Source organism: Trichosurus vulpecula, chromosome 4, assembly GCF_011100635.1.
Source record: "Trichosurus vulpecula isolate mTriVul1 chromosome 4, mTriVul1.pri, whole genome shotgun sequence".
NCBI lineage: Eukaryota > Metazoa > Chordata > Mammalia > Diprotodontia > Phalangeridae > Trichosurus > Trichosurus vulpecula.
This window is the reverse complement of record NC_050576.1, coordinates 105,742,731-105,814,819: the sequence shown is the minus strand read 5'-3', so window position 1 is coordinate 105,814,819 and position 72,089 is coordinate 105,742,731. Positions and strand designations below refer to the sequence as shown.

At 38.7% G+C, this 72,089-nt stretch overlaps 1 protein-coding gene across 4 annotated transcripts; it reads right to left on the bottom strand.

Annotated features, from left to right (window-relative positions):
- Positions 1 to 27,626: 27,626 nt before the first annotated feature.
- MDM4 (MDM4 regulator of p53) lies at positions 27,627 to 70,471 on the bottom strand. Of its 4 annotated transcripts, XM_036756667.1 has the most exons (11): positions 70,374 to 70,471; positions 57,020 to 57,129; positions 54,656 to 54,730; positions 45,356 to 45,489; positions 44,879 to 44,928; positions 41,912 to 41,979; positions 41,077 to 41,176; positions 36,915 to 37,075; positions 35,915 to 36,061; positions 31,666 to 31,746; positions 27,627 to 29,008 (listed from the first exon to the last, which is right to left on the bottom strand). In XM_036756667.1, the coding sequence occupies exons 2-11, from the start codon at positions 57,095 to 57,097 to the stop codon at positions 28,436 to 28,438; spliced, it is 1,467 nt and encodes a 488-aa protein (XP_036612562.1). In that variant the 5' UTR covers positions 57,098 to 57,129; positions 70,374 to 70,471; the 3' UTR covers positions 27,627 to 28,435. The 4 variants fall into 4 exon arrangements, with proteins under 4 accessions (XP_036612562.1, XP_036612564.1, XP_036612563.1 ...); XM_036756669.1 differs by lacking the exon at positions 31,666 to 31,746; XM_036756668.1 differs by lacking the exon at positions 54,656 to 54,730.
- Positions 70,472 to 72,089: the final 1,618 nt, after the last annotated feature.

The following is a 72,089-nucleotide window of genomic DNA, read 5'->3' as shown; positions in this document are numbered from 1 at the left end:
GTGTCACAAAAAATAAAAATTTTATTTACTTATATATGTATACATATATGCATACACATGTATATATATAGTATATATCTATGTACGTGCATATATGTGTGTGTCTGTGTGTGTGTGTGGCCTTTTTGTCATTTATAGCCTTCGGACAAATGCCTCAAAGTGTAATATCTGGGTCAAAGGGTATGGACATTTAATCAGTTTCTTTGCATAATTCCAAATTATGCAATAATATCAGGGAAAGTGCATTCTTGCACACATGACATCTAAGTGTAAATCTCTATCTGACTTCAGATTAGACATGTTACCTTGGAACTGAGTGACAAGCAAAAAAGACAAGAGGGTTAAGTACTGAGAAGAGTCAGTAAGGTCCAGGACCATGGACAGGGGCAGAGCAGACTGGATGTGGGTACAAGGAAAATCAGGTGGTTGAAAAGGAAAGCTTTCAGAGGTCAGAGTAGATAGGAAGGCAGGTGAGGATCTTGACCACGAGCATCAATCAATACAAGGTACTAGCAATCAGAACACTCTGAGGTGGATGGCCTTCACACTGAGACAAAGGTTCTAGCTTGGCCAGGGGATTCTTTAATACTTCCTATCTGAATGTAAACAACCCTAAGCCCACAGATATTGGCCACTAAATGATAATGCCTGCGTGGAAGGAAGAACAGTGGGTTCCCCCACTCTCTTAACTGGCTACGGTTGGAGTTAGGTGGCCATGAGGACTGTTTCAACATGAAACTAAGGAGTTGGGTCTGAGGGCCAACTTTGCCAGGGAGCAAGGGGGTTGGACTGGGTGCAGAAGGATCAGGACTAGAGAAGCCAGGCCCAGAAGAGATGGATCAATGTTTTAAGTCCAAGTTAAGCTACTTAAATATCATGATACTGGTTTTGGACCTGTATCTGGACATTTGGGTATTTGGACCCTGTAACTCACCTTATCAGGGGAGAGCTTGTACCTGCAAGTCCCTCAAGCGTAGCACTGCTGTTTGCACACCTTAAACAGCCCACTGTAAAGCGTACTGCTGGGTAGTTCACTTCAACAGATATTGAAGGGGAAATAACTGTGACTCCAAGGAACTCATGTTTGGAGATGTGCTTCCTGAGCTCCCAGGTGGAGGCAGCAGAATGTGAGCGTGTGCCACGAACAGGCTGGGGAGATTTGAACAAGGAGGTTTCACTGGGTCCCCTGTTCCATTGCATCCTCTCATCAGATCTTTCCTCTAATGCATAACCTAGGCCAATGAATTTGTTGCTTCTTTTGGTTTTTTTTAAGCTCACAGGGTCATTGTGAGGATCAAATGACTTAACATACATAAAATGCTTTGCAAACCTCAAAACACAAGACAGAGTGTCCCAAAAGTCAGTGCAGTTTTAAGCTATGGTGTTTTCAAACTTAAACTACAATGATAAGCTTTAAACCACACTAAGACTTTTGGGACATCCTGTGTGGAGCCTAGCTGTTATTGATATTTTGATTAACTACATGTCACCTTTGGTTTCCTTTATAATCCTATGTATTTTACTTTATGCATTTAAAAATATTATTCCAAGTGTCCATTGGCTTCATCAGATTGCCAAAGGGGTCTATAACACACAAAAAGGTTAAGAACCTCTGCTCTAATTCAGGTTTCAGGATCATGCAGAGTCATTGGGGGGGGGGGGCGGGGTGGAACTCAATCACATCAGCAACCATTTGAGGGGTAGTTGTGGTATTATATTATTGGATTTTGGAGTTTGGAGACCTGAGTTCAAATCCTGATTCTACCATTTACTGGTTAGTAACTACCCAAAGTAGTTAAGGCAAGGTGCTTAATCTCTCTTAGTCTCAGTATTCTCATCTATAAAATGGGCTAATAAGACCCACATTGCCAACTTCATAGGATCATTGTAAGGAGGAAAAGCAATAAGAGATGAAAAGAGCTTTGTAAAGCATGAAGCAAGACAGAAATGTCAGCTATAATTACTGTGAACTCTCAGCCTGTGTCAATGCCTACACATTTATTGATGAAGCAGTCCTCTCCCTTTGCAAGGCGTATTTAACGTTTTCAATGTGCTTTCTCATTTGCAGTCTCCATTTGTTCTCCCATCAGCCCTGGAAGGTAGGGAGAGCAGGTATTATTATCCTCATTTTACAGAGGGCATTGAAAAAGAGGTCAGAGTCAAGTCCACAAGCACCTGTTAAGTGCCTACTATGCACAAGGCACTAGGCTAAGAATTGAGGCCCAAAAAAGCAAATGACTTGACCAAGGTAAGAACTAATTTGTGCTAAAAGTCACAAGTCATACATAAGTCAACATAACCTCAAGCTCAAATTCAGTTCCTTCAGTGCCTAGCACAGCACATGGTAAATAGTAGGTATTTAATAAATGTTTGTTGATTGATTAATGGAGTCTCTGTAAGGTGTGGGCACTCAGATATTTAGTAAATATTTCTTTATTAATTAAAGGAGACCGTAAGACATGGGGATTCAGGCACTGAAGGAGTCCCAAGAAATCAACTCAGAAGTCACAGGTATAGCAAATTTAGAATCAGTGGACCCAGGTTCATATCTCTGCTCTCCTACCCACTCCTACTACATGTATGATCTTGGAAATATAATTTTTCTGTAGCACAGTTCCTCATCTGTAAATTGAGGGGGTTGGACTAGCTGGCCTCTGAAGTCTCTTTTGACTCTGAATCTATGATTCTTGAAGTTTCAGAGAAGGGGAGGAAGGAAAAGCTTCCAAAAATTAGAGCTACATTACCCAAAAGTAGAATGCATTGCCTCAAGAGGTTGCAAGTTCCCTTTGATGAAGGTCTTCAGACAAAAGATGGTGGTCCTTAGGCAAAAGATAGATGACCACTTGGAGGGCACATTATAGGGGGGATTCCTATTCAGGCACAGGTTATTCTAGATTGCCCCTCCAAACTGCAATTGGGATCACATAAATCATTCCTAATTTGAAAGTTAATAATAAAAACAGCTTACATTCATATAGTGCTTTACGAAGCAGTTTCTCACAACAAAAGTACCTGGTATGGTGGACAAAGCACTGGGCATAATCAAGAAGACCTGGGTTCAAACCTTAACTCAGACATTGTGACCAGGGGCAAGGTCACTTCTCTGGGCCTCAGTTTTCCTCATCTGTGAAGTGAGAAGGTTAGAACTGATGACCTCCAAGGTCCCTTCTAGCTTTTAACCTATTGATTTGGGGGGAATTCTGAGAATATGATAGAACATTTCAGAAAATTCCAAGTTCTCCAGATTTCTTCTAGAAACAAGACAAAATAGCACATAAGGGTAAATGCAAAGTGGCAAAAATGCACAAGAGTTGGGGTAGAGCAGTGGTCCCCCTGGGACAACTGGAAAAGACTCAAGGAAAGACCCTAGGGAGGGAGGTTTGTCCTGAGTAAAGTGCAAACACCTCCTGGCTATCAGCCCTGGAAGCACCTGAGTTGGGAGGTAGCCTCAGCCTCAGCCACAGGAATTCTCACCTCCCAGACATTATGAGAGGTCAGATATCTGAGCAGTGGAAGATTGAAGGACCCTGTGCTGCCAAGGGACCCCAGGCCCAGCTGTGCTTCCAGGATGCATCCCAGGCTGCTGCTGAAGGTAAAAGTGAAGGCAAAAAAAAAAAAAACAGCACATGCCCAGTGGGTGCAGAAGCAGTGGGGCAGGGATGCTGCTAGCTGTGGGCACTTACAGGAGGGATGAGTTCTTGATTTCAGTTCCAGGCCAGAGGGGGAGAACTGAAAGTTACAAACACTGGAGAGTCCTCAGAGAGCAAGAGCATAGTGTGTCTGAGGGCCTAGCTGTAGCTTGGAGGGGAGAAGGAGTACAGAGGTTGGGCTGTGGACAAAGCTCAGAAAATAACAGTAAGAAGGACTTGAGGCCAGAGGCACCATCCCCTAGAACCCAGGACTAGAGGTGATTATAATAACAAGCTGCTAAACATAAAAATAAAAATGAGTAAGCAAACAAGAAATAATACAACCATAGACAGCTGCTTCAGGGATAGAGAAGACCTAGGTTCATTTTCAGAGGAGGAGCAAAAAAAAAGAAAAGCCTCTCCTACCCCAAAGAGTAATGTCAAATGGGCACGTGCCAAAAAAGATTTCTTGAAAGAATTTCAAAAGGACTTTAAAAATCAAATAAGAGAGATTGAGGAAAAATTTGACAAAAAAGAACAATACAAGAAAACCAAGAAAATTAAGAATGTCGACCAACTAGAAAAAGAAATCCAGAATCTTAAGGAAGAAAACAACTTGAAAACCAAAAGTGGGAAAGGGGAAGCAAATGACATTATAAGACACTAACAAATAATAAAATAAAATAAAAAGAATGAAAAAATAGAAGAGAACGTGAAACATCTCATAAGAAAAATAACTGATCTGGAGAACAGATCAAGAAGAGAAAATATAAGAATTATCAGACTACCTGAAAGCTATGCTCAAAAAAAAAAAAATCTTGATACAATATTACAAGAAATAAAGTAAATTGCCCTGAAGTTTTAGAACAAGAGAGGAAAGTAGAAATAGAAAAAATCCACTAATCACCACCTGAAAGAGATCCCAGGATGAAAACCTACAGGAATATTATAGCTAAATTTCAAAACCCCCAGGTTAAAGAGAAAATGTTACGAACAACAAGAAAAAAAAATAATTCGAATACTGCAGAGCCACAATTAGAATTAAACAAAACCTAACAGTTGCTACACTAAAAAACCATAGGTCTTGAAACACTATATATTGAAAAGCAAAATAATTGGGTTTGCAGTCAAAAATGACTTACCCAGGAAAGTTAAGCATAATCCTGAACAATAACAAAAAATAGACACTCAATGAATTGATAGATTTTCAAGTTTTTGTCACAAAAAGACCAGAACTTAATGGAAATTTAGACATATAAGATCCAGGAAAAATATAAGGTAAACATTAAAGACCAATTACAAGGGATTCATTTAGGTCAAACTGTTTACTTTTTATATGCAGAAATGTAATCCATATTCTTAAGACTGTCATTAGTAATTTGGTAATTCAAAAGAGAGATTAGAGATGAGCTGAGTATGATGTGATGATTCCAAAAAGCAAAACTGTGTAGGAAAAGGTAAAAAGAGCAATTACCTCATACAAAGGAGGTATGAGAGGAAAAACTGATACAGAGTAATCAGGTTGGGGTGGAGAGTTGGTAGTGCTGGAACCCTATTCTCATCAGGTCTACGTTAAAGAGGGAACAACATATACATCTAGAAAAGTATAAAAATCGTCTAAATTTATAAAGAAATAAAAGTGTGAGGGAACAGGATAAGGGGAGTGGCATGTGTAGATTAAGATTTAGGAGGGTGGGGGAAGAAGAAAAGGGAGGGACACTTGGAACAGCAGGAAGAGCAAGGAAAAGGAGGATTAGGGGAGAGGATAAGGGAGAGATTTTTTAAAAGGGTGTGGAACGGGGAAGTAGTGGTTAGAAGTAAACTAGAGGAGGGATAGGGTAAAAAGAGGCTGAGAAGGACAATAGTGAGGAAAAACAGGATGGAAAGAAATACACAAATAGTAATTATAACTTTGAATGTGAATGGGATGAATTCACTCATAAAATGGAAACGGATAACAGAATGGATTAAAAATCAGAATCTGACAATATGCTGCTTATAAGAAGCACATTTTAAAATGTGCTGGAGTAGTAAAAAAAAAAAAGGGCTGGAGTAGAATGTATTATGCCTCAACTGATGCAAAAAAAAAAAGCAGGAGTAGCAATTATGACAGCAGACAAAATCAAAACTAAAATGTATTTAATTAAAAGAGACAAACAAGGAAACTACATTATGATAAAAGGTACCTGCATTGGTAACTAAGGTTGGGTGCCAGGTGGAGCCAGTGAAGGGAGGTCTGATTATATCTTCGCTCCCAAATAGGCCTAAAACCCCTAGATACTAGGTGCTAAGCCTGTGTGGGCATGAAGCCCCCAGGGTCCTAAGGGGAGTTGCTAAGACCACAGCAAATAGTAAGAGCTTAAGTTCTGGTTGCTCAAATGATGTTTGAGGATGGCTAAAGAGTGCATAAAAAGAGAAGAACAGAGCTATTTGCTTAGGGCTCTCACTCTTGAAGGTATGCTGATGTGGAGACTCTGGGCAGCTGTAGTTAAGAGCCCTCCAGCTTATAAACCCAAATGTTGGGACTTTGTTAAACTCCGGTAACTATGAATCAAGATTTGAATCAGACAAGGTCTGTCTGTTGATGTTTATAATTTGTTTGTATTTGCTCTGAAGTTCAGGATGCTAGCTTTTTCCCCTGAACTAAGTGAATGATATTTGTATGTTCGATTAAATTGAGATTGTTAACCCCTTAACGTTACTTTCCTCAGTAAAGCAGATCAAAAGAACCTGGACTTGCAGCATTCTTGTTGTTAGGCTCATGTTGGTTTTTCACCCCCACAGCAGCTGCTAGCCCAATTGTTGAAACAGCACCACAGATAATGAAGCAATATCAATACTAAACTCATATGCACTAAATACCATGGCATCGAAATTTTTAAAGAAAAATTAAATGAATTACAGGTGAAAATAGCAATAATATAATAGTGGAGGATTTTAATCTGCCCCTCTCAGGACTAGACAAGTCTAATAAAAAAAATTAATAATTAAGAAATTAAGAGAGTGAAAAGAATTTTTGATAAGCTAGATTTGATATCTGAAGAGAATTGAATGGAAATAGAAAGAAATATAACTTTTTCTTAGTGGTACATGGGACCTTTAAAAAGACTGATCATGTATTAGGGCACAAACATTTTATAGATAAAAGCAGAAATGTTAAGCACTTCCTTTACAGACTACGATGCAAAAAAAAAATTGTATTTAATAAGGGACCATGGAAACAGGAAAAAACCAAGTGGAGACTAAACAACCTAATCTTTAAAAATGTATGGGTTAAAGAACAAATAATAGAAACAATCAATAATGTCATTAAGGGAAATGGCAATAATGAAACAACATATCAAAACCTATGGCAAAAGCACTAATCAGAGAAAAATTTATATCTTTAAGTGCTTATGTCAATAAAAAGGAGAAAGACCAATGAACTGGGTATGCAATTTTAAAAATAGAAAAAGAACAAATTAAAAATTCCCAATTAAACACTAAATTGGAAAGCTTAAAAATTAAAGGTGAAATTAATAAAATTAAGTGTAAGAAAACCATTGAATTAATAAATAAAACTAGGAGTTGGCATTATGAAAAAATTTATAAAATAGATATACCATTGGTTAATATGATTTTGAAAAAAGGAGAAGAAAACCAAATTAAACCACTAAAGAAGATGAAATCAAAGTAATTATAATGAGTTGTTTTGCCCAATTATATGCCAATAAATTTAACAACTTAAACGAAATGGAAGAATATTTACAAAAATACAGACTGCCTAATTAGCAGAAGAGGAAATAGAATATCAAAATATACCTATTTTAGAAAAAGAAATTGAACAGGCCATAAATAAGCTTCTTAAAAAAAAAAAGGCGCCAGGACCAGCAGGATTTACAAGTGAATTCTATCAAACATTTAAAGACCAGCTGATTCCAATATTAAATAAACTACTTGGAATAATAGGCAAAGAAGGGATCCTACCAAACTCCTTTTATGAAACAAATATGATACTGATACCAAAACCAGGAGAAGTAAAAATGAGAAAGAAAATTATGGACCAATTTCATTAATGAATATGGATGCAAAAATTCTAAATAAAATGCTAGCTAAAAGATTGCAATAATATATTACAAAGTAGGATTCATACCAGGAATGCAGGGATTGTTTAACATAAGGAAAACTATTAACATAATTGATTATATCAATAATAAAAGTAACAAAAATCACATGATAATATCAATAGATGCAGAAAAAGCATCTGATAAAGTACAACACTCATGTCTATTAAAAAATATTTGAAAGCATAGGCATAAACAGGCTTTTCCTTAAATTGATAAGAAGCATTTACCTAGAACCATTGGCAAGCATTATTTTTAATAGGGATCAGTTAGAAGCTATCCCAGTAAGATCAGGTATGAAACAAGGATGCCCACTGTCACCAATATTATTCAATGTTGTATTGTAAATCCTAGCAACAGCAATAAGAGAAGAAAAAGAAATAGAAGGAATCAGAATAGAGAATTAGATAATGAAATGATCTCTTTTTGCAGAAGATATGATGATATATCTGGAAAATCCTAAAGACTCAACCAAAAAGTTAATTGAAATAATTAATAATTTCAGTGAGGTAGCAGGATATAAAGTAAACCCTCATAAATCATCAGCATTCCTATATATAACCAACAGGATCCTCAGGGAAGAGATAGCTAGAGATGTCCCTTTTAAAATAACTCTAGGCAGTAAAAAAAAAAAATATACCTGGGAATACATCTACCAAAACAAACCCAGGATCTGTACGAAAAAAAAAAAACATTAAAAACTTTGTATACAAATAAAATCAGATTTAAGTAAATGTAGAAATATTCATTGTTCGTGGGAAGGCAGGGCCAATATAATAAAAATGACAATTTTACCAAAATTAATCTATATATTCAATGCCATCCCAATTAAATTACCAAAAAAATAGTTTACAGAACTAGAACAGAAAATAACAAAATTCATTTGGAAGAATAAAAGGTCAAGAATATCAAAGGAACTAATGGGGGAAAAATATAAAAGAAGGAGGTTTAGCAGTACTAGATCTTTTTTTTTTCGGGGTGGGAAGGCAGGGCAATTGGGGTTAAGTGACTTGCCCAAGGTCATACAGCTAGTAAGTGTATCAAGTGTCTGAGGCCTGATTTGAATTCAGGTCCTTCTGACTCCAGGGCTGGTGCTCTACTCACTGTGCCATATAGCTGCCCCTATATCTTAAACTAAATTATAACGCAGTAATTATCGAAACTAGCTGGTACTCAGAGCCAAGCCAAGATGGCAGCTGGAAAGCAAAAACTTGCTTAAGCTCTCCCCCAAATCCCTCCAAACACCTATAAAAATGGCTCTGAACAAATTCTAGGGCTGCAGAACCCACAAAATACCAGAGGGAAACAGGAGAGCCTGGATGGTCACTTGGAAGGGTCTATCGCATAGTGCTGGGAGTGGAGCCCAGCCCAGTGTGGGCCATGCCAGGACAGATCAGACCAGGAGTCAGCCACCTGGAATGGGCTTAGGACCATGAATCATTGAGCTGTGGCAGTTACCAGACTTCTCAACCCACAATAGCAAAAGACCAGGTTAGTGGGAAACTGCGGGATCCAGGTGAGAGCAGTCTGGCCCCATCCCTGGGGGTGGTAGAGGTGGTGCAGTGGTGGTGGTGGCAGCAGCAGGAAGTTCCTGAGGCTGCTTCCAGAGCTCCAGTGTCAGCTGCTTCCCAAGTCCCTAGCTCACACAGTAGGAGGAATCTAGCAGCAGATCAGAGAAGGAGTGCAAGGAGTGCTTTGTGGGCACAGAGGGAGGTTCTCTTGCTGTACCCTTCTTGGATCTAGATTGTGGTCCTGGCTGGCAGTTCTTGGGGGAGGAGCATTGCTGTGACAGAACCTGTGGTGACAGTGGAGTAGAAGTATATCTGAAAACAGAAGCCCTTGGACCCTAAAGCTTTGGACAAAGTACTCTCTACTCTACAAGCAGTCATGCCCTGACAAAAAGCTCAAGGGTCAAGTAGTTGGCTAAGAACATGAATAGGCAGCGAAAACAAACTCAGATTCAAACTCAGACTCAAGCGCAACTCTAGATTCCTTTTTTAGTGACAAAGAAGATCAAAACATGCAGCCAAAAGAAGTCAACAAAGTCAAAGAGCCTACATTAAAAGCCTCCAAGAAAAATATTAATTGGTCTCAGGCCATGGAAGAGCTCAAAAAGGATTTGGAAAAGCAAGTAAGAGAAATAGAGGAAAAATTGGGAAGAGAAATGAGAGTGATGAAAGAAAAACATGAAAAACAAGTGAATGACTTGCCAAAGGAGACCCAAAAAAATCCTGAAGAAACTAAGACCTTAAAGAATAGACTAACCCAAATGTCCAAAAGAGCTCCAAAAAGCCAATGAGGAGAAGAATGCCTTGAAAGGCAGAATTAACCAAATGGAAAAGGAAGTCCAAAAGACCACTGAAGAAAATACCACCTTAAAATTAGATTGGAGCAAGTGGAAGCTAGTAACTTTATGAGAAATCAAAATATTATAAAACAAAACCAAAGGAATGAAAAAAATGGAAGACAATGTGAAATATCTCATTGGAAAAACCACTGACCTGGAGAATAGATCCAGGAGAGATAATTTTAAAATTATTGGACTACCTGAAAGCCATGATCAAAAAAAGAGCCTAGACATCATCTTTCAAGAAATTATCAAGGAAAACTTCCCTGATATTCTAGAGCCAGAGGGTAAAATAGAAATTGAAAGAATCCAGCAATCACCTCCTGAAAAAAGATGCCAAAAAGAAAACTCTTAGGAATGTTGTCACCAAATTCCAGAGTTTCCAGGTCAAGGAGAAAATACTGCAAACAGCCAGAAAGAAACAATTTTAATATTGTGGAAACACAATCAGGATAATACAAGCTCTAGCAGCTTCTACATGAAGGGATTGAAGGGCTTGGAATATGATATTCCAGAGATCAAAGGAGCTAGGATTAAAACCAAGAATCACCTACCCAGCAAAACTGAGTATAATGCTCCAAGGCAAAATATGGACCTTCAATAAAATAGAGGACTTTCAAGCTTTCTCAATGAAAAGACCACAGCTGAATAGAAAATTTGACTTTCAAATACAAGAATCAAGAGTAGAAAGGTAAAAAAAAGAAAAAGAAATTGAACTGTTTTGTTTACATTCCTACATGGAAAGATGTTGTGTGTAATTCATGAGACTTTTCTCAGTATTAGGGTAGTTGAAGGGAATACACACACACACACACACACACACACACACACACATATACATATATATATATAGACAGAGGGCACAGGTTGAGTTCAATATAAAGGGATGATATCTGAAAAAATAAAATAAAATTAAGGGGTGAGAGAGAAATATACTGAGAGAGGGAGAAAGGGAGAGACAGAATGGGGTAAATTATCTCACATAAAAGTGGCAAGAAAAAGCAGTTCTGTTGGAAGGGAAGAGGGGGCAGGTGAGGGGGAATGAGTGAATCTTGCTCTCATCGGATTTGACTTGAGGAGGGAATAACATACACACTCAATTGGGTATCTTACTCCACAGGAAATTAAGGGGAAGGGGATAAAAAAGGGGGGATGATGGAAGGGAGGGCAGATGGGGGAGGAGGTAATCAAAAGCAAACACTTTTGAAATTGAACAAAGGGAGACAGGATAGGATGGAAGGAAATATAGTTAGCCTTTCACAACATGAGTATTGTGGAAATGTTTTACATAATGATACATGTGTGACCTATGGTGAATTGCTTGCCTTCCTAGGGAAGATGGGTGGGAAGGGAACAGGGGAAAGAATTTGGAACTCGAAGTTTTAAAAGCATATGCTTAAAAAAAAAGTTGTTTTTGCATGCAGCTGGGAAACAAGATATATAGGGAATAGGGCATAGAAATCTATCCTGCCCTATAAGAAAGTAAGGGGAAAGGGGATGGGGAGGGGGAGTGGGGTGACAGAAGGGAGGGATGACTGGGGAATGAGGCAATTATGCCATCTTGGAATGGGGGGGAAGGTAGAAATGGGGAGAAAATTTGTAACAAAATCTTATGGAAATCAGTGTTGAAAACTAAAATATTAAATAAAAAATAATTTTTAAAAAAACTATCCAGTACTGGCTAAGAAAAAGAAAGGTAGATCAGCGGAACAGAGTAGACATACAATCTACAGCAGCAAACAATTATAGTAACCCAGTGTTTGACAAGTGTAAAGACTTAAGTTTTGGGGATAAGAATTCATTATCTGGTAAAAAAAAAAACTGTTGGGAAAGCTGGAAAGCAATCTGGCAGAAATTGGGCATAGACCAATATCTTACACCATTTACCAAGATAAGGTCAAAATGAATACATGACCTAAATATAAAGGGAGATGTCACAAGAAAATTTGAAAAACATGGAACATATTATGTATCAAACTTATGGACAGGTGAACAATTTATGAACAAAAATAAGATAGTGTTGTGAGATATAAAATGGATAATTTTGATTACAGTGAATTTAAAAGTTTTTGTACAAATAAAATAAATGTAGCCAAGATTATAAGGAAAGCAGAAACCTGGGAGGGGGGCAGAATTTCTAGATACCTCCTCAGATAAAGGTTTCATATCTCAAATGTAGAAAGAACTTGGTCAAATCTATAAAAATGAGTCATTCCCCAATTGATAAATGGTCAAAGGATATGGACAGTTTTAGATGAAAAAATTAAAACTATCTATAGTCACATGAAAAAATGTTCTAAATCACTGATTAGAGAAATGCAAATCAAAACAACTCTGAGGTACCACATTAGATTGGCTAACATGACAAAACAGGAAAATGATAAATGTTGGAGAAGATGTGAGAAAATTGGTGGAGTCGTAAACTGATACAACCATTTGGAACTATGCACAAAGGACTATAAAACTGTGCATACCCTTTGACCCAGCAATACCACTTCTAGGTCTGTATCCCAAAGAGATCATACAAGTAGGGAAAAGGACCCACATGTACAAAAATATTTATTGCAGCTCTTTTTGTGGTGGCCAAGAACTGGAAATTGAGGGGATGCCCATCAACTGGGGAATGGCTGAACTAGCTGTGATATATGAATGTAATGGAAAACTATGTTCCATAAGAAATGATGAGCAGGTAGACTTCAGAAAAACCTGGAAAGACTTACATGAACTGATGCTGAGTGAAGTGAGCAGAACCAGGAGAGTATTGTACACAGTAACTGCAAAATTGTATGATGACTAACTTTCATAGACTTACCTCATCTTAGCAATGCAGGGATCTAAGACAACAGCAAAAGACTCATGATGGAAAATGCTATCCATATCCAGAGAAAGAACTATGGGGTCTGAATGCAGATGGAAGCATACTGTTTGCTCTCTTTTTTGTTGTTTCTTCTTTCTCGTGGTTTCTCCCATTGATTCTAATTCTTCTTTACAACATGATTAATGTGAAAATTAAAAATAAAGCAATTTATAGTCATATGAAAGAATGCTCTAAATCATTATTGATTAGAGAAATGCAAGTTAAAACAACCTTGAGATATCATTTTACACCTATCATAATGGCTAAAATGATAGAAGGGAAAAGGGATGAATGTTGGAGGGGATGTGGAAAAATTGGGACCTTAATTCATTATTGGTGGATCTGTGAGTTGATCTAACCATTTTGGAGAGAAATTTGGAATTATGCCCAAGGAGTTATTAAACTGCTTATACCCTTTGACCCAGCAATACCAGTATTAGGTCTGTTCCCCAAGGTGATTAGGGGAAATGGAAAAGAACCTACATGTTCTAAAATATTTATAGCAGCCTTCTTTGTATTGGCAAAGAATTGGAAATTACAGGGATGCCCCTCAATTGGTTACTCTGCTGTAAGAAATGGTGAGCTCAGTGATTTTGGAAAAGCATGGACCTTCCTGAAATAATGAAGAACAAAATGAACAGAATCAAGAAGACATTGTATACAGTAACAGCAATGCTATTTTAAGAACAGCTTTGAGCAACCAAGTCATTCTATAATAAATATCCAAATTAACTGCAAAGATTCTATGCATGTACATATATAGGCATACATGTGTGTATGTATGTATAGATACTTGTATGTATATATACATGTGTATTAGTAATTAAGGTGGGACTTTTTTTTACTGTTTTCTCTTTTGGAACACTTATTTAATCAAGTACCCTTGATGAGTCCAGCCTCTCTTTCTTTGATTAAATCAGGAGTCTTTGATGACTTGCTTACCCCAAGGGAAAGCCTAGTTTACATGGGTTTGAGTTGCATGTTGTGATGCTCTTTGATGCTGAACAGGGTATACAAAATTCAGAGGTTGGCATTTTGCCTTGGGGGGCTCACTCATGGAAGGAGTGTTGAGACTCTGGGCAAGCCGTTGTAACTGCCCCCCAGCTTTGCTAACCCAGACCCATTGGTTCTTCTCTGGGAACTATTGTGATTTGGCCAGACAGATAAGAGGCTTGTCTGTTGATCCACATTTATTTTTTCTGTTTACATAATGTATTTTGTAATTTGTTTGTATTTGCTCTGAAGTTCAGGGTACTGGCTTTTTCCTCTAGAACTAAGCGAATGATATATGTATGTGTGACTAAAGTGAGATTGTTAACCCCTTAAAGTTGCTTTCCTTAGTAAAGCAGATCAAAGAACCTGTGCTGGCAGCTTTTGTTGCTGGTCTTGTTGGGTCTTACACCTCAGCAGCAGCTGCCAGTCACATTGTTGATACAACATGTATGTATATATACATATATACACACATACATATGTGGGAGTGGGTATGGGTATATATTATATGTGTGTGTATACATATACAGATTTGTGTCTAATGGTAGCCATCTCAAAATTTTTTTGGGGGGGGGAAGGGGGAATAAAAGAAAGTGACATGATAACTTTTTGTATATTTGAAATGAAGAGGGAGTTGTACATAATGAATCTGCAATTTCAGGTGCAATCCTCTGTTTTTCTACGTACTTTGTTATGGAAATGCTTGTTTTATTTCTTAAGTTCAGAACAAAATAAATAATTAAAAATAAAAATATAATTTTGTGAACCCTGTGAACTAACCAGTGAATTATTATTTCCCCACTTTTCAAATGGAGACAGTAAGACTTAGAGGGGGAGTGACTTGCCCAAGGTCACAAGGCTTTTTTCTTTTAAATCAGTTTTCAGTGTTGACTCTGGAGGAATAGAGATTTCAAAACTCTTGAGAAGGGGAAAAAAGAGAGAGAGAGAGGAATCAAAACCCAATTCCCCTGAAGGGACCAAGCTCACAGTGCTGCCTCTCTCTCCCTACCCAGCATAACACCCCCCTCGCACTGAATCTTTAATTAAAGGAATGGATCTATAGGGGGGTGTGGGGACCAGCTTGGCGGTAAATATTTAATCTATGCCAGTGACTACCCCTTTGGGAGCAGCTGAGGCAGATCAAAGCAGCCCCTATAGAGCATTCACACAGAACACAGGGACCCAGGGGAGCCAGCAGCCAGGAAAGAGATTTGGCATGAGACCATCTGTATTTGTGAGGTTCGCTTTTCTTCATATATAAAGTTGATCCAACAAAAGCAATCGTGGCGACAAAGAGAAGGTCAGGAAAGATGTGAGTAGGGGAAAGATGTTGCCAATGAATTACTGTAGCAGTGAAGAAGATGCTAGTGTTCAGAGAGGACCCCTTTGTTGGCTGACCCTCCAATTCTCCTGCATTGTGCTTTGTCCTGGGACATTTCAACAGAGCTGCTCTCAGCTCAGGGACCATTCTATCCAGGCCCTTGCCTCCATGCAACTATTGGTCCAATTTTGAAACTTCCCTGTAGAAGAAAATGGCACTTTCTCCCTCTGTTTCTAGTCTAGTTCTAGTTGTGGCAACTTCCTCTGTTGGTTTAAAAACACACTTAAAATGGAGCAGCTAGGTGGCAAAGTGGCTGGCCCTGGAGTCAGGAAGACCTGAGTTCAAATCCGGCCTTAGACACTTGATACTAACTGGATGACCTTGGGCAAGTCACTTAACCTCAAATGCCTCACCCCCAACATACACACACGCACACATGCACACGCACACGCACACAGAGGCTTGTAAACACACACGTATCTGATATTCTTCTGTGTTTCCACTGCCTGTTCCCTATGCCTGGAATGCTCTTACTCCTCACCTGGCTTTCTTGGCTTCCTTCAAGATTTTCCTCGAATCTCGCCTTCTGCAGGAGGAAATTCCAGGTTCTCCCCCATGCCCCTTTCCCCTTTGCTAGTGCTTTCTCTCTAAGATGACTTCCTATTTGCACTACGCATATCTTGTATGAACAATTTTTTGCATGTTGTCTTCACCCATTAAAATGGGAACTCCCTGAAGGCAGGTACTGTGTTCTGGGATTTATTTTTTCTTTTCTTTGTATCCCAGTGCTTAACACAGTGCCTGGCACATAGTGCTTAATAAATTCTTATTGACTAACTTGCCCACGCTCTTGGGAGTCAGATTCTGAGTCCAGACTCTCACTCTTCCTTCCTGTTTGACCACAGACACCTACCTCACTTTTCTGTATTGCTCCATTCACCAACCCTGTAATTTCCCAAACCAAAACACCCTTCCCTGGCTACCTAGCTTCTAAATAACGTTGCCTTTCCCTATTAGAATGTAAGCTCTTTGGGGATAGAATCTGTATCACATTTGTTTTCCCAGCTCCTTAGCACAATACCTAGAACACTGCAAATTCTTAATAAATGCTTTTTTGTTCGTTCATTCATTTATTTAAGAGAGCCTTCAAATTTAGTTCCTGATTTGGTCAGGACAGAAATCCCACTTTTCTCTATGGTTTGACAAACCTTTGTGCCTTTGTAAGGCTTAGACTATAGGTCTTACTCTCCCTATCCCTACTTGCAACATCAGGCTGGTTCCCCAGTATGTGACTATTTACTTCTCCCCAGAAGGATTCTGGGAGGATTTGTTTTTGGTGGGGGGGGGGGGGGGGGAGAGGCGTTTTTCTGGTACTATTGCTCACAAATCCCAATCTGATATGTTCTCCTCTGTATCAATTGCCAGTTATTCTGTCTCCAATATTAATTTAACCAGTTGATCTCAATATCAATTAACCAACATTCTTCCCCACGAAGTTAAACTTCTGAGTATAGCAGAGTCAACAGACAAGTCACTCAGTTATTCATAGGACAGGATCATTGTGGTGTGGGGTCAGGTAGGTTCCTTTCCAGGGCTAGCTCCCCACTAGACTTGGTTATTCTAGTTACCAGCCAACTCTAATGTAACTGTGGTTCCTCTGACCTTCTGAAGGTCACAAGGTCTTAACTTAGTTTGTCCCCTTTCTGATATTCATTTGAGCTCAAGTGAACAATAAAATAAAGGACAAAGGGCACCATGGCTTCATGGCCACAAGGCAACCAGGTGAGAGAGGGCCCAGAGCTCCTCCCTCACCCAGACCCAGAGGCAGTTTTTGCTTTGGTTAACACAGGAGATTTCTTCTGTTTGATCCTTTTGTATATAATCCCTGTTTTGACTCAGCAGTCAATTAACAGACTTTTCATTACCATTCAATAAGCTGATAGTAAAGAGCTGGGGCACCTACACAGGAAGAGAACCCCCCTCCTTTCATAAATTTCAAAAGGCAGGCTCAACAAGCTTCCACATGGGTTGATGCCAGGCAGAGCACATTGTGCGAGATGAACCCTCATTGACCAGTCCTTACTGTCCTTTCACTCATGTTATCTCACATAATCCGACCTTCTCATTTAGGAAGAAGCAGACTTGACGACGTTAGCTGACTTGCCTAAGGTCACACTGACTCAAGCACCAAGTCTGCTGACTTTCAGGTCAGTGGTCTTTCCACTCCATCACTGGCACTCAAGAAAGTTGGCCTGATTATATTGCTGACAAGGCTGCTAAGAAAGGGTAGGAACAGGATTTTTTTTTGTGGGGGAAGCAGTTTCCAAGGCCAACACAGAGCTCCCTGAGGTTGGCACCCAAAATGGGAACACAAAAGACTCTGAAGCCAAAGGCTGAATATGCAATGGGCAAGGAAAGGAGCGTGAAAAGACCTGCTTTCTTTTGCCTCTTTCCAGGCATGTTGATGTTTAACATTTGCAGCAAACTCTTCAGCTCAGATTTTTCAGCTCCTCAACATCAAAGGTTTGGTTTTGCAAAGCCCTGTTCACCTCCCCCACATTTGACAATCCCACTGCCATAAGCAGGAGATCAAAGGCACTATTTTTAAAAGTTGCAGAGCTTTACCAGTCCAGAGAACTAAAAGGATCTGCAACTGCTAAGTCCCAAGGGGTGCAGGTAGATTAGATGCAAATACATTCCCGGCTTCTTATATACAAGCAGGATCCTCCACTGAGGCTACAAAGGGTGAGGTGTGGTGGACTGGCTATCTGATGAGTGTGGTCTGGCATTCTACCTGTTAATCTGCCAGCTCATAATGTACCCGGCTTCATCTGGGATCTTAAAAGGGGTGTAGCTTGGGAGGAGGTTGCCTGAGAGCTTCCTCAAAGGTTTCTAAAGAATGCATTTAAACTAAGATCAGTGTGGTTGAACAGCTGGGTTGGAAAATTAGTTGTTTTAGCACTAGTTAGAGGCAGGGTCCCCACTGGCTGTTAAGAGACTAAACTCAGCTAGATTTTGTCAACTGCCGGGAGCCAGAACAAGGCAAGGGGCCTCCAGAGAACAGGCAGATGTACCATCCTCTTTTTTCCATTGCTATACATCTGGGCTGAGACTCGAGTTAAGGAAGGGGTACAAGGGATCCACTTTGGTTATCATTCAGATGGAGCTAAGACTCCAAGGGTCTTTCCTCAATTCTGTCTCCACAGACTCTCAAGCATGAGAAAAGATCTTAGAGGCTAATCCAAACACCCACCCATTGTGGAGAGTATCTGTACATCAGCCATGACAGAAGCCACTGCTTAAGCTTTCTGTGATGGGAAGCTCACGGCATCCCAAGGTAGCCAAGTGTTTATTATGTGCAAGGTAGCCAAGCATAATGGAGAGCTGGCCTAGAGGCCAGAATTCAAGTATTCTGACACACACTGGCTATGTGACCCTGGGGAAGTCATTAACCTCTCCATGCCAATTCTCTAAGACTGTAAGTGGCATGGGTGTTGACCTGCATTGGTAGAGAAAGTTTCCTCATATGGGAGAAGAGTTTTGTTGAACAAGGTTGCAACCTAGATTGCCAGAAGAAAGAGGAGTTAAGCGTAGCCTTTGTGTATAGCGAACTTTTTCAAGTTCAGCTGCTAAGGGGGGGAAGTTAGAGGATTTAGTGACAGTTGGAGGATAGAGATGCAATCATCTTTGGGATCCTGGGGAAGCCAGCAGATACGAAGATACTGAAGATTAGAGAGAGGGAGGTTTAATACCATGTTGTTTTACATCTTTTTTTCCAACACTCGTGGGTCCCTCTACTCCTACCCATCTTTCATTGTCCAACAACAGAAAAATAAACTAGCAAATGTACTTGAAGGCTGTTTCTTACCCTTCTCCCATTCATCTAAGGGTACATTCATTTCTGAGCAGTATGGTATAATGGACAGGGACCTTGCTTCAAAGCCAGAAAAACTGGGTCCAAGTTGCATCTCTGACACATAATGGCTATGTGACCTTGGGCGAGTCACCCAAGTCTTTCCTCAGTGCTCTAGGAAAACTGCAGAGAAGGCGATCAATTGATTGTATTGGCAGAGGGAGGTTGCTCACAAAGGAATTCTCCATACTAATGGAATCATGGGCCAGTCCCTGGTCTATTGTCTCTTTTATTCTACGCTTGTAAGCTTATACCAGGGATTCAACTAAACGTTTACTTACCAGGCACCGCTAAGTGCTAGGAAACAAAAATGAAAACACTTGTTGCTCACGAGTTTTATTCTACTGCAGGCAAACAACACACGCAGAATTAAGCCAATACAAAACATCTATCAAACTAAATATCAATTTGGGGAGTGGGAGAATCGATTACCGGTGGCACTGAAGTAGAGCCTTAAGTATAGATAGGGAAGCGGGGGTAAGAGCCTCAGTGAAGAAATAGAAATAGGAAGCTGAATGTTGCATACAAGGATCAACAGGTAGGCTGGTTTGGCCATAATGTTCAATACAGGATCGATCAATAGTAACGTGAAATGTCTGAGAATACAGGTTGGAAAGATGAGGGGTGGTTTCTTATCCTAGAGGTCAATGGGAGCCAACAAAACTTTTTAAACTGGGGCCAAATCAGAAACACTAGAGAGTCATACAGATGATGGATAGGAGAGACTGGAAGCAGGACAACGACTTAGAAAGCCAAAGCAGTAGTCCAGGTAAAAGGTGACAAGGGTCTAAACTAGGGTGTTGGTAGGGTAACTGGTAGGGTTCTGATTCAATGGACAGCGCCTTTTCTGGACTAACCTCTGCCAATTGTTTAGTATAGTTATGTACATCTGTGGATGTGAGCTAACAAACTAAACTCCCCTTCACTTTTCTGTTTACTTGGTCACCATTTCCAGGTACAAAATGGTGAAACCAACTGCCTTTCCCCAGCAATTAAGAGGAAATCATCAGAAGGCACACACATACCATACATGCAACATTTTCATTTGAAACATTTTAAGAGGTTATAGGAGATACAAAAATGAATGATATTTGCATGTGATATATGTATTACACAAGCTTTTAGAAGAGCTTGCACTGGGGCTAAACCATTTCTATCATGAACTCTTTTGGCAGTCTGCTGAAGTCTCTCAAAATGTTTTTAAATGCACAAAAGAAAATACATGGGATTACAAAAGAAATTAATGATGTTGAAATAGTAATTAAAATAAGTATTTTTAAAAACACAAGTTCAAAGACGCTGGAAATCCATTACCAAGGGGTTCACTAACACCACACTGATAGCACTTGCCCACCTTCATTCAAAAACAGAAAATGGATTCCATCCTAAAGAATAACCATTTTATAAGATATCTACCAATCAGTATGACAGGTTCCCCTAAAAAGACAATTTCATATGAGACACAGATTAAGTGTTTGCAGCGACTGCAAGCTCTGACCGAAATAGGTTCTTTTTTCCACCTACCCTTCTGGCAAGACGGAGGGAGAACATGTGAGAAGCAGCAAAGGAAACTGCAGAGCAGTACTATTCATCTACATAAGCCAGGGGAAAAGGAACTGAAATATTTTTAATTATAAAAAATAGCTATTGCAAAGTTGCCTAAAGATGGAGAAATGAATAAGAAATGGACTTTAGTACAGAGGGCTCACAAACAAGATACTCCAAAGTGCGGAGAATAAGAACATTTCAACACAGCCAGAAACCTAAGAAGGGTTACACCTAAATGACCCTGGGTTGGTTAAATGGACTACCTATTTGGACTTGGGTAACTATCTCTTCCCCAGACATCATTCAAAGAATTGAGCTACTGGTGCCCTCTGGTGGAAGAACTGTTACACCAATTTGTTAGAGATAATACACATTTGATTCCAAGAGCTGGGATTTTCATTTGCCAGAGCCAAGTGTCTTTTACCCGGGGGCAATGGTGGCTTGGGGGAAGTTCTAGTTTCTTCAATCCAATTAGCCTAGTGAGCAGCCCAAAGAACTTTGAAGCATCTCCCACTCTGAAACTCCATCAATGTCTCTCCCTTGCCTTAAGTGCCATTTCTAGCATTAGTGAACTCTACTTAGAGAACATTAATAAACAGCATGAGGTCACCAAAGGAGCCTTAGAGGTGTCTGTTTGCAAAGAGATTGTCACCACAGTTGATTAGTTCCAACCTCAAAGAGGGGAAAAAAATCAAGTTAAAATGAATATCAGAGAAACTGTGAAGGTGAAAAGTTACTATGGAAAATTACAAAGGAGATGCTTAGTGTTTGTTGAAAGAATTATTAGCTGGGAAAGGTCCATTAGTAAACTAGTATATTAGTATACTAAAAACACTTGCATGTGTGAATGACCCTTTGGAAAAATGGATTTGATGAGCAAACTCGATTACTACATATAACCTTTAAAGGCAAAATAGTGGAGTAGTGGATAAGGTATTGGACCAGGAAGTTGGGATTATGTGGGATCAAATCCGACCTCACACACAGTAGAGTGATTCTGGGCCAACTCTAAGACTTCTTGTGCCTCAGCTTTCTAATTTGAAAAATGAGGTTATGAAAGGGGCTGCACTACTCAGTGGCCTCGAAGGTCCCTTCCAGCTCTAAATATGATCCAGAACAAGGGCTTTCGTTTCAGTGATATTACTCCTGCCCTCCTGAATCGTAGAGCTGTAGGTAATGGGAAGAAATAGAAGAAAAAGCAGAAAAGAGCCCCACTTTGAATTCTTGGAGTTTGCTTTCCATAAGACTGAAAGGAGACACAGCACAACACTTCAACTCCCTAATACTGTATGGATGTTTCTGCTGAAATTGATGACTCCTCCACCAGAGCGGAGCTCTCCTCTTCCCTTCCCAGTCATGCAGATTACCATTACCTGAAACCGAAATTTCACTCAAACAAGTAAAATAACTTATCTTTCCAATAATGACATCACAAGGACAAAATTAAAAATCTGTTTAATAGGAACAGGCAAAGTACAACTTCAGTGTTTACTCACAAGCATTAAATATTTGCAAATGTCAAATACACATAGGTGCTACAGAACAAGACTTAAGAAAACTAGATTAAGAACAAAATACTTATTTTCCTCCTATCTGAACACGTCGGTGTTCTCCCCAAACCTAAAATAAAAATATCTGCTTCAGCACTTGTGCAAAAATCTACCATCATCTGCAGCCTTACTGGCACACTGGCAGTGTCTTCTGTACCAACTACACAAATGCTGAGAACAAGAACTTTTGTGTTCCCAAATAATGGCGTGGCAGTTACATGCTGGAAACTACTACCTAAAGCTACGAAATTCTCCATGAAGCCACTATCCAGACAGAAACAACTTGGCCCTCTGCAGCAGCTACAGCAAGGAGCTGGCGAGAGTTGCTTGGACAGGAGAGTCAACACTAGCACAAGAGCTCACAGCCAGGCAAGGAGCCCTTTGAGTTCCTAAGCCCCATTTTCTGGATATGAGTACCTGAAACATCTGCCCAAGAGCTGTCTGCCATCAGGGTAATACCACCTTAACTTAACTACCCCTTACTTTTATCTTATGTGGCAAATAGAATGAGTTTGCACATGCATCACTGAAAACCTTTGGAGCTTTTAAAGCACCCCTTGAGGTAGCAGGGCAGGTATTATTATTCTTATTTACAGACGAGGGAATTAAGATTCAGAGGTTGTGACTTGCCCAAGGTCAAACAACAGCTTGGTGGTGGGAGACAGGACAGAACCTTCTGGCCCACTTCTTCTGACAGACAGCAGATAGCCCAGAGCGCCAGAATAAAAGAGACATTTTCAGATGCGAATAACATGCTGAGTTGCTTTGTTTGACCACACTTATTTGACCATACCATATTGCAAGAGAGGGCTTACTGCCAAAAAACATACATATAAGAGCATCAATATTTAAAAATACATAGAAAAAAAAACAAAGATAAATTCAGAAGAGGTCATAATTTTGCTACTTTGGCATGAAATGTTATCTATACTTTAAATAACTGCACCTAACACTAGTTCACGGGGTTCACAATCTCCTTTTACTACTTCTTTATACTGAAATGTTTGTGTTAAGATCATCTTAAAAAAGAAACTTTAAGTAATAGAGATTTCTCAAAGACCCCTTTGGCTCCCGGGGGGGCTCTTTACACTCACTCTCCCTCCAACTTCTTTGGCAGAGCTGAGTACTCTGTACACCGAAGTCAAAGCCTGTCCCTTTCAAGGGTTCTCATCCTATTCAGACCCACCCTGGCTGCTAGCTCTCTCTACTCGTACCTGACTTCCCCTCTGCCCCATGTCCCCACCAATCCTACAAACTAAGGCACACTAGTGTTTAGGCACTTCATCTGAAGGAATTTTTCAAATCCCCCCAAATTTTCAGTGACTTATTAAAGGAATTAAGCAAAGGAAAAACTTTGGTTCTTACTGAAGCTAACCTAAGTGGCCAACAAGAGGACAAGAAAGAGCCTTGCCCTAGCAGGATAAGCCTTGTTTCAGAGTGCTCAGTTATGTGGGCTGGCCGGATTGCTTCTTCAAGCCAAGAAGCCAAAGCCAAGGCCCAGGCCCAGGACGCCTCTGGTTAATCAAACTGAGTTTGCTGTCCCACCTTTCCTGTTTCCACAGGAAACCCACATTAATGCCCAGGGCATCAACAGCTATACACCAGAAATTAATTGCTCAGTATTAAATAGACAAACTAGTCGTAGGTGTAGAAAGGGGACTCGTGCATACTGGTTTCAAGTATAGAAGCACTGCCCTAAAATTCAATGGCCTCAGAATGGTCAGAAATCAAACACGAAAAAAACACGTCTTAAAGGCCTGAGCAGGGGATTCTGATCTAACACCAGTAGTGTTGCCCACAGAGGGCTGACACAAAAAATTAAATAGCTGCTCTTAGTGGATATGTTGTACTTGTGTGGCACTGCCTTTTGCATATCTGATCCAGAACAGGGAAATGAAAGCACTAGATACCCAAGAAGCAATAAATTACTGGGCAATACATAAGCAGCAACAGAGAGAGCATTCTAGACTTTAGATAACTGAAATATACATCAATATGCCTTTCAAAAATTATTTTGCTTTTTGACATTTTACAGTCCCTCAAAAAGCCTTTTACTAGAGGGTAGAGGAAACTTACCTCTACATTTAAATACACAAGCAAGACCCTAAGGTACTGGTTTCTTTAACAAAACCTAAGGGAGGAGGGGGACGGCAGTCTCAGGAATGCTCTTCTCAGATCATCAGAACACCTTCTTAATATGATACTTTCTGGAAGCTCTAATAAAAGGAGCAAAGCAATGACTAAAACAAACAGGTAGGTTTAGCGTATGAAAGGAGTACACCAGTACTCATGAAAAATGAGGCCCAGTAATACAGCTACCACCTCCCACTCCTGGGACTCCCCTCATCCATCAATCTCCAGATGAACCATCTTGCTTTCCCTTCATTCTCTGACCTGCATTATGCATACCTCCAATCAAAGGTACTTCTGGACAATTCTAGTAACACGTACTGGTAGCACCTCTAGTGGCAGTGAAATGAGAAGATATTTGTGTTCCCCTTTTGGCAATGGGGATGTTTCCATAGATATTTCTAGGCATTAGGCATAAGGTGCAAAGAGTCCATGTCTCTAGGTCCTGTTCTATGGCTCTTCACACACAGTTTAAAATTGTTTTTCTTCTCTGGATAAATTTATAAGTCTGGATTTTCATTTAGATGAATAGCTCTTAATATTCCAAGAGGGTCTGAACAATGTGAAAAGGTAACAAACGAAATGGGGAAAAAAAATTCACAGTATCCAAACCATGCGCTGCTTCTTCCATGAGTGAAGAAAAATCAGCTGGCTAATTTCTTCTGAACTGAGAAGCATGGAGGCAACAGTGAACGACAACTAAAAAAGCTCTTGAAATCCATGAACTAAGGTGCACTAGTTTCATAGAAATGACTTCTCCACTGATAAGCAAATATTGCAGTGATCCAGAGTAACCAAAATAATGATGCAAACCAAAGTGGTAAAAAAAATACAATTACAAATTGGAAATATTTCCCTCAAAAAAAACCAAAACAACAATATCATAACAACAACTCTTATGTACAAATACAAAGGAATGGGCCCGTGTACATACGTACGTGTACAAACACAAACACACACACACACACACACACACACACACACAAAATTACATTCAAAACAAAATCTGTTGCTAGTTCACTGTTGGGGGTCAAAGCTAATTCCACGTAATAATACAAATCTGAGCTGGGCTTGAGCTTGAGATGAATAAATTCCAATGTCCTTTTAACTTATAGAAAGCTATGAAAATCTTTAAATAATTTACTAGGAAATGGTAATACCAATTGCTATACTTGACCTTCTGAGACTTAAAGTATTAAAGACAGAATAAACCTTAAACACTTGCACAAAATTTTGTAGTATACTGAGTATGAAGTTAATATATTCAAGAAAACTCTTCACACAAAACTTGGAAATTCACTAACTTTTTCTAAATCCTTTTAACCTGTTTGTTTTTGTGGAACACATACACACACATATACATAAATGTGTGTGTATATAAATACAACTGCTGATCTGATGATTCAGTGCTCACAAAAGAAACGAGTGAAAGAGCAATAAAAGGGAGACAGGCAAATAGGTTACTTCTACTGATATACACTTTTAAAATCTTTTTCAAAACCAAGAGTAGAGTCAAGTATAGTTTGTAAAACTATAGGCTTGGAATAGACAGGCTGCTGTTTATTCCAGCTTTGGATCTATGAGCCTCTGAGTACACACCTCAAAGCAAGAGAAGATGGGAGGGGAGAGGAAGTTTGCATAAATATGGACTTCCCGTTCCCCCTCCAGACTCCATGAAGAGTCTGGTTACTGCTTCAGTACCACCACACGAGGCCTACAGCATTACTTGCTTTGGTAGCAGTGAGGAAAGGAAAACAATCAAAAAGAGATACTGTGGACAGAATCCAAAGAGGGATTCAAGAGCAATTAGGCTGCGTTCTAATGCTATCTTAGGATCTTCTGAGTACGATACTTGGCAGAGATGGGGTAAATGAAAAACAAAGGCTAAAGTCAAAGAAAGATGAGCTGAATATCTGGGAGGTGAAAGTTGTACAGTATTGAAATAACTAACTTAAATTTGTAGACTTTCATATATCCATACATTTGTTCTCACTGCTGTCTGAATTTACATGCCTCCCTGAATACATAAGCTTTCTCATTACTATATGAATATATATTTTTCCTCCCTAAATTCTTTTAATTTGCACTCTATAAAAAACTATAACTTTACAAAACTACTCCTTTGAGGGCAGGGCTTTGAGTCCTTACATTGCCTCAGGACCTAGTTTGGTGCCTTGTCTATAAGAGGAGGTTGATAAATTTCTGCAGAACTGAAAGTTATACTTAGTTATACTTAATACACCTAGTATTTTGTTATACTTAGTACAAGTAGTGTAGATCCTTAATTGTATACTGTCATAACCACTCTCAAAAAATTCACTCTTTTGATGCAGCAAAACGGAAGTGGAAAAAAAGGAAACCTGAGGCTGCTTAAAACACTGAGGCCGATTGACATAGAGAAAATAGAGAATAAATACGTTAGTTAGAGTCCTCCAGCTTCAGAACAGTCACATATTACAATAAAATGTTTAGGTAATTAGACCAAAATTTACCACTTGCTGTTAGCATTTTATCACAACCTTTGAATGGTGATACTTTTCAAAACGTTTCAGTATAATTTGGTGTTTCAATCAAATGCACAATTTAAATATTTCTATTTCTTGGAGTCCAGAATCTTGGTCCTCACTCTGTCACAAGCTGTGTGACTTTGGGTGACAATATCTCTCAACTTTTACTTTTTTCATTTGAAAAATGAGAGCTGGAATTGGGTAGGAAAATCTATCTTACACTACAGAAAAGTGGGGGGGAAAGGAATGGGGCGGGAGAGATGATAGAAAGGAGGGCAAATGGGAGGGGGGAATAATCAGAAGCAAACACTTTTGAGGAAGGACAGGGTCAAAGGAGAGAACAGAATGGGGGGTGGGATAGAATGGAGAGAATTATAGTTAGTCTTTTACAACATGACTATTATAGAAATGTTTTGCATGACTACACATGTATAACCTATCTTGCCTTCTCAATGAGGATGGGTGGGGAGGGAGGAAGAGAATTTGGAACTCAAAGGTCTAAAAACGAATGTTACAAATTGTTTTTACTTGCAACTGGGAAATAAGATATACAGGCAATGGGGTATAGAAATCTATCTTATCCTACAGGAAAACAGAAAGGAAGGGGATGGGGGGAGGCGGGGGGAGGGAGAGGGTATGATAGGAGGGAGGGCATACTAGCGGAAGGGATAATCAGAATGCATGCTGTCTTAGGGTGGGGAGGGAGGGCAGAGATGGGGAGAAAACCTGGAACTCAGAAGCTTGTGGAAGTGAATGCTGAAAACTAAAAATAACTTAACGAAGTTTAAAAAACTAAATAAAGAACAAGAGTTGGTACTGTGAGATCTTGGAGGCCACTGTTCTCTAGCTCTATTACAACGCCCTTTCAGGAACGCAGTCTTTTGTACTAAGTCCAAGGGTTCTTTAACACAGGGTGGCTCAGTAAACAGAACAACTCTGTCTGGGGACTACGAAAAGAAAACCATTAGTGGCTACTCTGCTTTGCTCAAGACCCTCATTCTTCTTACAAATGACCAATGCGACTGCAAAGTGAAGAGATCCAATGCACTGCAGTAAGTCGAGGGAATGATCTTAAGATTAATGTTTGTGTTTTCAAACTGCCAGCTTCAATTTTTCCCTAATCATCCTGGGTGTCAGAGACTCTGTTATCAACAATAAGTTTTTTCCAGGAACTTGAAATCCCTAACAGCTTAGAAGAGAAGGCTCCTATGTGTGTCATGCTCCTCCCTCTGTAATCCCTCTCTATCCACCTCAACCTGTGAAGGAAGGAAGGCAGCCATGCTGTGTACTTTTCATTACGCTGAGTAATTTCTGAAAAACTGTCATTCACTTTAACAGGTTCTCAAAAGAGAATCTTCAGGATAAATTATCTAGTCCCAAAAACCTCCTGTTCAAAGTCCAGGTGACTTTACCAGGAATAGCACACAAACAAGAGGGACATGCTAAGACCATGCTCTAAGTGCAGATGCTCACTACTAAAGTTTGGAAACCTGACACAGCTGGTTATCAAGTTTGTAAAACTCAGCGAGCTAAAAAGCTACGCCACAAAGATTTTGATGACCATCTGAATTGATTTCTTACAAATGGGACACGGAGCCCTGGTCTTCTTCAATCTTTTGGCACAGCGAAAACAAGCCACTAAGTGAGCAGTCCTCCCATGAATGATGTTCCCATCACGTGGCCTCTTCTCACACAATTTGCACGGCTTAAAGAGATTTTTGCAATTTTCCATAGCTGCTGTATCTGTATTCTGTTCATAAAGGTTTTCTGGCTGCTCCCCTATGCTTGAAATGGTCTCCTGACTTTCAGAACTCTGGGCCAAATCCAAGAATTCCACTGAGTTGCAAGAGTCCAGTAGCTTAGACTTTTCTTCCATCTTATATGGTTCTTTGGGTCGGACAAGGGGGTCAGAGATGGTTCTTCGGCAATCAGGGACATCAATTCCTTGGTCATCTTTCTTCACTGGCATGGCAGGGATATTGGACACAGAAAGAGAATGGGATAGCTTAGGGCAATCTGAATACCAATCTTTTCTCAGTGCCCAACATCGGAAGCAGTACCTTTTGCTTGGAGAATTAAACTTCTTGCACTTGGTACACTGCCATTCACCCTACGGAATCAACAGATTTCAGGTTAATCACTTGAGTATAACTCTACATAAAAGAACAAGTAAGCAGAAAACATGAAATTTCCTCAAGCCAATCAGGAAATGCCCCACACTCCCCGATAAAGAGCTGTGACTTTAATGGCACTGATATTATTTTCATGGGTTGCTAAAGGCAGAAAAATCTATCACCTCCTAGTGGTTCACCTTTGGGTAATGAGCTTCTCAAAGTAAGGAGGCCTGTCCTATCTATTTAACCACCAGACCCAAATAATGAATATGTTTTAGCTTGGCAGGATCCACCAGCTTTCACTCTGCACAGCCTTCAAGAACCCAGGATCACTTTTCTACCAGGCTGATGTAGCAAAGTAGTACTTCAATGAAGGACATTGCTTGAGAGTACTGTCAATATTTAAATTAAGGTGTAATAAGGCTTTTCTGAAGAAAGCTAACTTAACAATTTAGTTTAATCAGGTTGTAGATAAGTCCCATACTTCTCACTCCTTCTCTCCTTTTTGTATCATGTCTTGTCCAATCAACATTACCTGAGGACTCTTACCTTAACTTCTTACCTAGTTAACATCTCTTAAAAGGTCAGTGGGAAAATAAGCTGATACTACTACCCAGATTTGGCAAATACTTGCCAATAGTGCAGTAGATAGTTTCCAGCCTGAAGTCAGGAAGACTTGAGTTCTAATCCAACTTTAGACACTTAACTAGCTATGTGACCCTGGGAAATCCCCTTAACCTCTGTATGCTTCTGTTTCCCCAAATGGGGACAAAAATGCTGATAACAACAGCACCTACCTTGAAGGGCTGTTGTGAGGACCAAATAAGATAGTATAAGTGCTTGGCATTGTGTCTGGCATGTAATAAGCGTTATATAAATGTTAAGCTACTTGTAATGGTAAGCTCTTTGAGGGCAGAGACTGTCTTTTTCTTCTTTTTGTATCCCCAGCACTTGGCACAGCGCTTGGCATTTATACAGCTATTATTAGTATGATAAAACTCATTTATTTATGCTATTTCCTTCAATAGCACCGACGTGTAGGTTCTATATCAAAGAATCTTTAAACTTTAAGAGACCTGGGTCTTTACATGCTAGAGTTATATTCCCTCTTTTTCCTTCACATTGCAATCAGGAAACACTGGGTGACTTAATTGGAAATGCCTTCCTTTAAGAGTAACCAGAACAAGTCAAAAGTATAGGTAATTTGTTTGTACTGACACTTAATTATTCCCTGGCCAAAACCAACTATTACTAAAGAACCACAATTCAGTTACCTAAAGGCTGAGGCAATCCTATTTATTAAGATAGGATGCTCTTTAGACAGTAAGGCACAAAACATTTGGATCTGCCAGTTCATAAGAGCTTTTCTAATACAGAGTCTCCCAAAAGTTAAGCCTTAATAACTTAACACTGTACCGTGGCTTTTGGAATACCCTCTATGTTGTAGATATCCTCAAAGAAATTCTACACAAATTTTAGAAGCCTCATGTTGAAATTAGAGTGAGCTATAAAATTCTAGACAAAAATGTTACGAATTTCTCAGAAAGAACAGAATCTGTCAAATTTTAGAAACACAAACCAAGGAAACATTTTGCAAGATTTTCTCTCTAAATCATTAACTTAATAAGTAATTTGAACCCAAATTTCCAACAGAAGTCTAACTAGGATATAAAGGGCCATAATAAACTTATACAAAATGGTCAAGAACTGGGCTGAAAGGTTTCACATTACTCCCTAGATATGGCAAACTGCTAATGCTGTGTGTTAACAGTTAATGGGCCAATCAGATACATGAAATTCCCAGGCAATCTCAAATATCCTTTATTTACTGATTTTTTTTCCCTCTCTCTCCCATTGTCCTATATAAACTGCACATAGAGCAATAAACTGGAGAACTGTGAAATCCACTTTTCCATACCTCTTCTTCCTCAGTCCTGCTCTCCCCTCCCATTTTCAGAGGTACAGGTACTATACAGAGGTACTAGAGAAAGAAACTGTCTCAACAAAACCCAGAAAAGGGAGAAACAATGTTTAAGTATGATCCTGGGTTATGAAGAGGTGATGGAAACCACCTACACCTCCCAAGGATTTCATCTCCGTATTTCATTAATGGTTTTCCTCATGAATCTATACATTTTTTAAAAAACATACATTTGCTCTTGCTCATTCTACTTGCTTGTACTTCTACTCATTAGAACATTTAATATTTTAAGTGATGTCTGTTCTAAGGCAAGAACTGCCCAGTGACAATATGATAAAGAAGTCTCTCTCCAGAGTTCTGCAGAGATAGTATATAGGATGAATGGTTCTCTATGAGTCTGAAGTATCTGATTTAGAGATCACATCATATCTAAGATGGCCTTAGGAAAAAAGAAACAGACAAGCAGCCATTTACAGCCAAAGTGCCTCCATATATACAACTAGGTAGGATGACAGAATCAAATCCATTCCTTTCTTTTCATATCAATACAAATCTCCAACAATATCTAAAGAAGCGCCAATACCTCCTGACCCTTCTGATAAGTATTCAGTCAGAAATAAGGAAAAAAGCAACATACCAGTGTATATTCTTCAACCAAAAACCAACTGCTGGAACTGTATCCTTTGAAAATACAGGTCACACAAGTACATGTTTTAATAAAAAGTATCCTACCTCAGAGGTAACTTCTGTATCTGTGTCATCACTTAAGCATTGAGAGTCCTCAAGGTCATCAAATAATCTAACTTCGATCAACTGGGAAAAAAAAACCGCATTAGCAAGATTTGCACAGTTAGTAGCTTGTGGCACAGAAGAGACTGACATCTAAATTGCACATACTGTTTCCATCACTAGCACTACCAAGGGAACAGCTTGGATGAGATAATAAGATAAGGCTCTGAACAGTCCCTGCTGGCTTCTTATAGGACCCAAATATTCCCCCAGCATTCAAGGTGGGTGGCAACAAAAGTCTGTCCCTTTATAAGAAATGGAAAGAGATGTTCATAACAGTCACTAACAGATGACCTAAAGTTTCTAAAGGCAAGAGACAACACCTTTATTCTGAATTTTGGGGAAAATATTTACAAAAATGACAAGAATCTAAAAACTAAAGTAGTTATTTTCTTTCACTTTTCATATGGAAAAGTCTAACAACTTGTTGCTATTCTGGCTTCCTTATGAAAAGATGTTCATAGCAACCTGGCAATAGCAAAAAGTCACAAGAGCAATCATAACTTCGGATTCATTCCACTGCAAGAATTCTATCTTAAAGATATCATAAAAAGGAGGACCTATCTATACAAAAATATTTATAGTAGGGTTTTTTAAGAGCAAAAAACTAACAGCAACTACATAAACCCAGTAACTACAGAACATTTTAAAAAATTATGGCAAATTAATGCAATGTTGTCACCAAAAAAATCAAATTGAAAGAAATATGTAGACTTATATAATAGATTTAGAAGAGGATTCAGGAGGCAGATAGATGGCAGATAAGAATGCTGGATTTGGAGTCAGGAAGAAATTATTTCAAATCCTGCCATGGACGCTTATTAACTGTGTGACCCTGGGTAAGTTACTTAACCTCCCTCAGACTCTCAGTTTCCTTACCTGCAAAATAGGAATAATAATAGCACCTTCCTCCCAGGGTTGTTGTGAGGAGCAAATGCAACAGCACATGTAAAGTGCTTTACAAATCTTAAAGCATTATATAAATGAGAACTAATATTATCATTCAAATCTAGATTTAGAGCTAGAGAGAATCAGGGGTCACCTAGTCCAACTTCTATTTTACCAAAGAGGAAACTGAAACCAAGAAGAGTGAGGTGACCTGCCTACGGTCACACAGGTAATAAATACAGAACTGTGACTGTACCCAGTCAGGAAATCAACAAGCATCAAATAAGCAGCTATGTTCCAGGAACTGAGCTAAGATGAAAGTGAAGTCGTCCTGGGCTTCAAGGAGCACGCACTTGAGCAGGGGGCAGAGTGGGGGACAAAATGTACACATACAAGCATATAAAAATTACCTTTGGAAGAAGGCACTATTAGCTGAGATTGGGCAGAGAGTTGAAGGAAATTAGGGATTCCAACAGGCCAAGGTCAGAGAGGACATTCCACATATAGGAAAAGCAGCCCATGCAAAGATATGAACATGGGAGCTGGGGGTGTCATGGAAGAGGAACAATAAAAAGACCAGTTTGGCTGCACCAGACATTACACACAACAATATGCATAAGTAAGCAATAAGTAAAGCAGGGTAACAAGTAATAAAGCTGAAAAGGCAGGTTGAAAGACTACAAATGCCAAGAAAGGAGCCTGCAATTTACCCTAGAGATACAAGGGAGCCACTAAGGAGAGTGACAGGTTCAGATGTGTAATTAAGGAGAACCAATTTAGTAGCTATATGAAAGACAGACTGTTGGGAATGGGGCCGGGGGGGAAGGAAAGAATGAGATGTTCTGTTCTGGACATGTTGAGCTGGAGATGACCATTTACATCCAGTTTGAAATGTCCTTTGGCATTTGGTAATGTGGCCTGGAGCTCAAGAGAGAAACATGTGCTGCAAATCTAGATAGAGTCACTTGTACAGGGAAGTGATGAGTTCACTAAATGTGAGTATAGAAAGAGAAGGGACCCTGGACAGAACCTTAAGTAACATCCACAGTTAAGAGGATAGGATAGGAATGATGAGCCAGCCAAGGAGAATGAGGAGAGAAAGGCAAGTAAACAGAACAGAGGAGTGTTGCTAAACCCAGAAAGGAGAAAGTTCCTGGGAGAAGACAATGTCAGAAGCACTAAATACTACAAAAAGTTCAAGAAGAATAAGGACTGAGGATCGACCACCAGATACAGCGATTCCTTTACCACATCCAAAAGAGATCACTGGTAACTTTGGAGAAAACGATTTCAGGTAAGTGATGAGGTAAAAAAGCCAGATTGAAGAAGTTGAGAAATGAAGTGAGCAAGAGGAGTAGATAAGACACACGAGGACAACTTTTTTCTAAGAATTAGATTGCAAAAGGGAGGACAGATATAAGATGATAACAACAGGGATGGCCGGATCTAGTGAGGGTTTTTGTTCTAAGACTGTGGAAGACTTGGCTATGTTTACAGGCAGCAGAGAAGGAACCAAAAGATAGGTAAACACTGAATACTGGAGAGAGAGGTGATGATTATGGGAGTACTCTGCTACAGAAGATGGAAGAGGATCAAGGAAGCATGGAAAGGGATTTATTTGCCTTGGTAGTGAGGAGCAAAGCCACCACCTCTTTGACAGAGATTGGAGTAAAAAAAGAGAATGGGGATTATGTCAAGGATTTTAGAGGTAAAAAGAAGGGGGAAAAGAGTCCAAGATGAATGGCCTCAATTTTCTCAGTAAGAGTGATGGGAGGGGATGGTAGTGAGGTTGGAGGAGAGAAGAGAAGGTACAGCTGCTATGAAAAGTGGGATAGAGAATCAATTAGGAAAAAGTACAAAGATCGCCTTAATGCCCTCTAAGTCCAGTTGAGATTGATTAAATAATCAATTTGTAGTGTACCCAGGCAGCACTGTTTGCCTTCCTCTAGCTCCTTTCAGTAGCACATTGATAGGAACAAAGGTGGAAGAGTAATCCAGGATTGGGTCTGGCAAGACATGAGTGGCACTAGAACAAGAGAACAAAGGATTCAAGAGAGGGGAGAGCAGAGCTGAACCAGTGAACTAAATGGTGAAGACAGAGAAGGCAGGCAAGTGAAGCTATAGCAAGGCCTATAGTGAGGATGAAGAATACCTTTAAGAAGGAAAAGGCACTTGAAGAGATGGAATAGTGGTTAATAAAGATAAAGGAACTTCAAAATTATAAAAAGCCAAGTCTGCTTGATTCTAAATCCAGAGCTTCTCACTTTACCCCAAACCTGAACAGCATACACACTGTCTCCAACTATATGGACAAGAGAATCAAAACACAGACTCAGAAGGGAGTACACATATGCCTATGATACATATACAATATATGTATACATTTACCTTTTATGTTTTTGATTGTCCTTGTTTATAATTAAGAAAAAATCATGCTGCCAACAGAATTACGCTTTTCTCTCTAAAGTCTGACCCAACCTAAAAAAGTTTCTACTAAACTGAAAAATAATGGTTATAATTTGTGGTACAGTAAATAGAACAGCTCCAATTCAGAATTCACAGAGATCAGAATGTCCATGTTGGGAATATTTAAAAGTCACACAACTGTCAAAAAATACGGTTAATCCACATTTACCAATGATAATCGTCTCTATCTTAAGCATCTCTATGTCCTTTTGCAGTTTTCTATCTCATCAGGCTAAGAACAAACATCTACACAAATGACTACCTTCCACAAAACTAAGTTCCTGTGAAAATCATTTTTAAAAGGAAATAAATAGAGTTGTATACACAAAGTTTATCTGGGGCATGATTTTCACTAGGTCCTTTCTCTTAGGATAACTGAAGGATATTTTTGTTTTTCAAGGGTGTTTCCTTGTGGCTATTTAATTTCTCTGGTACAAAAAAATACCTTTTATAACTTAAAAGTCTATCTGCCTCCTGACTTTGCTCTGTAGTGTGATTTGAACAGGTTTCCAGAAGGAAAATTACAGAAGAGAAGAATAAGTAAGCAGAAACAGGTGAGTTGCTGCTTTCTTTCCTGCTTGTAGGTTATATTAAAAAGAAGATAGGTAAATTATGAAATTTTTTAAAAGCTTATCTTCCGACAGATGGGAAAAAGAAAAAATATGTAATGAGAAGGCACTGTGTGAGCAAATTAACAACAATTTGCTGAGGACCTATTATATGTAAGACACTAGGCACTAGAGGTACAAAGTGGCTTAAGACATGGTCTATGACTTGAGGGAGCTTATTCACAAAATTCACATACACGTAATTAACAAGAGAATTTTCTAGGACAAACCTTTTTGTCAGCCTCTTTTCCTCCTTCACTTGCTTGCTCAGTATCGGCAGCTTCAACTTTTACTGCAACATTTAGCTGCTCTGGTCCTGACTCATTCAAGAACCACAAGTCATCCGTAGTGTCTGAAACAATGGCAGTATCTATATCCTAAAGAATGAGAAGGTGAAAGCAGAAAGTCAGGATGAGTATTAAGTCAGAAGTCCATCATTGAAGTTAATGCCACCTAAATTAAATAACTTCTCCCACTTAAGGAGGACCTGCCTTTCCTCACTGACCATTCATTCAAGAATTAACTGCCTACTATATCCTTATATTAGCCAAAAGAAATATTCAAAGGATGATGAGAGCAATGAATTCTCCACAGTAATAGAAGTAGTAAATTCTCACACTGACAAGCACTTGCTAAATTCAGTGGTGACTGTCCTATGGAGCAATCCCTAAGTGAGCTCCTTCTACTATCGAAACTACTGCCATAAGACTAGAGAAACAATTTGGAAATTTTTGAAAGGTTGCAGTTCACAAAGATTTGCTCAACAAAAACTTCCTCCCACAAATGGCACTGTAAAAAGATGGAAACCATTCTTTTATTCCTTTAATGATCAATTAAGTTTACTGATGAAATACTGAGAGGTAAATAATGAAGGCTCCCCAAGCCCTTTGCCTTGGCACTAACTCCTAGGGGACAGGAAAATGAGCACAAATAATCTAACTGCCCAAACAAAATTAAATGTCTAGCTTTCTCCATTAAGTATTTTATTTCTGCATCAATCTATTGATGTGCTGTGTCTATTCTTTCCCCAGAATCCTTGAGAAGCACTTTGCTAAAGAGCTTAATGAGTCTATGCATTTGAACTATTGCACTCTCCAACAGAAAACAAAAAATACATGCTGTCAAAAGCAAGATAGAAACGAATTTCATTCTCACTTGAACAAAAAAACCACCTTGAAATTACAAGAAAGAAAAAAACACACAACCCCTATCAATTTGATAGGCATTTACCTGATTTGTCTGTAAGTCAGTTGAGCCATTACTTCTAGGTGTATAGTTGTTTCTTAAGTTTCCTAAGAACCACCAAGGCAGGCCAGCCACATCCCATTCCTCGAACACAAGATCTAGCCTAGGTGACTTGTTCGGGGTTAAATTTTCTATCAAGTCTTCATCTATAGAAGCCGAATGAGAATGACGATGAGTATACTATCTATGTATATGAAACTGAAGAGCCTACATTCTTTAATAATCCCCACAACTTCTGTACAAAGTAGATAAGGAACAGGAACCATTCTTCCTACTGTTTAGAGGAAATACTCATTAAATGATGTGCTCCATATATAGACAGAGGACACAGGGTGAGTTGATATGAATAAAATCAAATTAAGAGATGAGAGAGGAATATATTGAGAGAGGGAGAAAGGGAGAGAGAGAATGGGGTAAATTATCTCACATAAAAGTGGCAAGAAAAAGTAGTTCATTGGAAGGGAAGAGGGGGGAGGTGAGGGAGAATGAGTGAATCTTGCTCTCATCGGATTTGACTTGAGGAGGGAATAACATACACACTCAATTGGGTATCTTACTCCACAGGAAAGGAGGAGGAATGGGATAATAAGGGGGGATGATAGAAGGGAGGGCAGATGGGGGGAAGAAGTAATCAAAAGCAAACACTTTTGAAAAGGGACAGGGTCAAGGAAGAAAACTGAATAAAGGGGGACAGGATAGAATGGTGGGAAATACAGTTAGTCTTTAACAACATGACTATTTATGGAAGTGTTTTGTATAATTATACATGTGTAGCCTATGTTAAATTGCTTGCCTTCTTAGGGAGAGTGGGTGGGGAGGGAAGAAGGGAAAGAATTTGGAACTCAAAGTTTTAAAAGCAGATGCTCAAAAAAAAAGTTGTTTTTGTATGCAACTGGGAAATAAGATATACAAGCAATGGGGCATAGAAATCTATCTTGCCCTACAAGAAAGTAAGGGGAAAAGGGATGGGAGGGGGAAGGGGGAGACAGAAGGTAGGGTAGACTGGGCAATCAGAATATATGCCGTCTTGGAGTGGGGGGAGGGTAGAAATGGGGAGAAAATTTGTAACTCAAAATCTTGTGGAAATCAATGCTGAAAACTAAAAAATATTAAATAATAAAGTATGGCAAAAAATAATGATGCGCTCCAGGTCTTTAATAATTTAATGAAGGAGCAGAGAATATACTGTAGTACTTTCAATTCCCTGTTCATGGCTCTAACCTCTAAGCGAGAGGTAGGCAATTTATAGTATTCCTAACATTCCTAACCCTCTTTTTCTTCCTCTACATTCTCCCTCCAACTTTTAATACAGCCTCCTTTAAAAAAAAGAGACCAAACAAAACTTTTCACTTCCAATGCTCTTTCTTTCCTTATGCCCCAAGCTGTTCATAACATCCATAGGTGATTGCTAAGCCTTCACTAGCACTCCTAGCACCCCCGCTGTGGCACATCTGATTCATTAAGGTGTTAGAACACCTGAATTCAAGTCTTGTCTCTACTACTTAGTAACCATGAGTAAATTCAGTAAATTGAGTAAATTAAAGCTCTTTGAGCTCTTATTTTTTAAGTAAAATAAGATAAAAATTCAGTTATATGAGATTTAAAAAATATATTAACATATATGAAATATAATATATTAACAATATATGAAAAGGCACTCTGAACTCAAACACTACATAAATATAAATTACTGTTATTAACAATGGCTCTCCAATAAATAGGTCCCTATGGAAGCAAGGTAGACCTCTATGTCAAGCAATTTTTACAGAATGTGAATGGACGTGGGAAAGGGCGGAGAGCAGGGAGGAGGTCACATGCCCTTGGAGGGTTAGGAGCCAGGGTTCAAGGACATGTAGGAGCCAGGGACAGAGAAACAAGAACAAGAGGAGGAACAAGCAGGGGCCAGTGACAGGCATATAGAGGAAAGAGAAAAAACACTTGGGGAAGCGGACACATGGGGGCTGGGGCCAGGCACTCAGTACCCAAGTACCAAAAGACAGCCACACAGAAGCCAGACACGTGGGTGAGAAGGGCAAACGTATCCTCTGTTGGCCTGGAGGTTTCAAGGTAAGCCCCCATCAGGCTCCATGGAGGTTCTTCCCTTTGAGGGTTGTGTGGGTGTTTTTCGTTTTTTTGTTGTTTTTTTTTTTGGTGGGGGGAAGCCATGGAGCATGAGCTGAGGGGCAGGAGTAGGGGAGGGGGACTGGGGAGAGAAGTGGAGGGAGGGAGACAGAGAGAAAGAGAGAGATAGGAAGCACAAGCACAGTATTGTACAGTAAGTTAACGTAGGTTTGTTGGGGGGTTTTCTGGAATGCAAATTTTTTTCAGATTTATGTAAAGTCAAATTTGTGTAATGTGAATTGATATAAAGTGAGAACTGTCTGTACACTTAAAAATCATGTTGGGCCTAAAATGAGTTTGGCTGCTCCTTAGAGATTTCTAACAGTAGTCAAAGTTAAGTATCAAGTCAAAGGTAACTGCTAAGAGCATGCTGTATTAGCCATCTTCCTCATATATGAAAATTTCACAATCCACTCCAAGGGTACCTGTTCGGAAAGACTCAAAATAAACCATTCTCTCTTCTCTTCAGCTTTGGATTTCTCTCAATTATCAGGACACTTGCCCCTACTCTCAGAGGGTGTAAGCTGAGGGGACTGCAAAGCAAACATCCCCAGATATACAGCATGATGATAAATTAAGTTTCTGTACACTTCAAACATTCTCACAGTGTTTTTGCATCATAAGGGAACTACATAAAAAATAAACTGCTTTAAGACAACACATTTAAAACTCCACTCCAAAAACTAGCAGGGCTTAAAGATTTCAAGGATCACACACAATTCAGTTTACATTCCTATGTAATCTGTACAAAGGAAAAAAAATTCCGAGCCTGATAATTTGAACATTCAAAATATCCTTCCAGGAAGGTCTTTAATATTTTGGTGACATTATTTAATGACAGACGTACTATTTGGGTTTAAATTGCCATTTCCTCCAAGTGTGTATTTATTTATGAGACCAAATACCTGGATTAGGAACCATGTGTGCTATAAAATCCCTTTCATGTATATTGATGATTCTGTAAATCTGTGCACATAAAATCATGACTCTGAAAGACTATTTAACATGATGGAGATTTTATTTGGTTTCCCACATCCTAGTTAACTCAACTTGGGCTTTTTCCAACCATACATACAATGTTACAGCAATGTTACTTGGTTATTATAACCAAAGGTCAGAGACACAGAAATCTTAGTCCCAACCCTTGCTAAGCTGCAAAAACTTTAATCTCCCTGAAAGCTGACTTTCCCCTCCGTCAGGTAAGCCATACCCCCAATTCTAACCTGATCGAGTGCAAACATCAGGTTGATTCGAAGTGAACTGAAGTGGCTGCAGACAGAGTCTTAGGCCACATGGAGACAGAAAATTTACTTGGTGACTTATGGATAAATGGGTGGGAAACTGCTGTCTGCATAATGACATTTCTTCTCCCATCACCCCAAAGTCCTACTTAAAAATCAATTTAAAAGCAGACTGATAAGGAAAACGCAACTGGATCTAAGGCTATAAAAGAAGTTTAAAAAGAATGTTGTTTTAAAGAATAACAAGGAGATGATATGACATATCCCTTTTGACTTGAGGGTTCTGGGAACACTATATTAATTAATAAAGCACTTAGAAATTCATAGATGAGAGCTTCTAGAATAGCATTAATTCATTACAGTAAATGTCTATATAACAGAGGAGAATTATTCTAGTTCTACTTGAATGATACAAAAACCCAGGATGTCATCAGCAAAGGTACACCCTTCAACGAAGCAAATTACAACCACTCTATGATTTAGTAAACGGTCTTCAAGAATTGTTACGGTTGAAAAATTACTCACCTTGCTGCTGAACTGGTGGTAATTTTTTCAAAATTTATCCAGGTCGGTCTCTGTACAAGAGACCCAGTCTGTCAAGAGTTACATATTCAAAGTCTTCCCAGTTTGGCAGTATCTGCCAAAACTTATGTTCTGCTAATGCAGTCTTCCAGAGCCCACAGTCACACCATGATGCCACAATAAAGCACTGGAGGAGGACTTTATCAGAGGGTCATTTTTATAGCCCACAACAAGAGTATTTACTGCTTTAGTTCAAAGCTCACCTGATCTTGGATTTCTGGATTTGCGCTGTGAGGTAGACAAAGCAGGAGAATCACCTTCTTCAAGTCCATAACCAGGGCTAGAACTTCCTTCTGCACCTTGCTAAATGGAAGGAAGGAGAAAACCATCCAATGAGTGTGGTAGACTACATTGGGCCAAGGGGATGTAGCAGTTCCATTTTGAGTCACCAGTAAAAGTGCAACACAATGGGTTATGCACAAGAAAGTGAACACTTAAGTAAACAACACTCAATTAAATTCAGAAAGTCAGTTTATCTTCCCTAACCCCACCACGAGTGGAGCTGGGAAGTCCCAAACCTAAGGAAAATCTCAGCTGAACAAGAGGCCAAAAACTGTCATTTTGAACAATCTGTCAGCACCTGGCCTCCCTCTAGCCTACTACTAAAATAAAGGAAGCGTCTCCTAGGAGATTGGTTCAATGAACGTAAAATCAAGATTTTAGTGACAGTTTCTGTAGATTTGGGGAAAACTACAAGAAACTGCCTGATTGGTCCTTACTTGCACATAAGAGGTTCCAATTCCAGTAAAGCAGCTTGCTCAAAACACATGCGCATACACACATACACAAACTCAAAAGAAAGTGTAAACTGGAAGAAGTAAAGATAAGAAGTGCTACATCCCAAGAAAGATTCAGAGACTGGAACTCTGTTATGGGCAGAACAGAGAAGGTTCACTCTGTCCTTGGTCTGTAGACTCCCAAGAACTTTACCCGTCAAGTTTGACTACAAGGAGGAAAGGTTTTGGGAGCCCAAGATCCAGAGGTACAGAGAAGGGGCCACTCTGTACAACAAAAGAAGTCACCAGTTGGTGATTTTACCTTCAGTTGATCTCGGCTTGGAATATCCATACTCTGATCCTGTGCGATAGCGAGAGTCTGTGCAGCATCTAGATAGTAAGTAAAACAAAAGGAAAAAAAAAAACCTTCCCTGGTAATAACCATTCTTTCCACACAAAAAGGACCTCAGCAAGCATTCCTGGAGCCGGACTTGGCCCTTACACATGTAGGCCTCCACGATGACTGCATGGTGCTTTCATTAGCAGAGAGAGGAATCAAAGACAAGGAAGCTACGTCAAGATAGGCCTGGTTAAAATCGAAGTGACAAAGTGTAACATGGAGGGGAGGGGAAAGCGGAAGGAAGAGGATATGTTTTACTTAAGCAAGATGGCAACAAGTGATTGTCTACAAAATGTTTCCAAACTTCTCTAAGAAACTAAACTCTCAGACAGAGAACTCTTTAAATAAGATATGGTAGAGAAGTCTTTAAGAGCGTCTTCACATGTGGTTTCATCACATTTCTTATCAAACTGCCCAATCTGTAAAGGTCTACAAGAAATCTGAAAACAGAAACCTCTACTTCCTTCATCGCAAATAAGCAAAGTTACTTAATCCAGTGCCAATGACACTATGAGTGTCAGTTGGTTATCTGACAGCTATATTGGACAGAGCTCATGACCTGATATAAGATTACAGGTGCCTAAAACACAGCATTAATTATTCTGGTCACTATGTATGCTCAAAAAAAGGGCAGAGTAAGCAGATGAAAGACTATCAAGTGAACAAATTAGGACAACCTTACTGAGACTACTACTTGGGGACTAAATCAATTCAAAGGAAAAATGCATTTAAAGACCCCAACACTTGGAAATCTTGCAAGCACAAAAAGAGATAGAAAGCCTGGGCAAAATTAGCAGCAAGGGAAGGAATCATCAAGGAAATAACATTGTTTCTGAAGTCAAAGGCCCTAGGTTCAGATCTCACCTCTAAAGCTTACTTACTACTATATAACCTTGGTCAAATCATTTTATTTCCTCACTTGCAAAATGAGGGGGGCTGGACTAAATGGCCGCTGTGGCCACCACCAGCTCTAGGAGTACTTGCTATACAGACACTTACGTACACCTGAGTTACAATGAGAATGGCTCTTAGCATGCTCACATCTATCCTCTTCAATGCCACTCATGACACAATCACTGACAAACTTATTTAAGGACTGCCAAAGAAAGACTAAAGCTCTTTCAATCTTAACTCAGCTAACAATACAGTTGTTGGTACAAAGCAGAACTCTCCAAAACTGCTATAGTTCGGTTAATTTTTTTTGATAAGTAAAGAGACATGCTTTGTAGGTTAAAAAAAAGTTTAAAGACAGAAGATGAAGGGATCAAAACACATTATTGTTTCTCTTGAGAAAAGCTTTGCTAATATATACTGCCCTTTAACAAAAAGTTCAAGTTAGGATACCACACAGATGAAGAGCTAATTAGACAGTTACTGTACCACGTAGCTCCAAAACAGCTACTTATTTCTGTTAAAGCAACTAGCAAAACAAAACAAAGTAGAAATCACCTGTAGGGAAACTAACAAGCAAGGAGTGGAAGTATCAAATAAAGGCCCAGATCTGCCACACCTATTTACTTTTATTATCCTACACACAGAAGGTATTTTAATCGAACAAATTTATTTAATATAATAGCATTCCCTTCAATCAAAAGGTATATCCCAGGAGGTAAAATGTGCTTCACAACAGCTATGGAGGTAAAGAAAGGAAGAAAGATTTCCTTTCATTTCTTTTACTAATGGAAAAGGCAATATCCAATCCATTTAAGCTAACAAACAGCTAAAGAAATGTTCACTCACAAAAGTGCAACTGCTATTAGAGGGGTAATCACAAAAACATTTTGGGGCAAACTCTGTCACCAGAAGAAAAGATTATGTATTGATAGCTTCTGTGGCAAGCTAACTCCTGCAATATTAGTATGAAATAACAAATGAAGTAAAAAAAAAAAAAAACAGGAGGACTTTAAACACAGGTATGTGTGTGTGTTTATGTATAGATAGATCTAGAGATAAAGATGTATGTGTCCCATATTGTTATAATTCAATTATTAGACACAAAGTGCATTGATTTCCAGGATATCAGCCGAAATACCAGCAATTTATTTCTACATTTTCCTCCTGTAGTGCTCAAAGAAATATAGAATCTACAGCTAGAGAAGCTGAACTGCTACACAAGTAATTAAATTTCAAGAATGTGGCCATTTCATTTACAAGGCCTTCCTGAACTTTGATCTGAGAAATGTCCCAGTGAATCCAAGAGGTCCCCAAAGTTTATTTGCAGAATATAAGAACTAAAATTCACACACATTTAGATTTGAAAGAGTTCAAAGTGCTTTCCCTTACTTCTAAGCAAGCACAATTACTAGGGATGGATGCCACCAATTTACTTATTGCTATGAACTATCAAAACAAGATAAAATTTCAGGGATTAACAGAACTGGGATAGATTTCTTAAGACAAAGTTTCAAAAATCTTCACTTTCCCAACTTGGGACCAGCTCAAACAAATAGGTAAAAATCTTGGAGTAGAGGGTTAACAAAATGTTTTGTAAATTTTACATTTCTAGAAATGATAAAATACATGGACCCAGTTCTTAACTGTGTCCAATTCACTCACTCAATCCTAGGACCTCACACATTTTCTTGACAAATAAAGTCAAGACAAACACACCACACACACACACACACACACACACACAATTTCCCTCAAATATTTTATCAACTACATTGAAAGAATTAATACATAATAATCAAGAAAAAAGTTAAACTGGTGCTCAAATACATGACAATAACATTTTTTAAAGTGATATATCCCTTCTAATCATTCCCATACAATTTCATCCGTATTCTTCCTTTCTAATTACTTACCCTTATCAAATCACTGCTGCACTATGTGTATATATATATATATATAAAATATATATGTTCTGACAAAAGAGGATGGACATACCTGTAACAGTTGCAGTAACCAGATTCTTTCTTAGCATGTCATAAAGGGGGCTGTTAAGAGATGAAGGAAAAAATTAAACACAGAAAAATACATTGTAACTCAGATTTCTGTAATCCTAAGAACTCTCAAAGTGCTTTTTAACAAATATTATTTCTCTCCATGAGACAGGGAGGTGCTGCATCAGTATTCCTATTTAAGTGATGATCTATGAGAACTAATAGCTCTTATTCCTGTAGCTTGCCAACCTAAATAAACATCATTTCATGGAAGAATCAGTTCTTGACTTCTAGTTTTAAATTTCAATTAAGCAAATCTCCATTACAAATCTAAGATAAGATGGATTCAGAAGGCATAGACGTTAGTACCCAGGGAGAAAAGAATGTGGACTTCTCAACTCCTGCTGGCTTGTGGATACAGATCCACATATCACACAAGGTTATGGACAAACCCCAAGAGGCAAACCTTGAATCTCCTTACCTTGGATCTTTCACAGAGAAGCTCTGAAGTCCTAGCAGTTCTCCGAGAAGATCTCCACCACAATATACCATGTGCTGTTCTTGCTGATCATAGAGCTGCTTCACCATTATATACTGGCCTAGATAATGCATGACCTGCAAGGGGATAAAACAACAAAACATCTGTCCAGCTACAACCTAAAACTCAACATTTATTTTTATAGAAGATAAGGACTATCTATTGAGGAGTGTAAACATCACTGTTTTTGAGGACCTCAGTGATAAAAGTAAAAAAAAAAAGACCTCAGGGTATCAGGACGTAATCGGTACTAGCTACAATAAAATGAGAGCTCCATGAGGGTAAGGATGGTTTCATTTTTCTCTTTGTGCCCCCTGTACCTAGTATAGTACTTTGTACTCAGTAGTGGCTTAATAGATATCTAAATTCCTTCCTATCCTGACACCACCCTATTTCCATCTCTATCATGAGTAATTCCCCTCTATACCCTCTTGTCATTACTTCTACACTGCCCTCTGCCTCCACACTGGCAACCCCTGGGGCCTGGAAAGTTGTTCCTCTTCATCTCAGCCTCTTGGAATCAAGCCTCAGCTACAGTGTTATCTTCCACAGGGGGTCTTCCCTGTCCCATCAGCTCCTGGTGTCTTCTCCCCCAAGGATATCTGGTACTTGCTCTGTATATACCTAAATATGCATCTCCTCGTTAGTCCTTTGAGATTGTCTTGGATCACTGTATTACTGAGAATAGCTAGGTCATTCACACTTCTTCATTGTATACCACTGCTGTTACCGTGTACAGTTTTCCTGGTTCTGCTCACTTCACTTTGCATCAGTTCATGTAAATCTTTCCAGGTTTTTCTGAAATGATCCTGCTGTCATTTCTTATAGCACAATAATATTCCATCACAATCATATACCACAACTTGTTCAGCCATTCCCCAGTTGACAGGCATCCTCCTACATTTCCAATTCTGAGCCACCACAAAAAGAGCTGTACAACTAGGTCCTTTTCCCCTTTGCTGGACTTCTTTGGGATACAGACTTAAAATACACTCCATAAAAAGATTAAGAAAGCACTTTTTAGGCATCCTAGCCTTTGGACTAATCTGCGTAAGAAACCCTTATCCTTTGAAACAAAGCCCAACAGTGAAATTTTTCACATTTTTCTCACAGATGGCTCAACTAGTCCACCCTTCCTGAAGTGATTTAAAATAATCTTTAGACCAAGAGAAGGAAGTTGCTTCCATTTACTTCTGACCTGAAGCAAGAATCCTCAGAGCAGAGTTCTTCACCTTCTTTTGTGTTTCCCTTTGTCAGGCTAGTGAAACCTACATAACTCTTCTCAGAGTAATGTTCTTAAAAGCATAAAATACATATGGCTACAAAATAAACCAACTACAATGACATAAAACTGTCAAAGTATTTTAAGAAACAAGTTCCAGGGGGCAGCTAGGTGGTGCAGTGAGTAGAGCACCAGCCCTGGAGTAAGGAGGACCTGAGGCCAAATCCAGCCTCAGACACTTGACACAGGTACTAGCTGCCTGACCTTGGGCAAGTCACTTAACCCCAACCGCCCTGCCAAAAAAAAAAAAAAAAAACAACAAAATAGAAACAAGTTCCAGAACCCCAAAGAAGTCCTGCCACAGAGGGAGTAGCCAAAGACTGAATACCTGTACGAAGATTATTCAGAATGTACCAACACATTAAGTTACTATGGTTCTGGGACTTTTACCTTAATCCTGAGCTTTAACTTAATCCCAAGTGTGGAATTTTATTTATTGGAAATTATAAATTTTCACCCCAAAATGGCTTATATTAGAAATTTTCAAATTTCTAACATGGGCATAGGGAACTCTGCCCATCTTTGGACCGCTATTTCTCTCCAGAATTTAGAATTTTGTTTAATCTAAATAAAAACTGTGTGCTAATGTGTTTTTTTGCCTAAAATGCATATTATGGAATTTTTTTTTCTCCATCTTATCAATTCTGTCAGCTAGAATCATAGCACTTAGATGGAATATCATCTAGTCCAGCACCCTCATTGTACAACAGTTGCAATAAAATGGAAAAAAGAGGGAAGACTATAGAAGAGGAAACACTATAGTCTTTAAAAAGTCTGAAGGTTATAATCTTACACAGGTGACCTTCTACCATATTTTTCCTGGAACTGACAGACTACATAATTACCTCAGTCATACCAAAACTATTTCCTTAGTGCTGACAAGTCAGTGATCTTCCAAAAAAAGGGGTCCATAGACAAGGAAATCTTATTTAGAAAGTCTTCTCTCTTCTCAACCTCACTCTTGATACCTAACTTAGGGAAGATAAACCATATCCCAAATATATAGAGATTATTTTTTTAAATAAACAAATAACTGAAATACAAAAAAAATAAACAAATAAAAAAATAAACATTCCCTTCATTTCAAAAAAAAAATCTATAGCAAATGGGTATACTTAAATTCAGCATCCAATTACTTAAAAATTCAGTCTATTTTGCAGCATTTCAACTGAATAATAAAATGGAAATAGACACGTACATTAACTATGATCAAAAAGTTATCACCAAAAAACAATTTTAAAAAATCTTGAGAGAAATGACAAATGGCTCTTATAGAATGAAGTTTATCTGACATGGTTTGTGTATTGATTCATTTTGCTTAACTGAACTTTTTGGTACTTGGGAAGGTTCTGTAATAGACAAGGAAGGAAGATATTGGTTAGTGAAAGCATAATTTTTAAAAAGAACATCAACAAAATACTTTAAAATTATAAGTGAAATATATCCTAGACTCTCACTATTCATTTTAGCTTAGCGCTGCTTTATTCTACGGACTTAGTTTAAGTTTATAAATCAGTATCACAAAATTAAAGCAACTAAAAACTAAGTGATTTGCCCAAGTATCAGGCAAAAAAACAAAAAACAGCAGTAACAATGCTTCATTAATTGAGTCCATTTATGTCCTCAGTCAATTAGAACTTTGTTCCTATCACAACTGAATCATAAGCAGAGCAAACTACATATAAATCATTTATGCCCATACACCTCTCCAACTTATTTAGCAGAGCCTAAGAGAACTGTCAATAACCGCCTCATTATTATGTTGGACATCTGCACAGACATACCCTAAAGCTACTCTCATTACACTGGATAAGTGATGCTACTATGTGCCTTTTTCTAAGAGCCGTGCCCCAGAGTACTAATATAAGCAGTTATTAAGTAGCCTAAGCAAAGAGAGAAGGGAAAATGAGTGACCAAAGACAATCAGCAACAAAGCCTAATCACACGGGTAAAACTCTGAGGAAGAAAACCTGCCCAGAACACAAAGCAGGCTTCTCTAATAATATTGTTACACAAATTTATACTTTTCAAAATACTTTCTCCTCAATTACTTTGTTTGATTCTGACAAAACAATCCTCTGAATTAGGTAGGTCAAGCAGTATTAACCTTACTTCAAAGAATAGGAACTGAGGTCCAAAGCAATGTACTCACTTGCCCGAGAAAAAGCAGTGTGGCTTTCTAGAAAGAGAGGTGGCCTTGGACAAAGAAAGGTGGCTTTGTGAGTCACAAAAGCCCCAGTTCATCTCCTGCACAGACCAAGCTGTGTGATGGTGGAGGACAAGTCCCTTCATCTGTCCAAGTATGTTCCTCATTCAGAAAATTGTCGTAATACCATAAGTAGTACCCTACCTTTCAGTATTGTTTGTCATGAGGCTCAAATTAGATATGCCCAAAGCATTTTGCAAACTTTAAAGAGATACATAAATGCCAGTTATTATTTTAATACAATAAGTTGATGACAGAACTGGAACTAAAACACAAGTGTACCTACATAATGCAGGGCTCCTGACTTTATTCTGTTGCCTCAATGCACTTAGCATTAGGTGCACTGATAGGAGATTCTAGGAAACCAGTAAGTGCTGATGTGCCAATATTAATTTGAACAGGTATGGCACTAAGTACTTCTTGGTCAGTTTCCTGTTGACCTGAAAGCCCAAGAAGTGTTTTCTCACCAAGGAGAAAGTAATCTCTTTGAAGATAGGCCTCTTTCATGTGCCCAGTATCTAACACAATGACTGGACATAAATGAAGCTTAATTGATGTTTGCTGATGGATTGACTGAATAAAAACAAGATCTTCTCAGCAACCTTCAAAAAATCCTGTCCTTCTAACCTTCCCATTAAGATTCAAACAGCAAACAATAAAATCTTAGGATGGTAGATCCCAACTCATAGGGATCTGCATAGTTCCTTTAGACCTAGCATCGTTACTCTGATTTCTATTTAGCTCCAATCCAATATTCATTCATGCATGTGGGGGGAACGAAGCCCACAAAACTGTTTAAACCAAAAAAAGAGTACTTATATTTGAAGAGTTGAGTGCCATTCTGTACCATTCTATGGTATAGAAAGCAAAGGTTTAGGAATGGTGCTAAGCCATTGTTTTGTTTTCTTATTTTTCCTTTCTTAATTGAAGTCTTTTGATCACGTTCCTCTTGAAATGCGCTCTAACTCTTCCAACCAAACCCTATCTTATAAGAAAAACTTTAAAAGAACAAAAAAAAAAAAGAAATCAGTTTAGCAAAACTAAGACACAGGCCTCATCTGCCAGTATGTTCAACATTCCCTGCAATGGAGGGAGAGTTTTTCTCAACTCTTCTCTGGGTCAAAGCTTCATCATTATAATTATAAAGCATCTGATTTGTTTTTACTGTTATTTCTGGTAAAGAACTTTCAACTAAACATGACACTTTGATAGACCAACAGAGCTACCACGGTATTTAGATCCTCAAAGACACAAAGCAAGTTAGAATTTAGGAAGTGGTATAAAAAAGCTTATTCAAAATCTAGTCCTTTTGGAAAGCAAATGTATCAAATTGGAAATACCTTCAGACTTGGAAGGAAGAGAGTGGTAATATTGGGAGAGGAGAAAAAGAGACTGATAACACAATCTATAAACCATCATCAAAAAAAAGGTGATTGTTACTCTCAAGAACTGACAGGGCAAAGAGAAGATTTATCAAGCGATTAAAAAAAAAACTTACATCAAAAGAACTCTGGTCAAAATCATTCAAACCTACCTATGGAAATGTTGGAATGTAAAGGGGAAAATGTCCCACACACAAAAAAAATGCATACTGAATGTTAAGCTTAAGTCTGGGGGTAGGGGGAGGAGGGGAATTTTCATAGAATCGATTTCCAAGCACACCATTTAAGAAACCCAGAACTGGGCAAAGTCTTTGAAATGCAAACACATTAGACACTCCAATATAGTGAAAACTGCAACACTATCTGAATATGTACAAAAATATTTATAGCAACTCTGTAGTGCTTTACTAATCAAATTACCAAAGTAATTAGACAATTTTTAAAAAATGATTTGAAGGGGGCAGCTAGGTGGCGCAGTGAGTAGAGCATGGCCCTGGAGTCAGGAAGACCTAAGTTCAAATCTGACCTCAAACACTTGACACACTTACTAGCTGTGTGACCTAGGGCAAGTCACTTAACCCCAATAGCCCTGCCTGCCCCACTCCCCTGCAAAAAAAAAAAAATTTGAAAGAATAAAAGGTTAAGAATATCCAAGGAAATAATGAAAAAAAAAAAAGTAGGAGAGAAGCTTAACACCACCAGGTTTCATTTTATACTACAAAGCAGCAATTAACAAAATTATCTACCGTTGGATTAAGAAATGGAAAAGTATATCAGTAGAATAGGCCAAATAAACAAGACCTACAAATGCAACCAGCTTTTGATAAATCCAAGAACACAAGCTACAGGAGAAGAGGTTCTTTATTAGATAAAATTAATAATAATAATAACTAGCACATATATTGTGCTTTAAAGGTTTGCATTCTATACACACACACACACATATATAAAATTAATAATAATAATAACTAGCACATATATTGTGCTTTAAAGGGTTGCATTCTATATATATACACACACACATATATATATAAAATTAATAATAATAACTAGCACATATATTATACTTTAAAGGTTTGCATGCTAGATATATATACACACATACACGCACACGCGCGCACACACACACACACATATATATAAAATTAATAATAATAACTAGCACATATATTATACTTTAAAGGTTTGCATGCTAGATATATATACACACATACACGCACACGCGCGCACACACACACACACATATATATAAAATTAATAATAATAACTAGCACATATATTATACTTTAAAGGTTTGCATGCTAGATATATATACACACATACACGCACACGCGCGCGCGCGCACACACACACACATATATATAAAATTAATAATAATAACTAGCACATATATTATACTTTAAAGGTTTGCATGCTAGATATATATACACACATACATGCACACGCACGCGCGCGCGCACACACACACACATATATAAAATTAATAATAATAATAACTAGCACATATATTGTGCTTTAAAGGTTTGCATTCTATATATATACACACACACACACATATATATATAAAATTAATAATAATAACTAGCACATATATTATACTTTAAAGGTTTGCATGCTAGATATATATACACACATACACGCACGCGCGCGCACACACACACACACACACACACACACACATATATATATATATATATAAAAACTCATTTCATCCTCAGGATAACCTTGTGAGGTAGGTGATTATTATCTCCATTTTACAGATGAGGAAACTAAGACACAGAGAGGTTAAGTTAGTTGCCCAGAGTCAGAGAGCCAGTGTCTGCAGGAGGATTAGAACTCAGGTCTCCCTATGCCACCCAGCTGCCTATATAACTACTGATAACAATAAAGAAGCTGAACACATAGCACATGAATGTACTGCTCATAGAGCCATGAACTGGATCAGCCATTCTGAAAAGCAATTTGGAACTGTGCCGAAAAAACCATTATAACTGTGCACATTCCTTGACCTAGCAATAACACTACTAGGCCTTTACCCCAAATATATCAAAGAAAGAAGAAAAGGTTCTAAGTGTACAAAAATATTTATAGCAGTTCTTTTTGTGTAGGAAAGAACTGGGAACTAAGGGGCTAGTCATCAATTGGGGAATGGTTAAAATAAATTATGGCATATGAATGCAATAGAATACTATTGTGCCATAAGAAATCATAAAAGAGGGTGCTTCCATGAAGCCTGGGTTAGACTTGTATGCAGAATAAAGTGCACAGATCAAGGAGAATAACAATATTGTTTAAAAAAAAAAAAAAGAACTCTTGATCAACACCATAACTTCAGCAGACCTGTGATGAGGCATGCTACCCGCCTCCTGACAGAGAGAAAGGTGACAGGCTCAAGGCATAGAGCAAGACATATATTTTCAGACATGGCCAAGGCAAAAACATGTTTTATCTGACTATATTTGTTACGAGGGTTTTGTTTTTCTTTTTTTCAATGGTATGGAGGTAACATGATGGTTGGGAGAGAAAATAAACTACTTGTTCAATAAAAAAAATTTTAAGTTAAAAAATCTTTAGGTCAGTATTTTATACTTTCTACCACAGCAAATTCCAAATGGATAAACAAATTTATGTAATTAAAAAAGAGAGAACAGAAAGCTCTTTCACAAGTCCATAATCATGAAAGATGAAACCACCTATTCTTGACTAACTTCTATTCTCTACTAGAAATGGAAATTCTCCACTATTTTCTACTTGATTCTATTTTTCCACTAGGGAAAAAATTCATAATTGAACATAGGATAGAAAATAGCATGACGTAGAAAATAGACAATCATTGTATAAAACTAAAAAGCTTCTGAATAAATAAAAACCAATCCATCTAATATCAGAAGGAAAAATACAAACTTGGGGGAGACTGCATTAAAAACCTCTAATGAAAATCTGAGAGCTAAAAACTATAGGGAATGACACAGGTTTATGACTAAGAGCCACTCCCTAGTCAACAGTCAGATATTAACCATTTTTATCTCTTCAACTTAAAAAAGACTTGAAAAATTTTCAAAATCCCTATTGAGAAACACATACTAAAACAATCCTGAAGCACTAATACCCTACCCTACCCCTCAACTATCAAGCTAGCAAAGATACTAAAAAAATGGAACTCTCATTGTTGAAAATCATGCTTGCTAATTCATTAGTAGTAGAGCTGTCTTTGAACTGGTTCAATCCTCCTGGAAAAGTCCAATCTTAAATTATGCAATTAAAGTTACTAATCTGTTCACACTCTACAACAGATTTCTCTACCGAGATCACACAGAAAAGATAAGACCCCTATGTACATACCTGACCATAATAGCCTATTTGTGGTAACAAAAAGACCCCGAACTTGAGAAATGCTTAAGGTATGAACGAAACAGAACATTATTGCAACGTAAGGAATAATGAAGAATCCAGAGCAACCTGGGAAGACCTACAAAAGGACACCTTAAATGAAGTTAAAAGAACAGTATACACAATGAGTACAATGGAGAAGCAACAAAACTTTGGCCAAATCCAAGAGTCAATATTAAAAAGCATCCTGTCAAAGTTAAATGACACATGCCTCCTCTGGATTAACAATAAATAAATTAACTTTTTCCAAGAATGTGCTCTCTAAAGCAGTTTGTTTGCTGTGTCAAAACAAAACGTTTCAGTAAATTAGAGACACAATTTTTTTTTTCCATTCAATGGAAGATCTCTACTATGCTACGTGTGGGCTGCTAACACTGATTAACATTTTAACACTAAGCCCTCAACTACTTAAAAGTATTCAATTTGTTTTTGCAAAAAAAAATTTTAGAAGCTAAATAAGTTATTTAAATGCATAAGTGTTTAAAATAAGTCACAGGGTTCTGCAGGAATATCTGACACATTTATAATGAAAAACTACTGCATTTAATTCCTGGCTGGCAGGATACCCGGTAAATCAGTGACAGTATCATTTTTTAATCTTGTACACACTTTGCATTTTAATCTTGAAATAAATGAATTCACAGTGAATCTCACATTTAGCTGACAACACACTTCAAAAAGAACTCTAGAGAAAAAAATTTATAATCAAATACAACTTGAACTTAAGTGTTTAAAAGACAGCAGAAGTTGCTACTCCAGTGTCTCAAAACTAGAACTCTTGATTTAAATCTTCTCCCTTTCCCATGTGAGTCCTAAAAATACCTGTTACATGGTCATCTAGATTGTATGTACAGTGAGCTGCTAAGAGAATTAGACATTCATTTTCTGGTTTCTGTTGTTGAAGTATTCTTGAAATGTGTTAGAGAACTGGTTGACTTCTACTTTTTTCTAAAAGTTAATGTACAAAAGATCTAGGTGCTTACCTCTTTCATTGTGAACATTTCACCTTGTGCACCTGCTGCTTGCAAAATCTTTAGCAGTGGCAGTTTTGGTCGTACCTAATATAGACATAAATATAATCTGCTATTTACATTTTAGCTAAATTTCATGTATATCCTGAAAGACATACACAAATATGTCTCTCTAAATGCCTAAGAAACACTGGTGGTTATTTCTTGCACATAGATCGTTACATTAGTGACCAATAATAGGTATTCATTGCCCTCAAGAACATGAGATACATTTGTCCTAGTATCTTCCCTTCACAAATTTATATTCCCAAAATAAAACATTAGTTTTAATATCCATCTATTAAGACATTTAATTATGCATTTTAAAATAACTTTAGTCATTTAAGTACATTTTATGCATTTAACACTTCTGAGAAACTGGCCTCTTACACATGAATTGTAGACTTAAAATTAAGGCAGAAGAGTAGCATGATACAGGAGACAGAGAGCCAACCACAGATTCAGGAAAACAAAGGCTCAATCTAATCTTGTTTCTGATACATAATTGATTGGATGACCAAGGCAAGGCCATCAACTTCTCAGTGCCCCCAGACACATCTCTAAGATTAAATTGCAAAGCAGGTGCCAATCTAAATTAGCTGAGGAAGTTTCCAATACCAAAGAAATCACAGATATGAGCTGAAAAATGAATTAATCAATTTTAAAAATTAAGTAACATTTTCCAAACTAAGCTACATTAAACATAATATTATATACATTATATGTGTGTGTGTGTGTATAATCTATATATTAAAAATACCAGTAAGGGCTATTTTTGATTGATTCACTGAATATAACCCTGGTTTAATAACAGTTAATTATATGGTATTTTATATCCATGACCTCATTTAATCTTCACAATAACCCTGTAAAATTGGTAGCATAAACCTAACATTTACAAATAAAGAACATAAGGCTCCAAAAAGTCACTACTCAAAAGCAGTTAGACTCTTTTAAATTCCAAAGGCAGCATTCTTTCTGCTACACCAAGTTGCCCCTACTTCCCACACTGCTTAGAACAATACAGTAAGTGCTTGAGATTAGGATCACTTTTCAGTGTTGGCCACCAGTGTTTCCCTAATCCAAAATGTCCAAATTTTCTATAATCTGATTAGGTCAGTAAAGGACATTGAATTTAAATTAACTGTACTTTTGACATTTTTTTTTAAACTTTCACATCTGTACAGTACAATCTGAGAGTTCACTAATTTTCTAAGTATGCCTTGATCAGGTGCTATAAAACTCCAGGACAGAAAGAAAGAAAAATTGTATAGTTTCTACCATTAGTTCTCAGTAGTCAGTGTTGATTAAGACAGCTTTTCTATAATCTCCTATCTGGTCTCCTTCCCCTCCTAGCCTAATACTTTTTTTTTTATTTTAAATGGAAAGACAAACAGTTGCTAACAGCTATAACAAAGACATAACATTCCTTCTCTTCTTCCTCCAGTCCCTAAAGTAATCACATTTTTAAACAAATAAACATGATTATTATCATAATGTCCCTAAATACCAGATTTAAATTGTGAAATAGTTAACCCATAAGGTTCCAAGTGTTTATTTTGTCCAATCTAGGTGGTATTTTTCCTAAGCAAAATTTCAAGCCTTTATCCCACAAACTGTCATTTTAAAATTTTCTGAATGTCTTTTCATCATTAAATTGTAACTAATCTAGATTTACTACACTAAGCTATAGAAAAGTAAAAAGGCAATAGCCAGAAAAATGGGTGGGATAGTGATGGTAGCAGGCTGGTGTGCCACACTACAAATCTTTGTCAAACCAGTCTGACAGACTGTTCAGTACAAGCCTAATTTGGCCACCAACTTCTGTGCCTTTGAAGCGTAAATTTCTTATAACAGAATATGAAGACATAGCTTGAATAATGAATCCCAGTAGAGTTTTCAATTAAATTTTAATTACCAAATTAAAAAGAATCAATGATTAATACCCTTATAACACTACTTTCGTTAAGAGCTGAGTACTTCACAGAGGCACTAATAAACAAAAAAGGATTTGAACCCTAAGCGGCTGGACAACCTATTTCTGAATAATCCACAGAAGACTGTTTTACCATATTAGCACAATCTTCACATTCAGAAAAACATTAACTTTCAAATTATTTCCTTCTTTAGTAATCAAAATATTTTTACTCGGTAGTCAACTCAAGGTTATGAGAGTCTAGAAAAATTGGTCATGGCCTCCACAAGATGTGTTTCTAAAGCAGTTCTACAGAGAATGCTGTCATCAGAAAATTAAATCACCAGTTAGTTAAGTTCCCATACCAGAGCTGGATGTTTTCTTTAAAGTGAGAAAAACAGAAATATCCAAAGGCAGGTTACCTGATTAACTTGTCCTGGTGAAATCCTGCAAGCATTTTCAGATGCTGAACAATGTGCAGCAGTAGAAGACAATGACATTTTGGCAGTGAAGTTGCAATCTGTAGGCTCAACTTAAAAAAAAAGAAGAAAAAAAGTTGCTCAAAGCATTTTGGACTTCCTAAATTCAAAAAGAGCTTAATCATTTCAATTTTTCAAGATATAACAAAAGACAAACCACCCATCATCATTCCAAAATAAAGGCAATTTCCAACATAAGCAGTCAGTGTATTCTAACCTATCTGAATGACTTTCAGGCACATGCCAACAAGCAAATCACTGAAACCCCTCTCTCAGGTGATTTTGTCTGAAGCAAAAATCAGGTCCACATATAGTCCAACCTCCACATAACATTTTAAAACTAAATTATTTCACCTTCAAGTCCAACTCACGTAACATTCCTTCTTCCCTGAACTTCTCCCTTGTCTTTACTAGGCTCTTGCTCTGTAAGCTCCAGAACACCCTTCAGTGGGAGTTACTTAGATAAGGATGCTAAAGTATTTCAGGAGCACTTAAAAAGAAATCTCCAGAGACAAGTTAGGACAAGTCTTTGAACCAGGTCATGGGAATGTGAGTCAAGATAGTAACAGCTTAGTCAACCTTTAAGAACAACGTGAAATCCAGTCACAGTAAAGGTCACAACATAAATGAGTCAACCAAGAAAAAAGTGCTATCAACTCTTGATTTTTTTTTATGAAGAAAAACAGCATGAACAAATCCAGAGATGACTGATTTTTGCCTAATATCCACTACTCCCTAATTTTCATTTTTATAGGAATAAAATGTTCTACATTAGGAGCAGTTTACCTTAATGAGCTTACCTTATGTTCACTGTCTGACAAAAGTATTAATCTATCAAGCATATATTTTAAGAATCAGCGGGGAAAATACATAAAAAGGTTAGAAAATCTATCACAGAAAAATCAAGAATTGGCCAGTATTGACAATAGCCGTTTTAATAAATTACACTTAACACCAACTATACAAAATAGAATTGATCCTTAAAATGATTTGGTGATGAAAACAACAAAGATTAATAATTTATGGGCAAAAAGCACTTTTATTTCTTCAGATAATAAAACACAAATTCACTGCCATATATTACTGTGTAACTGCCACATAATGTAAGAAAATAAATATAAATGAAGTAGAAAGTGGGCACTAACCATTAGGAAGAATTGGGAAAAGCTTTGAATAGAAGGTGGCACCTGAAGTGGAGGTGAGCGGGATTGTACTGCAGACACCATAGAACACCAGTGCAAAGGAATACAAAACATAAAATGTGAGTTTTGGAAGTAGTACATGGACCAATTTAACTGGACCATAAAGGCAATTAATATGAAATACTTCAATAGACTATGAAGGGAGATTAATGTGAACTACGGTACATTTAGAATGGCAGGTTGGAAAGCAGACTATGAAGGGGTTTTAAATGATAAACTAAGGAGCATATATTTTCTTCTAACAGCAGTTGAGAACCACTGAAGACCCTTAGGCAATCAAGTGCTGAGGATGGAGAAAGTGATTAAAAAAAAAAGAAAGATCATGGGGCAAGAAGTGATAAGGGTCTGAGTTAGAGAGGTAGATAGTCTGGGTGAAGAAAATATGACAGGTCGGTCACAAGAGAATCTACAAAACCTGGCACTTGACTGGAGTTCAGTGATGTGGTAGAGTGAAGAGTCCAAAACATACCAGCCTAGGTGAAGGAAGCAACTTAACCGCAAAGGGGAGAGTCAGCCTAGACACTCAGGTTGGGTTTTGCTTAAGATAAACAATGGAAGTACATAACAAAGGAGATTTGTGTTGGAGACATTCAGGGATCTAGTCCAAAGACATCTGAAAGAGAGGAGAATACACCAAAAGCTTGAAGAAAGTGATAGACCATATTACTACCCAAAAAAAGCAATCAAGAAAATACTGCCACCTTCTCATTTCTACAAAATCTTTGTGAAAATAACCTACATACATATATCTCCACTCTCTCACTTATCTTCAATCTCTCCCTGTCTACTGGCTCCTGCCTACAAACATGCCCAATGTCTCCCTCAACTGATGCTTCCATCTTTGATATCTTTTTCCCAATCTCTCCTACTTTTGTGGCTGAACCTCTTGAGAAGTTCTACAATAGGAACCTCCACTTTCTTTCCTCTTATTCTCTTTCGAACTCTCTACAATCTGTCTTCTGACTTCATCATTCAACAGAAATGGCTCTCTCCAAAATGACTAACAACATCTTAACCATCAAATCCAATGGCCTTTCCTCAATCCTCACTCTTCTTGACACCTCTGTTGTCTCTAACACTGTTGATCACTCTCTCTACTACTCTCTCCTGGTTCTCCTATTTGTGTGAGCAATTCTCAGTCTCCTTTGCTAGATCTTCATGCCCCACAGCTTTGTCACAAGCCCTCTTTTCTCCTCTACTACACTATTTTGCTTGGTACAATTCCCATGGATTCACTTACCATCTCTTAAGCAGTTGATTCTCAGATCTCTTTATCTAGCCCTAACTAGTCTACTAACTTCAATCTCCAAATGCCTACTGGACATCTCTAACTGCACACACCTTAGAGCTCAAAATGAGCATCGTATTTCCTCCATTCCTGCTTTTTTATTACTATCAAGAGCACCATCTTCCCAGTCTTCAGGTTCAAAATTTCAGTGTTGTCCTTGACTCCTCACCTCACTCAGCCCTACTCCATACCCAATCTATCACCAAGTCTTCTCAATTCTACATTCACAGCATTTCTGAGAAATTCTGAGTCCAAATGAAGGAGTAATAAATGACATTCTACTGTACAGATAAGTAAATACAAAAGTAATTTTGAAGGAAGTGGGTAGAGCACAAATACCTAGAGGAATGAGGCAAAGTGTCCTACTGGAAGCTTGAGCCGAACCAGGGACTCCTTGACAGAGGCTTGTTTCCTCTTTATTTATACATCCCTAGCCCCTAACATAGGTAAGTCCCTCAGCCTTCAGTAATGATCCTGGCCCCTCTTCCCCCTCCCTATACACACACACACACACACACACACACACACATATATATATATATATATACATATACATATATATATGTGTGTGTATATATATATATATGTATATATATGGAATATCAAGCAGTAAACCCTTAAAAAAATTTTTTTAGGGCCATGTGCTATTTGCAGGGAGCAGGACAGGCAGGGAAGAAAGGTGGAAAAAAAAAAGGAAAACACAGTTGAGGTTTCATCCAGCTAAGCCCTAAAGCTGAATGGTGGATGATATAATGGTGCCAGCAGTCATCTTATTAACAGACAAAAAGCACTAAAAAGAGTCAAAACATCCAGATCCTATTCCTTAGAATAAATGTCAACACTTACTAGGCACATCACCACCTGTGGGCATCAGCTTTCCTTATCTGTAAATCAAAAACACCACCTGATCCATCTGCTTCCCCAGGTGCCTGCCTCCACTGAGAAGGCATTTGAAACTTAACTACAAGGCACCTCGTTAGGGTATTAGAACAAAAGAAAGAAGTTTAGCAGGAAACAAGGTCATAAAGGGTTGAGGCAGAGGCTAGTAAGGCAATGAAAATCAAGTTGTTCCTATTTCAGGCACTGTCTCAGAGCTCCCAGTAAACTGACCATTATTAATCCATTTTAAGCTGAGAACACAGAAACTAGCTTGCCTATTGTAGTAGCAGGGTATAATGAAGAGAGCCCTAGATTTGGAGTCCATGTTCAAATGGCAATTCTGCTTCTTACTATAGATGTGATCTTAAACAACCTAAGCTCTCTGAGCCTGTTTCCTCATCTATAAAATAAGGGGACTGGACTAGATGCCTTCTGATTTCCCTTCTAGGTCTAAATCTATGACTTTTGTGATCCTAAAAGACATTCAGTCACCAATATTCCCACCACAATAGCAAGGAAATCTTCTTAAAATGTCCATCTTTCCATGACATTAATACTAGCTTCCAATTATAAAGCTAAAGGACTTTCTATACATTATCTTAGATAATTACATTGAGGCATTCTATGATCATATTCATTGAAGTGAGGTTGGAACCTGTATCCCCTAACATTTCTCTTCCAGATATTGGCTGTGCCTAGTCAATCAGTTGGAATGGTTTTGGTCACATCTACAACCCCAATTCTGGACAGCTTTCTCTCATAAAAATAGATGTGGCACAATTCTCAAACAATTGGGAAATTAACATTCTTTCCTACTTCTAAATACAGCGTGATATACCTTAAATACACATTTTATAAAATTCTCCAGGTTGCCACCTGTCTTGGCCCTTTTCAACCCACAGACAATAAAGAAAAAAAAAAGAGAAATCAAGCCTCCCTTCTAGGACACATGCAAAATTTGGAGACAGGGTTCAAATCCCACCTCTGACATTTAGTAGCTATGGGACCATAAACTAATCATTTAACCTCTCTGTGAGTCAATTTCCTCACCTATAAAATGAGGATGTGGGACTCAACCTTCCAGCTCTAAATCTATGATCATGTCATCATGTCATTCTCACGACAATATATAGGTGATATGAGTGGTACAGGTATCAATGTCTCCAGTTCTGACCAACAAACTCTATAAGCTCCCTATTGCCTTTAGGACCAAACATAAACTCTCCTTCGTCACTTCTCCACTGGCTCTTCACAACGTGGCTCTATACTACTTTTCTAGTCTCTCCCAATTGCAACAAACACTGACCTTTTCACATACCCACCAGCAGCTACAGGAGGAGATAAGTTTTAAAATCCTGTGGACTTTAAAACTAAGCTAAAACTGACCTAATTACTATTACTGAGTCAAGAAATCTTTATTAAGCACCTCTGTGTGCCACACATCGTTAAGTGCTAGGGACACAAGGACAAAAAAGGAAATAACCTCTGCTCTCAGTGAGTTTACCTTCTATCAGGGGAAATAAAACAAACATATTTCTGGGTACACACGAAGGTAGTCAGGAAGGAGCACGCTAGCAGTTAGGGGGATGAGGAAAGGCTTTGTGTACATTGTGATGTTCTTCAGGGGCATCTTGAACAAAGTGAGGGATTCTATGAGGCAAAGGAAGAGGAAGTATGTTCCAGGCACTAGGGAAAGCCAGTGCAAAAGCACAAAGAAATGATGAAATGTCATGTGTAAGGCCACTTTGGCTGAACTGTGAAGAGTAGGAAAAGAAGTAAGATATAACAGTAAGGCTGGAAAGATGGGTTGGGGGGAGGCTGTTTGGAGCTTTAAATGCCAATGTTTTATCCTACAGGAAACAGAGAAACAAGTTTACTAGGTAGAGGAGCTAATCAGGCTAGATATGCTCAATTATTCAAATAGATCTGTGATCTCAGAATTTAAGGAGTTCACTCCAACAAGGCAGATGCAAACCATCCATGTCTGCCCAACCTGGGCAACTCTGTGTTGGTAAGCAAAATGGGCTCTTAGCACTTAGTTCAACCAAGTGCCCTTCAAGAGTTTGGTTTTTGTTTCCTTTGAGTAATTCAGTGTATTTCATTGAGTCTTACTAGGTGCTAAGCCCCAGGCCCAAACCCCTATTGGGTGTAAAACCTTTGTGGGTGTAGATTGGTAACTAAGGTGGGACCCAAAGTGGGGCTAACTAAAGGGAGGTGCTAACTCCAGAACCAATCATAGGAGCCAAAGTTCTGGTCATTCAGATGATGTTTGATAACATTTGAAATGCTTTAAGAAGAGAAGACAGAGCCATTTGTGCAGGGCTCTCACTCTTGGTGGTGCAGGCTGATGCAGAGACTCCGGGCACCTGTAGCTAAGAGCCCTCCAGCTCGTAAACCCGGATGTTGGGACTTTGTTAAACTCTGGTAACTATGTATTGGGATTTGAATCAGACAAGGTCTGTCTGCCGATGATGTTTGTACTTTGTTTGTATTTTGCCCTGAAGTTCAGGGTGCTGGCTTTTTCCCCTGAACTAAGTGAATGGTATTTGTATGCTGAATTAAAGTAAGCTTGTCAACCCCTTAACGTTGCTTTCCTTACTAAAGCAGATCAAAACAACCTGTGCTTTTGCAGCGTGCTGGTAGGGTTCTTGTTGGTGGGCTTGTGTTGGTCTTTCACCCCCACAACAGCTGCTAGCTGGATTGTTGAAACAAACTCTCATCTATGCTCTCCCAAATGCTGTGTGTGCTGATGCACTCTCTCATGTGACCAGCCCATCTTCTTTCTGTCGTAATTTGTTGATGACATTCCTTATTCCTATTCGTGACTGTATGTTACAGCCTCACACCTGCCATGTGCCTCTCCATTGGCCTGTATGATGCTCATCTTCCATCCTTCAAAGATAACGGCGTTTCAGGTTTCGCTCTAATGTTGGTAGAAACGTTCGCATTAAAAAGATGGGCCCTTGCTGTGGTTGGAAGCTTGGGAGTCTGTAAAAGTGCTTTGGAGGGTCTGGAAAGCAATCCAGCCTGCTCTTTTTCTTCTTTTCAACTCTGGGCCCAGCTCAGCAGCCATCTGTCTTCTGCTCCAGACACAAACTGTTGGACAAGCTCTATAGTGTCCATCCAGATGCACACTGAAATTTGGGCAACACACATTCTTCAATGATTTGGTCTTTGTTGTGCGGCTGGACAGGTCTCTTCTAAAAGGCTTTGCAATATACTAGGGCTTGATGTAATCACCAGTATCACCACAAACAGGAGTATCTGGAAATCCTCATAATCTAAAAGGAATCCCCTGGACTCTGCATTGGTTCTCTTGTATCATGGTGGTGAATATTTTAACTAACATCTATCTTCCTATTTTATGCCTTACCTAATATTTACTATCAGTGAGTCATTGAACATAGTTACTTCTATTGTTAGATCTTCATTCCTCTTAAATGATTTTTTTAGGTGGTTTTTCTTTTCTGTTTTGAAATTTTATTGGATTATCTTGACAACCCTCCCAACCTCTCACTAGAGAAGGCCAGCATTTCACACATTCTCTCACACACACACACACACACACACACACACGGAACCATCTAATACATGCTTCCATATATCAGTTCTTTCTCTAGAGGTGGACAGCATCTTCCTTCATAAGGCCTTTGTAGTTGATTTGAATATTAATATAACTCAGAATAGCTTAATCCTTCACAGGTACTCTTCAAACAATATAGTTGTTACTGTAAACAATGTTCTCTTGGTTCTGCTCATTTCACTCTTCATTATTTCATGCAAGTCTTCCTTCTTTTTTTAAAAACAACTTATTCATCATTTCTTACAGTACATTAGTATTCCATCACAATCATATACCCCAAATTATTCAGCCACTCCCCAAATGATGGACATCCCCTCAATTTTCAGTTCTTTGCTGTGACAAAGGGAGCTGCTATAAATATTTCAGAATACATAGGTTCTTTTCCTTTTTCCCTGACCACTTCAGGAAAATTTTGAATGATCATGATTTACACATGATAACAGTAGTAGTGATGGTAGCAAACTGACGGAAAAAGGAACAAAGGGAACGAACAGTCATCCAGTTTCTAGGCCACCAATCTTTGTCTGACTGCCTATGAGATTCTTCTCCAGGAATCAACAAGTGGACATGATATTGAAGTAGCTAAATCAAATCAATCTTGACATTCTTGTCATAAGTGAAATCAGAACAAGAAAGTTGCTGCTAAATGGAAGAGCAGCTCAAAGGTACTCCTGGAGCAGCCAAAAAAAAAAAGTTGGTAGAATTGGTTTTATAAAACTCCAAGAAATATGCTTTTATTCATGGGACATTTGGCCAACATGTATTACAGTATATGTGAATATCTGCAAAAAAGATCATGAAAATAACTACAGCTGACTCACTAAAATCAGTCACTAAGGATGAAGGGTAGAGAAATTTTATGATGAACTTAGTTAAGACCCTTCAGACTGAATCAACATCACGTTCTATTTCTTGCTGGCTTCAATGCAAAGATGGGAAAAGGTAAAGATAGAAATAGGTGGGAAAATATGGCTCCAAACAAAGAAATAAGAAAAGCCAAAGGGTTGTAGATAACAATATGGAAGTTTCAGATCTCTATATTACAAAAACTTTCTTCAAAAAAAAAAATACCAAAGCACCAAATACCACAAAGAATGATAATGACTATATTTTCACAGGAAGGAAGATTTCTGCACACCGGAGTTGTCTGAATCAGCTATACGTGCAGTTAGACCAGTGACTTGTTGGAGATCAAAATACTAATAAAGAGAAAAGGATGTCATGTATGAGAAAATTTAAACCTGTTTTTAACAAGCTACTGAAAATCAAAAGGGGAAATGTACAATAAAAACAACACTGACACCAACTATAATAATTGTATCTGGAAGTTAAAACCAATTAATTAATTGCTACAAGACCAAGAGTTCAGAAAGCACTTTATTCAGAATACATCTGACTTACGTTCCAGAAAGAGATTGCTACCAAAGGCAACAACACTGTGTTAGAATATGAACTCATTTGAAAAATCTTAAGAGAATGATGTAAAATTATGAGCAGTGCCATCTCATAAAACAGAAAAAAGCAGTGAAGGGTAAAACCAGTCTAAAAAAAGCTTGGCAAGCTATCCGGTTAAGTAAAGTCATCCCAGGGACCTTCGAAGATAAAAATGGAAAGAAAACTACAAAGAGAAAAAAAGCCGCCAGATTGGATCAAGTAGATACAGAGAAGATCCACGCTGAAGGCAATACAACTGTAAGAACATCAAGGGAATGATTTACAAGGTATCAAAAGAAGGGAAAGATACCAAAAACATGGAAAAACCAGATTTTTTTCGAACAAATAATGTACACAACATACAGAAGCAAAAATAGTGCCACAGCATTCAATAAATGAAAGGCCCCAGGCTGGGGTCTTACTATTCAATAAAAAAAATGCTGAGAAAACAGGAAAGCAGTCTGAACCACACCTTACCAAGCTAACCTCTAACTGGATACTCGACTTAGACATAAAAGCATGGATGGGATAAGCATTTCTAAAGCACCTACTATATGCCAGGCACTGTACTAAGAGTTGTACAAATATTATGTCATTTAATCCTCAAGACAATCCTATGAAGTAGGTCCTGTTGTTATCCCTATTTTACAGTGGAGGATACAGGCAGACAGGGGTGAAGTGACTTGCCCAGGGTCAAGCAGCTAGTAAGTGTCTGCGGTCACATTTGAACACTGGTCAACATTCTTTGGGCCACCTAGTGGTCTTTTAAAGGCATCATCCTACCTAGATGTTTTAAAGGAGCAAGAAAGAAACTGATCTCTTACATTTGTAGACAGAGAAGAGTTTATGAACAAACAAGGGATAGAAAACAACCACAAAGACAGAATGGCCAATTTGATTCTGTAAAATAAAAAAGTTTTTCCACAAACATAATCAATGAAGTTAAAATTAAAAGGGAAGAAGATAACTCAGAAAAAAATCTTTGCAAAATGTCTGTCTGATAAAGGCCTTATATCTGAGATATATAAGGAACAGATCCAAATTTATAAGAATAAGAACACCATTCCTCATATTATAAATGGTCAAGGATAGCAACAGGCAGTTTTCAAGCTATACCCAACCATAAGGTAAAATGTTCCAAATCACTATTACACAAATACAAATTAGAACAAATTTCTGAAATTTCACTTCACACTTGTCAGGTTGGCAAAGATGGAAAAAAAAAAGAAAGATGAAAATTGTTGAAGGGGCTTCAGGACAACAGGTCCACTAATGCACAGTTGGTGGAGCCATGAACTGGTCCAGACATTTTAGGAAAGCAATTTGCAACTATGTGCTTCACTTTGAACTGAATGGTACCCTAACGGTACCATAAAGACAGCAAAGATGTCTTTCCTCATAAGGAACAAATAATAGCAGTGTTTGTTAGTAACAAAAAACTGAAAACTAAGCCCATCTTTAGAGACTAGTTAAACACATTATGGTATATGAATGTAATAGAATACTATTACACCGTAAGAAAATGACAAAATGAACAGCTTCAGAGAAAATTGGGAAGCCCTGTATAAACTAATGCAGAGTGAAGTGAACAGCACATCTCCAGAAGAAAAACGCATGTACAATTAAACAATATAAAGAAAAACAATTCTGAAAGGTTTGACAACTTTTGACTAATGCAATGCAATGACAAAGCACATCCACAGAGGACTGAAAATGAATCACAGTGAAAAATCAGACATGCATAGTTAGGTATAGTCAATGCAGGAATTCACTTTATGCATACTAGTTACAAGGGGGTTTTTTCCTTTCTTTTTGGTTTAACTGGAGGTGGAAAGATGAGAGTGAGAGAAAATAAAGATTTGTTAATTTTTAAAATTAAATTTTTAAAGAAGATTTAAAAATGTGAAAAAGGATACCACCAAGGTTATTGGGAGACTGGAAGGAAAGTTTGTTGAGAGGTTTGGGGAGGTGAGAAGAGAATGCTTTTTGGCATGCTGAGTTTGAGATGCCCAATGGGCAGCTGGTAATGTGAAAATAGAGCTCAGGAGAGAAAATAGGGCTAACTACATAGGACCTGGGACTTCTCTACACAGAGATGATAATTTGACTTAACCCATGAAAGCTGATGAAGTTCCCAAAGGAAAGAGTGTCCATGACAGGTCCTAGGCAGTTGGACCAGCAAAAGGAAATTGACGAGTGTCTGGTTAAGAAGGGGGTAAAAAAAAGAAGAGTGTCAAGAAAACCTAGAAAGACAAGGATTCTCAGGAGAACATACATGATCAGTGTCAAATGAAGCAGAGGAATGGAGAAGAATGAGCAATGGGAATAGCGCATCATATTTGGCAACTGAGATAATATTGGAAATTTGGAAAGTCGCTTCTGTTAGGTAATGAGGATGGAAACAAGACTGAAAAGGGTTGAAGAGTGGGAGGAAGTGGAAGGAATGAGAGTAGACAGTTTTTCCTAGGAGTCTGGCTGAAAAAGGAAGGGGATATAGCTATATAGCTCTTTCCCTGTATGTGTGTGTGTGTATGTACACACAAAGTATGTGAGCACACTAGTTTGAAATCATAATACAGTCTAGTGAAATTCCGTCTTAAGGAAAGGGGAGATGGAGCTATTTGAAGGCAGAAGGAAAGCAAGCAGTGTATAGTGGAAAACTGAAGCTTGGACAGAAAAGATGATTGAGAAAACAATATACTGGAGAGGACAGGAGGGAAGAAAATCAAGTGCACAGGAAGAGGGAAAGGCTTAGCAAGGAAATAAGACACTTCATTATCAGAGACTAGAGGAAAAGAGGAGACAGTTGGGGGATATCAAGGTGTTTTGAAGAAAAGTATAGGGAGTTCACAGGGATTGGCCTGAATTTTCTAAGAAATGAGGTCCTCCTCTGAGCAGGTAGGGAGAGTGGAAGGGCAGGAGGTTTGAAGCCAGAATGGTTTCTAACAACCTCTATGAGAAGGCTGAAGAGTACAAGGTTACTGTGAGGGCCCAAATGAGATTAGAAAACAAGTTAGCAGTGTTTCCAATCAGCTCATTTGTGTGCCTTCTTCCAGCTGGGAGGAAGCAGAGAGTGGGAGTAATCCTATGTTGGAATTTGGCCAGATATCTCCCATCTCCACATTCCTGAAATAGTTTCCCTCAACTTCCAACTCTTGGAATCTCTGGTTTTCCTCCAAGAACCAGTTCAAATGCCTCCTCCTTCCAGAAAGGGGCTGTTCATGATGCTCTGAGCCCCTAGTGCCTTTCCCTGTCTGTATGTTATGTTTCACATATACACACACATATACATATTTCTCATCTGAGACTCAAAGTTCATTGGAGGCTTTCTGTTCCCCAACCTTATTCATCCCCAGATGAATAAGTTAGCTGGATAACCAATGAGTGACTGAGGTCACATTTGAACCCAGAACTGACTCCAAATCCAAAGCGCTCCACCCCACAGCGGCCTCCAATTTTCCCCACAATTTCATCTCTGACCTTTCTGCCTTTACAGCGGCTGAGACCCAAGCCCGGCCTCTCTCCCTCCCTCACCAGCGCCTTGCGGCTTCCTTCAAGACTCAGCTCAAACCCTATCTTCTCCAAGACCTTCCCTTTTCCTCTCCTTGCTGCTTTTCTGGGATTATCAGTGTAAGAAAGGCAGATTTTAGTGTGTGTAAAGTGGATTTTTGTTATTATTTCTTAAGAGTTCAGTTTCCCAGGATCCATGGCCATAACAATCTGTTTCCCAGGTACTAGACATGAGTTTCCAGGCCCATGGTTCAAAACATCTCCACCAGGCTTGGGCAGCATGATATAAGGATAAATAATATAAACGTGTGCTGAAACCGTAAACATCCACTGCGACTGCACAGTGAGATATAGGGATGAGGTGCTCTTGGCCATATGCCTTCTTTGTCTGATACCCCATAAAACAGGTGGTCAGTGAGTTGGGGAGCCTTTATGGTTGAATGCACAAGCTGGGATGCTGTGCGCCTTGATCGGCCCCCATCAACGATCAGGAGGGTGAAATCTCTGTTTGCCTCAGCCGGCCCCCGTTGAGGCTTGAGGGGATTTAGGGGAACCCTTTAGGGTTGGATGCACAAGTTGTGCCTGTCTCGATTGTCCCCGTCCAGACGTAGGGGTAGTTGCCCCCCGCCGAATACTGTAGGAGTTTGTAGTGCTTCCCTTATCAGCAATGCTGTTAGAGAAAATTGGACTGGAATAAAGCTTATTGTTAACCCCTTTGAAGCTGTCTTTCCTGTCTGGCCACATCAAGAGCGAACCTGTTAGAGGCCCGAGTCCAAACCTCCAGTGCCTCCTGCGTGTTATCTGTCTAACAACCTCCCATGACAAGACACCTATCTTCAACGTACGTTGGTGCAGTGGATAGGGCACTGAATGGCAGGCCGGGGGCCAGTAAGACCTCAGTTCGAATCCAACCACAGTTACTTACTAGCTGATAACTCTGGGATTAACCTGGCTGCCTCAGTTTCCTTAACTGGGGTTATTATACCACTATTATTATTAATAGCACCTACTTCCCCGGGTTGTTTTGAGAATCAAATGGGATAATAATCGTAAAGCGCTTGGCACATAGTAGGCGCTTGAATGCTTATTTTCTCTTCCTTGCCAAGTCGCCCACCACCACCCCACCCAGACTATTTCTCCGCCCCGCATCCCATGGTTCTCCCTAATCTTACCCTCCCAGATCCCCCACATTCCCTCCTCCCCTCCACGCGCCTGCGTCGGCTCCGCCCGGGCTCCCTCCCGGGCTCAATGCGCCTGCGCCGCCTCACCCTGGCTCGAGGGCGGTAACCTCTCCCCTCCCCCTCTGCCTCGCCCTCGCCCTTATCCTCCTGCAGCCACCGCTTCGGCCTCCACCTCGCTTACATGCCAGGGGAGCCGGGAGGCCCCTGAGATGTCACTCACCCTATGGCAGCTCCATGGGCATTTGTCCCAATCGGACAGGCCCCTGCCCCTCCTGGGCGCCAGGGGTTCAGTTAGAGGTCCTGCGGCCTCCCCTCCATCTTGCCTGGGCGAGGGAAGAGGACGCCACTTCCTCTCTTGCCCCTCCAAATATGGCTTCCGCAGAGCTTCCTCTCCAGGAGGAAACCGGAAACCATAGAGTAGATCTGTGGAAGCTGCTAGAATGGCCTCCCTCTTGTAGTCTTACTGTCCGTCCCTACCATAGAGTAGAGCCGAAGTCCTCCGAGCTCTGAGCTCCAAGCTCCTCTATCCGTCATCTAGAGAGCCAAGTAAACTCTGTGCGGTGCGATTGTGTCTACTGTGTTCCCGGCATTGTGCAGCGAGCTAGGGATAGAAAGACAAAAACGAAACAGTCCCTCGTATTCTGTTGGCCAGAAAACAAAATGAAAGGCAGAATATTGAATACAAAGGAATATTTTATATAAGTTGACAAAATTATAACAATTTTTGAAGGAACCAAAAATCAAGAAGGTCAAAGGAGATAATGAAAAAATAGGAAGGAGATGCGGTAGGGAGGCTAACAGGACTAGATCACTCACTGCACTACAAAACAGTAGTCATTAAAATAATTTGGCACTGGTTTAAAAAAGATAGAAAACTATCAATGGAATAGATTAGTTACATAACATCCAGAAGCAATTGAGGGTAGAAATCCAAGGACACAAAGTACTGGAGTAATGACTCACTATTCAACAAAACCTGCTTAGGAAAATTAAAAAGCAATCTGGAAGAAATTTTATGATGCTTGGCACATATAAGCTCAAAATGGACATATAATTTAGATGTAATAATAACTTTAAAAGTAATAGGTGCAGAGATGGAGCCACCTTTCACAGCTATGGATAGATTTTGATCAAACAGTCGAGAGATATGGTCACAGGTGATCAAACGGACAGTTTTTATTACCTAAATTGTTGCGTTTTTTGTACAAAGAAAACCAATGAACTTAGAATGGAAATAGTTACCTGAGAAAAAAATCTTTGCAGAAAATTTCTCTGATAAAGGTTTGGTATCCAGGGTAGGTAGGGAATGCATACACACACGAACAGGAGCTATTCCCCAAGAAGTAAATGACCAAGGAATATAAACAGGCAGTTTTCAAGTAAAGAAGTCTGAACTACCAACAGTGTGAGAAGACACTCCACATCCCTAATAATAAGAGATGCAAATTAAAACAACTCTGAGGTTCCACTTTTAACCTATCACATGTCAAAGCTGACAAAAGTAGAAAATGATAGTTTTTAGAAGTACTATGTTTTCAGAACATGACTAATTCAAAATTTTGTTTTGCATGACTATATTCGTAACATGCTTTCTATTTCTTGCCTTCTCAATGGATTGGGGAGGGGTAAGGGAAGGAGAGAATTTGGAACTAAAATAAAATAAAATTGAATTACCAAAAAAAAGTGGAATGTGGCCCAAAATGAGAGTTGTGATAGACATGAATGAATAAATGAAAAAGCATTTGTTAAGCATCTAGCGATGTGCAAAAAGCTGGGGATACAAATAGAAAAGCAAGATAATCCTTCCTCTCTTGAAATTCTCATTCTAACTGGGAAAACAACATACATAGGTCTCAGATATATGTCAGATGCAAAAGCCTCCTGGCCCTTGGGGTATAGTGACAAAGCAGATGGTAATGCATCTTTAATGCAATAT

Excerpts from the sequence above, each read along its gene's own strand:
- MDM4 (XM_036756667.1), bottom strand. The coding sequence starts at position 57,097 with ATGTCATTGTCTTCTACTGCTGCACATTGTTCAGCATCTGAAAATGCT. Across the intron at positions 41,177-41,911 it reads CAAGCCGAGATCAACTGAAG|CAAGGTGCAGAAGGAAGTTC; the intron begins GTAAAATCACCA and ends CCTTCCATTTAG. Across the intron at positions 36,062-36,914 it reads CTGACTTACAGACAAATCAG|GATATAGATACTGCCATTGT; the intron begins GTAAATGCCTAT and ends CTCATTCTTTAG.